Source organism: Nicotiana tabacum, chromosome 14 (genome assembly GCF_000715075.1).
Source record: "Nicotiana tabacum cultivar K326 chromosome 14, ASM71507v2, whole genome shotgun sequence".
In the NCBI taxonomy this organism is placed as follows: Eukaryota; Viridiplantae; Streptophyta; class Magnoliopsida; order Solanales; family Solanaceae; genus Nicotiana; species Nicotiana tabacum.
The window spans coordinates 7822832-7894920 of NC_134093.1; the positions used below are offsets into that span (position 1 = coordinate 7822832).

Genomic DNA, 72089 nt, shown 5'->3' on the forward strand with positions numbered 1-72089 from the left:
GGTGCGAGCTCGCAGAAGCGAGCTTGGCAAGCGCAGATGCGGGCAGGGAGCTGTGAGGCAGTGGTCGCACGTGCGAGGGAATTTTCGCACCTGCGTGGCCGCAGAAGCGGACTAATAGGCGCAGATACGGACTGGAGCGCAAGTGCGATGGGATTTTCCGCACCTGCGATCGCGCAGATACGGTTCAAGCCTCACAGAAGCGGAGGCAGTTGGGTAAGTGGATTCTGCAGAAGCGGAGGTTTAGCCTCAAAAGCGGCCTCGCAGAAGCGAGAAAGGGAGCCGTAGGTGCGAAAGCACTGAGCAGTATACAAAACAGAGGAGTTCCGACATTTTTGTCATTTTTGACATTTCAAGCATGGCTTTTGGGGCGATTTTCAGAGAGAATTCACGGTAAACTTGAGATAAGTCACTTGTGATCATTTCTACTCCATAATATTGAATTATCATGGAATAATCCGACTAGATTACGTGTTTTTGAGGTGTAAATCGGGAATTTGAACCTAGGGATTTGAAAATAAGATTTGAGGATTTGGAGGTCGAATTGATGTCAGAATTGTGTATGGTTGGACATATGGTTGAATGGGCTTTCGGATTTTGTAACCTTTATCGATTTCCGAGACGTGATCCCCACGGGCGATTTTTGAGTTAAATTTCGGATTTTATTGAAAAATTAGTATTTTCTTATGGAATTAATTCCAATAATTTGTATTGACTAAATCGAATTAATTTTGGCTAGATACGAGGATTTCGGAGACTAATTCTCGAGGCAAGGGCATAGCGGAGTAAGAAATTATACAGTTTGGGGTAAATAATATTTCTAAACTTGGTTCTGAGGGTATAAATCCCTGAATTTCGTGTCGTATGAATTGTTTGGAGATGACGCACATGCTAGTGACGAGCGTGTGGGCGTGCATCATGAAAATTATAACTTAAATTTATTCCGTGGAGTTGCATAATTAAATAAATATCATTATCCGCATATCCTCCACGTGTTAGAGAAATTGAGATCAGACTCATAAAGATCATGTTTAGGCTACACGCCGATATATTTTGGGACCACATAGGTCGTATTGTTGTTGAATTTACTGATATAAAGATCATCTTCTCTGGGCATGGATTTTGCCATAGATATATATATTGAGGGATGGATCTTCTCCGGGCATGAATTTTGCCCGAAGCATCTATATTGAGGGATGAATTTTTCCTGGACATGGATCTTGTCCGAATCATTGATATTCGGGGTTGGAACTTCACCTGGGCTGGATTGGCCTTATACAGTATTGAGTGACTGACTGTCAGTTGATGGATATATGTATATATTTGGGATGGATCTTCCCTGGGCTGGATTGGCCATATACATTACTGAGTGATTGAGTATTTTAGATTGTGAGTACACAGAGTTTTCACTAAGGTGCATCACATACAGTATGTTCATTGGCTTGTAGATACAGAGATGTCATATTCCTCACATTATTCAGAATTGATCTATTTTATTTGTACTAAGAGCAACTGTTGAACTTGAAAGCATGCCTACATTTCTGTATTGTTATTTCTATACTGGACTGTACCTACTAAGCTCGTCACTACTTTCATCCCAAAGGTTAGTCTTATTACTTATTGAGTTGGTTGTACTCACACTACACTCTGCACCTTGTGTGCAGATCCAGATGCTCCCGGATATGGCGGCTGCTAGATTTCGGAGTTTATTCTATTGGAGACTATCAAGGTAGCTTCTTGGCGTCCGCAGACTTTGACTCCCTTCCTTTTTAGTTATTATACTGTTCTATATTCTCTGATAGTGATTTTATCAGTCAGACTTTGTATTCATTAGATGCTCATTTACTCAGTGACACCGGGTTTTGAGAGTGTTTATATATGTATTTGTGAGATTTCTTCCGCTGAATTTAAATATTATATTTTTAAATTTAAAAGATATCATGGTTTATTGAGATTGTCGGCTTGCCTAGTATTGAGATAGGCGCCATCACGACAGATGAGACTTTGGGTCGTGACAAATAGTTACTTCGGCGATATTGAGAAAGAAAGGCTTGAGAGCTTCGAATTTGAAAGTATCCTCCGAGAAGACTTGTTAACCTGCAAGAAGATTTAATATTCAAAGTCATCACCTCAAAAGTTTAGATTAATTGAAGATGAGAATGATTTCAGGGAATTACATGATGAAGATAGGTAAGTTGAATCAATTAACATGACCAAGATATGATTTGATAAGCCCTCTAAAATATAGAGAGATTAAAACTCCTAAATTTCATGGAAAAAAAAACTTGTACTCACCACAAATTTTGCCGGTGGAATGACTAATTTTCCAAATTCCATATTGTTTGTTTGACACTTTGGAGCACATCAAACAATCAAGTGCAACAAAATCTAAACCAACAAAAGAAGAATCTCAAGATGTCATTGCAATACTAATAGGAATGAATAGTGATCTCCCACGAACGAAGAATACAAAACCATGAAAATTGATCCAAACAACCTTTGGCTTTTCCTCTTTTTTTCTTCCCAAACGTAACCTCTATCCATTCTATCCCTTTTAGGAGTAATATCTAACATTGAAAAATGAAACTATTAATTGCCACATTAATTACTCATAATCTATAGTCGTGGATTTCAAAATATTGATAGATACATCCTCAAAGAACACCTTCATACATCGTAATTTTCTAGACATTTACTGAAAATTAATTTTACTTGTAGGTTAGAGGGTAATTTGGTCATTCAGTTTTTAAAGGATATTTTAGTAAACTAACTTTACCTAAAAGTGTTCATGCTTATAATATAGTATGATGATTATACATGAACTGTATATATTATATATCTGTGGGTTATTGTTAGCTTAAGATATTAAGTAGACGGCTATTTGAGTTAATTTTACTTTTTCCAAAAGAAAAAAAAAACTAGTCAACAGTAAATATCCAAGTTGGTGTGACTTCTTGGTAAGACCATATGATACACAAAAATCCTATAAATTTGGCCCGCATTAACAAGAAATTAAACCAAACATAGCAAGAAAGAAAAACAAATCACCATGTTTTCCTCATCACATCACTTTGTCCTTTGCCTTTTCCTACTTAGTTTTTTAGCAATTTCATCAGTTAATTCTGAAAACTCCCCTATTAATTTTGTTGTTATTATTAAAAATGAAACTCCAAATACAGTGGAAGCAAGATGTTATATATATGGAAATGATAGTGGTGATTACTCAATGAAACCAGGTTGGACTGATCAATTCTATGTACCAATTATTCCAAGAGGAAATAACACTCTTTCGTGTGACATGAAATTACATAAATTACGTGCTAACACATTGAAAGAACTTAATAACTCAAGTAAATTTTTTAAAATACTAAGAATACTAAAAATAATTGTGCGGGTCAAAAAATATGTGCTTACACATTGAAAGAACTTAATAACTCAAGTAAACATTTTAAAATACTAAGAATACTAAAAATAATTGTACGGGTCAAAAATTATGTGCTTACACATTGAAAGAACTTTTCTTTCTTCTCCTTATATAATACTTTCTCCGTCCTAGAAAATAATCCAGAATTTAAATCTAATGGATTAAATTTTTAAAATTTTCAGCATTGAATTCAATATACTATTAAGATTATACGTTCGTATTTAATATTTGTTGAGATTTAGCAGATTTTTATATATAAATTTATACTATGTATCGAAAGTTATGAGTTTAGTTAAACTCGTAGCCTAAAGGCTACATCTACTCATGTTTCATACCAATTTATGTGACACTTACTTTTTTAGTCGGTCCTAAAAAAGTGCCATATTTTCTTATTTAGAAATAATTTATCTTTTAAATTTCTATTTTACCCTTAAGGAAATGATTTACAGCTACACAAATATCTATGTCCGTGACATCCAAGTTTTCTTTTCGAAATGAAAGATTGAGCAGCTGCTGAAGATGGAGCTGTAGAGGGTAGTTGCGGTAAGAGAGAGAAAGTTTGATTGATAAGGGACACAAATATCTATGGTTTATATTTACCCGAAAAACGGATAGAGTTGAATTTATACGTAGTTCTAAGGATATGTGGTGCAGCTTAATACAAATTATAGAGATAAATAAAAATACCCAATATGGGTCGAAAAGAATGCTAAATAGATAAGGTTGTAAGGAAGATGAAATTTAGGACTAGACAAGTGGAATCAATTTAAGAAGCTTGAAAGAAAAACTCTTCACTGCCGAGAATATGGTATTTGGATTACAATGTAAGCATAAAAACTTGCCCCTTACAGAAATGATAACCATCCCTTTTATAGTAGAGGGATCTTACTTTAGATATAATAAAAAATACATAGTGGGAGGCCCATGATAAATCAGCCTTTTCACAATTCCTGTCGAGATTCTCTCCTCTAGTGGGATTGCAACGACTCTTGTCTATGAGCTCAATATTGACTTGAATTTTCGAGCTCTCGATCTTGGCTCGAGCTCGATTCCGACTCGGACCCTTGAAATGATCCGGGGTCAATGTTGGTCGGTCTCTGGATCATAAGCTTGATAACTTCGCTTTGCATCATAGTTCGATTTGGATACGGGCTCGATAATATACCATCTTCGGAACCCATCTCGAAGTCTCGCTTCGATTGATTATGTTTCGAACTCGATCGATCGTACGAACGCCGAAATTTATTTCGACCGTATACAGATAGTCCCCTCATTTTTGAGGAAGAATGTGGTGAGAAACGATATGACCTTTTAACGGCTCGATCGGATTACAAGCTGACGTTTATATTAGGCTCGACCATGACGCATGTGATAGTTATCCCGTCGATTTAGTTTTTCAAGGTATTTAATGCATGTCAGACGGTGGTCGGCCACCGCTGATACTGAACTGTCATTTGCTTGAATCTATAAATAACCCTTCCTTTTATCATTTATCACTTTTGCAACTTCAATCTTCTAAATTTCTCAATTTCTTTTTCGTATTCTTTGAGTTTATTCGCAAATCAATGACTCCTTTTTGAAAATTTCTTCTTCCAAATTACCAAATCTTCGTCACTTTCTTTAAATCCAAGATGGTGAAGACGTCCAAAACCGTCCCCCAAAAGGAAAAAGCTTCTTCTTTCCAATCCGCCGCCGATAAAACACCGGTGGATCCTCATCCAGAGGAGTGCGTTCCGGAGGTGTGTGTTCTTACCTCCGATTTCAAACTCGATAAAGGTTCACCGGTTCCTGGCCGATGTGAGCCCGTATCGAGATATATTTGTTCGATAACCAGGGAGCACATCGAGCGGATAAAAAAGGATTGTAACTGGGAGAACAAAGAGGTGGTAGTACCATCTCCTAAAGAGGATATTACTACTCATGTGAGAGGGTTTTTAAGCGTGTATACTTACCCTTTCACGTTAGGTCCCCTTGACCCTATTATCGTAGATTTTTGTCGTAAATACCTAATAACCCTAGGCCAGATACATCCTTCCTTTTGGCAGATCGTTATTTTGATCCGATATTTTGTAAGTAAAATCGAGGGGATGCCTTTCACCCTCGATCATCTTGTCCGATTATACCGTCCTCGTTTTTTCAAGGAGGGTTAATAAAACTCCAACGCCGAGCTACCAAGGCTCTATTTTCGAGTATAGACGAGGATAGGGATCGAGGCTGGATGGGCCGGTTCGTTCGAGTGAGGACTTCGGACCTGATCCAAATCGAAAAGATGTCTTTCCCCGAAGAGTAGAACATGAAGTGTAAGTGTAATTCTGCTGTTACCTTCTATTATGTTATTCTTTCATTTCTTTTCTCACCAATATCCCTTTTTGTGACGCAGCGGTTCCCTGGATGCCCGGCGCAGTGCCCGATCTCAAGAATTGGGTACGTGATCTGGTTTCGACCTCCTCATATGCCGAGTGCTCATGGCGCGACTTGTCAAAGGGCCGATAGGAGACCAAAAATCACGGTGAGCATTTCTCTCGTATCCCTTGATAATTCGAATAATATGCCTTTCACATACTTCAGTAAAAAAATTTGTATGCAGGTGTGAGCAAGGATGCGGTTTTGAGGCCCTCGTCTACCGAGGAAGAGGCTTCGGCCTCTGTCCTGAAGCCGGTAAAAGATAATAAGAGGAAAAGAGCCCCCGCCCTCGAAGATCAAAAATCGAAGAAGAGGACGGCTCGTAAGCCGAACAAGAATGCCATTCTTTTGATCGTAGAATCAGTCCTGCATCTAAGGGATGAAGAAGGGGAAGAAGAAGAGAACGATGGGTCTGCTCTGGCGGCCCGAACAAAGAAGACCACTAACGTTCCACAGGCAGCTGGATCGATGGTGGTTCATAAAGCTCCGCCTCGAATTGAGGATATATCGGAGAGAGATTCGGGTAGGGTCCCCGAGTTGCTAGAAATCAAAGATGTTTCCCATACGAGCCGACGGATGGGGGATATGTCTGAAGGGGCTCTTCCCGAATCTTTTCGAACTGAAGAGAATTCCCCAGATGACTCATTTGGGGCAGTAGTAATCGAAGGCTCGCCCACCTTCCCTGCTTTTTCTGCATGGGCGATTCGGGAAGCTCAAGCTTTGGGGGCCCTCGAATTAGATAGGCCTCATGATGGAGAGGATCCTTTTCGTGACCTGTTCATCGGCGTCGAAGATACTACCGGTACAAGTTACGCATCGGATCTTTTCCACGGAGTGCAGCAGGCTTTGAATCAGGTAGGCCTTAAATCATATGGTGTTACCTTTAAGTTTGCTTTTCTGTTGTGACTTCGTTTCTTCTTTCTTTGCAGGACGCGGTAGTTCATCGAGAATCATACTCTCGGTCCCGAACCGAGCTGCATCGATATGAGGTCGAGTTTCAACGAGTTACGGAGGAGAGGAACTCCTTAAAGCTCCTTTTGGGCAAAAGGGGAGAGGAAATAAAAGACCTCCGAGCTGAGTTGGTCAGGGCTCACCAAGATCATATCGATTTCTCTGAGCAGGTAATAATGCTTTTAAAAGCCTATAGGCTTGATACCAGAATGATGGCTAATCTTTCGGTCTCACAGCTGCAGTAGAAAATGGAGATGATCAGAAAACTCCGTGAAGAAGTCGATGTGATAAGAGCGGAGTCTTTGAAGTGGAAAGAAGGAATGGACCGCTTTGCTGTAGAGAAAGAAACTGCTCGAGCCTAATTATCATCGGCCGAAACCCAGCTTCAAAAAATGAAGGAGAAAAGCTCGGCCCAAGCAAGAAGGATAGAGGAGCTCGAGGCTCGGTTGGCCTCTGTACTTGCCAAGGCCGAATCTGACGCTGACAAGGCAAAGGCCGATGCGGATGCACTTGTGGCCGTCTATCGGGCCGATGCTGAAGCTGTCCAGGTCCAAGCAAGAGAGGCAGCCGAGACCGCCGATACTCGAGCACATTGGATTGCTGAACTTGCTAAGTGTCGGTCTCGGAGGGAGACCCTCGAGAAGATCCATGCTCGAGGTTTTGACCTCGCTGAAGAGATAAAAAGGGCCAAAGAACTCGAAGCCAATGCTGAAGCCTTGGTTTCCGATGATGATGATGATGACATTGATGATGACGACGGGAGTAAGACCGGTTCCGAGAATGGGGGGAGCCCGATAGAGAAGAGACTGCTCCTGGGGATGACCAGGAAGTTTAGTCCTTAATTTTTGCATTGTAATCAATCATGTAAACAATTTTTTACATAAAAATATCCCTTTTTTTGCCAACTTGCTCCTGTTTTGTTTCCTGTCTTGTGAATACTTTATCCACGCCTTATGAATATTCTCTCAAGGATTTAAGCAACTTGAAACTTGAAATAAGGTAGCCCTTATGCTTAGTGGTCGAGCTGAGTGATTTTCTGAACATAGGCTTACTCAAACTTGGAGTGATGTAGCCCTTAGGCTTATTAGTTGAGTCAGTGATTCGAGCTCGAAGAAATATAGCCCTTGGGCATAGTGTTTGTGTGCGTGCTTACTCGAACTCGAAATAAAAGTAGCCCGTAGGCTTAGTAGTCGAGTGAATGATTCGAACTCGAAATAATGTAGCCCCTAGGTATAATGGTCGAGTGAGTGCTCACTAGAACTCAAAATAAAAGTAGCACGTAGGCTTAGTAGCCGAGTGAATAATTCGAACTCGAAAGTAATGTATCCCATAGGCATAATGGTCGAGTGAGTGCTTGCTCGAACTCGAAATAAAAGTAGCATGTAGGCTTAGTAGTTGAGTGAATGATTCGAACTCGAAATAATGTATCTCGTAGGCATAATGATCGAGTGAGTGCTTGCTCGAACTCGAAATAAAAGTAGCCTGTAGGCTTAGTAGTCAAGTGAATGATTCGAACTCAAAATAATGCAGCCCGTAGGCGTAATGGTCGAGTGAGTGCTTGCTCGAACTCGAAATAAAAGTAGCCCATAGTCTTAGTAGTCGAGTGAATGATTCGAATTCGAAGTAATGTAGCCCGTATGCATAATGGTCGAGTGAGTCTTTGCTCGAACTCGAAATAAAAGTAGCTTGTAGGCTTAGTAGTCGAGTGAATGATTCGAACTCGAAATATTGTATCCCGTAGGCGTAATGGTCGAGTGAGTGCTTGCTCGAACTCAAAATAAAAGTAGCCTGTAGGCTTAGTAGTCGAGTGAATGATTCGAACTCGAAATAATGTAGTTCGTAGGCGTAATGGTCGAGTGAGTGCTTGCTCGAACTCGAAATAAAAGTAGCCCGTAGGCTTAGTAGTCGAGTGAATGATTTGAACTCGAAATAATGTATCCCGTAGGCATAATGGTCGAGTGAGTGCTTGCTCGAACTCGAAATAAAAGTAGCTCGTAGGCTTAGTAGTCGAGTGAATGATTCGAACTCGAAATAATGTAGCTCGTAGGCGTAATGGTCGAGTGAGTGCTTGCTCGAACTCGAAATAAAAGTAGCCCGTAGGCTTAGTAGTATAGTGAATGATTCGAACTAGAAATAATGTAGCCCGTAGGCGCAATGGTCGATTGAGTGCTTACTCGGACTCGGAGATTTATCTTAATTCGTTTTGCGTAATAAATCTCAAAATAGAGGAATGGTTCTTGGATATAAGACATTAGTAAAGAGGAGAACTTTCTTTGTAAGTCATTTTACATGCGTTCATGTTTTGCATCAGGGCTCGGGCCAACTACATGAGCATGGTTCATTTTGACCATTTGGATCTTACAACTTTTCGTATTGGAACCTAGTTGTTGCGAAATAACTTTCTTGCATCAGAACTCGATATATTTGAGGGCCTAATGCCCCCCAGTATTCGAGGTTGATTGTAAAGAGGCCTCAGATACTGTCGTATTATTTCCAAGTACAACACGATCATTGGTTGCCTCATTAAAAACCTTGCCGAAAAATTCATTTGGGATAAAACCGGTCTAAGAGAAAAAGAGTGCAACGCGTGCTTTCGGACCTAGGGCTTTGTATTGAAGGATCCATCTTAGCTCCTGATCGGACTTCTGCAGGGGTTAGTTTTGAAATATAAATGAATATGGGAGGGTCGTACCTTAACAGTAGTATCGTTTTAGATGCGACACATTCCAATTGCTTGATAGTTGTTTGCCATTTATAATGTCGAGCTTGTATGACCCCTTTCCGATGTTTTCGAGAACCTGATATGGTCCTTCCTAGTTCGGTCCTAGTTTTCCTTCGTTTGAATTTCGGGTATTGAGGGTGACTTTCCTTAACACTAAGTCCCCGGGCTTAAAATGGCGGAGCTTGGTTCTTCGATTATATTATCTTTCGATTTGTTGCTTTTGGGCGGCTAATTGGACGAGAGCAGTTTCTCATTTTTTATCCGATAATTCGAGGCTAGTGTTCATAGCCTTGTTATTTGATTCTTCTGTTGTATATCGAAATCTGGCACTGGGTTCGCCGATTTCGACTGGTATCAAGGCTTCGAAGCCATATACTAAGGAGAACGGGGTTGATCCCGTACTAGATTTTGATGTTGTTCGATATGCCCAAAGAACTTCGGGTAGGACTTCTCTCCATTTTCCTTTAGTGTCGTTCAGCCTCTTCTTTAGGTTTTGAATGATAGTTTTGTTTATTGATTCAGCCTATTCGTTCCCACTGGGGTGATATGGTGTTGATAATATCCTTCTTATTTTGTGAGCTTCGAAGAATTTCATCACTTTGCTACCGACAAACTGTTTCCCATTGTCACACACTATTTCGGCGGGTATCCCGAATCGACACACGATATGATCCCAGATAAAGTCTATAACCTCTTTCTCTCTTACTTTCTCGAACGCTTATGCTTCAACCCATTTAGAAAAATAGTCAATCATAAATAAAATGAATTTAGCTTTACCTGGGGTCGATGGCAGAGGGCCGACGATATCCATCCCCCATTTCATGAATGGCCATGGGGATAGGACTGAGTGAAGTTTCTCTCCGGGTTGATGGATCATTGGTGCAAACCTTTGACATTTGTCACATTTTCGAACGAATTCCTTTGCATCTTTGCCCATATCGACCCAATAATACCCTGCCCTGATTATTTTTCGAACTAATGAATCGCCACTGGAGTGGTTCCCACAAGTGCCCTCGTGCACCTCACGTAGGATGTAATCGGTATCTCCTAGGCCTAAGCATATGATGTTTGGCATATTTCGATATGTGTTGATGTTACTTTGCCCATGCTTTAACCACTTTTTGATGTTATTTAATCTTTAAAACACCCAACATGGTGTAATTATTGGTTTGATGACTAATTAAGTTATGTGTGACGATTTAAGGTGTTCGGAGTGCAAAATATGAAGAAAAGGTGGTTTAGCTAGAGGAAGAAGGGTTGGATGCGTCGCATCCAACCTAGGAAAACATCATCCTGCATGCAACCTTAGCAGTGAAGTTGGGCCATCGCGTCCGCCATCGCGTGCGAAACTGGGAAGTAGAAGTGAAGCTGGATGCGTCGCGTCCACCATCGCATGCAAGCTGAGAAATAGAGGACAAGGTGGATGCATCGCATCCACCTTCGCAGGCAAAAATTGAAATAGAGGACAAGCTGGATGCGTCGCATCCACCTTAGCATCAATCCCTGAAGCCGATTTGGACTAGGAATAGGAGAGCTTTGGCCCACGACTTTTGTACGCAATATATAAGCCAAAAACGCCTCCTTTAGGTTATCTAACATACTGGGAAGAGGGAAAAAGCCAGGAAAAAGCTGTGAAGGCCGGAATTCATCAAGTTTCATCTTTCTCCCTCCAAACTTAGTAATTTTTATGTTTCTTTATATGATTTGTTGTTTGGCTACCATGTCTATGTGGAGCTAAACTTCACGTTCTAGGGTTGTGGTTCTTTCATGACTATTGTTATTCGGATATTGATTTTGACTTCTTGATTTATCATATTAGTTTATTTATTCAATCTTGTACTTAATTATTTAATTGCTTGATCACCAATTGAATATTATCTACGAATCTAGAATTGAACTCGAAAGTGGGAATTCTATATTGCATATAGGATTGAGTAGGGCAAGTTCTTGAACTCGGGCATCGGGGAACGGATTCGTGGTTAGGATAGACATATACCTAATTGCCTTGCTTGGTTGATTTACAGGAATTATAAATGCGTTCTTGTTGATTCTAACTCCATAGACATATAGGCGTTAGGTTAGCTTGAATAGGCGAGTAAGAACTCGACAGATTCTTATGAGCAATATTAACCCTGTCAACCAATAAGCTAGATAAATTAGTCGGTCAATTCAATTGAAGAATACAATAGGATTGTTAGATAGCCCATAACCCTAGATCGTTTTCATTACATTGATATCATTAAAATCTGCTCTTTCTCTGTTCAAAGTTTATTATTTATATTTTTTTATTTAATTAGTTTAGAATAAAATATTTTTAGATTTAATTCTTGTTTAGATAATTGGGATAGTCTAATTTAGTTAATAGTTAATCATAAGTCCTCGTGGGTTCGACATCCGACTTTTAGTCACTTTATTACTTGACGACCGCGTATACTTGCGTGAGTGTGTTTGGTCGCAACAAGTTTTTGGCGCCGTTGCCGGGGACTTAGAAATTAGCTACGTGACTAAGTTAAGCTTTTATTAGATATTTGTTTTCAAGTTTTAATTTTCAGTTTGCCTGGTTTGTGTCAACGCAGGGTTTACTCTCGAATGCAGAGGAGTAGAAGTGCAAACAACCTCATTCCTCTTGATCCAGAAATCGAACGAACATTACATAGAGTGAGAAGGGAACACGAAGCTAGAACGAGAATAGAAAGAGATTTGGACATCGCAATCCAACCACAGCCAATAGATATGGCAGGCAATGAAGAGCGTCCGGTAATCGAAGCCGCAAGGCCCAATCTTGCGAATATGACTCAGGCTATTGTGAAGCCTGATATCACTGGGCATTTTGAACTCAAACAGTACATGGTACAGCTGATTCAGTCCATAGGACAATATGTGGGTCTATCTCATGAGGACCCGCAGAGGCATATTCAGAACTTCTTGGAAATCACGGACACTTACAATTATCCGAACGTCTCCAAGGACTATGTCAGGCTGACACTATTCCCTTTTTCACTGTTGGGGGAAGCTAAAGAATGGTTGCAAAAGGAGCCCGCGAACTCTATCCACACTTGGGATGATCTAGCAAGGAAATTCCTGATCAAGTTTTTCCCAACTAAGAAGACAAAGTCGTTGAGGAGCCAAATTCTTGGGTTCCAACAACGGGATGGCGAGACACTTCGTCAAGCTTGGGAAAGATACAAGAAACTACTCAGAGACTGCCCGCATCATTGTCAAACTGATGAGGTATTGGGTCACACTTTTGTTGATGGGTTAGATGAAGCATCAAAGATGAATCTTGACTCAGCTTGTGGGGGTAGTTGCATGGCAAGACCGTATAGTGAAATACAACTCCTGCTAAATAATTTCACTGCTAATGACCATAATTGGCAAGGAGAGGGGGATTCACGAAGGGTAATTAAACAGAAGGCCGCCAGTTTGATTGAGCTTGATGACTTTTCCGCCATGAGAGCCGATATAGCAAAATTGGCAAATCAGATGAATAGAATGACAACACAACAAATGCAACATGTACAGCAGATGTCTATTTGTTGCGAACTATGCGGAGACAGTCATATGATTGACATGTGCCCCACGAATCCTGAATCTATATACTATGTGGGACAACAAAACAGAGGTCCTATGAATCAACATGCGCAATATGGGAACACTTACAACCCAAACTGGAGGAATCATCCTTACTTCTCATGGGGCGGAAGTCAACAGAATCAGTATAGGCCTCAAGGGAATTTTACTCAACCTCAGAAGCCACCCCAACAAATGGAAGAAAGTACGAATGACTTGCTGAAAAAGTTGTTACTAGACAATCAACAGCTCAGGACCGATTTCAGAAATCTTGAGAGGCAAATGGGGCAGTTAGCAGCAAACCAAAATACTAGACCTACAGGCTCACTTCCTAGTGATACAGAGAAGAACCCTCAAATTAATGCAGTTACACTTAGAAACGGGAGGGAACTAGAGGAAGCGCCAAGGAAGATAAAAGAAAAACCTATACCTGGGGGGAGTTGACACCTAAGGCAACACAAGAGTCAAAGGAAGATGATGCAAGTTCAGAGCGAATGGAGGTTACAAGGCCACCACCACCTTTCCCCCAAAGATTGCAGAAAAGGAATGACGATCGCATGTTCAACAAATTTCTCTCCATGTTGAGTCAGGTTCAATTAAATATTCCATTAGTGGATGTACTTCGTGAAATTCCAAAGTACGCTAAGTACATAAAAGACATAGTGGCTCATAAGAGGAAATTGACTGAGTTCGAGACGGTTGCACTTACTGAGGAGTGCACATCAAGGGTCCAAAACAAGCTTCCCCAAAAGCTTAAGGACCCTGGCAGCTTCACTATTCCAGTACAAATCGGTAGTATTAACGTGGGACGTGCTCTGTGTGATTTGGGTGCAAGCATAAATCTGATGCCGTTATCCTTGTTTAAGCAATTAGGTCTGGGAGCTCCGAGACCAACCACCGTGATGTTGCAATTAGCTGATAGGTCCATAGCCTACCCCGAAGGAGTGATTGAAGATGTGCTGCTGCAAATTGGAAAATTCATCTTCCCAGCTGACTTCATTATTCTAGACTTCGAGGCTGATGAACAAGTTCCAATCATATTGGGACGACCTCTCTTGGCTACTGGCGATGCAATAATTAAAGTGAGAGAAGGGAAAATGATTATGAGAGTGGACAACGAGAAGGCAGTCTTCAATGTCTACAAAGCAATCCAACTCCCCCGCCACTATGAGGAGCTCTCTATGATATCTGTGGTGGAGGTGGATGAGAAACTTCTTAACACGAGTGTATATCTAGGCGACTGTTTAGAAAAAGCAATCATGCTGTTTGATAGCTTGGAGATGGATGATGAGGTTGAGGAGATGAAGGGAATCCTAGATACATCATGTGGTTACATGCAAGGAATAATCCCGTTTGAGCCCCTGAATAGGCCAAGTGGCCCCCCACCAAAGCCGTCAATTGAAAAAGCTCCAAATTTGGAACTTAAACCCCTACCCCCTCACCTTCAATATGCTTATTTGGGAAGTTCTGACACTTTACCTGTTATTATTTCTGCTCACTTGTCTAAATTATAGGAAGAAAAGCTATTAAGGGTGCTACGTGAGCACAAGCGAGCAATTGGGTGGACAATGTCTGACATTAAAGGCATTAGTCCAGCTTTCTGCATGCACAAAATCCTCATGGAGGACGGACACAAGCCGAGTGTAGAACACCAACGCCGACTAAATCCAATCATGAAAGAAGTGGTAAGGAAAGAAGTGATTAAGTGGCTTGATGCAGGTATTGTATTTCCAATCTCTGATAGTAAATGGGTAAGCCACGTTCAATGTGTGCCGAAGAAAGGGGGGATAACCGTAGTAGTTAATGAAAATAATGACTTAATTCCTACAAGAACTGTAACTGGATGGAGAATTTGCATAGATTACAGAAAACTAAACAATGCCACCCGGAAAGACCACTTTCCCCTGCCTTTTATTGACCAAATGCTTGATAGATTAGCTGGCCAGGAATACTACTGTTTCCTGGACGGTTATTCGGGGTATAATCAGATTGCTATAGCCCTAGAAGACCAAGAGAAAACTACATTTACATGTCCTTATGGCACGTATGCGTTCAAGAGAATGCCCTTCGGTCTTTGTAATGCACCTGCGACTTTTCAAAGGTGTATGATGGCTATTTTCACTGACATGGTTGAAAGATATGTAGAAGTATTCATGGACGATTTTTCTGTGTTTGGATGTTCTTTTGATAGTTGTTTGATGAACCTTGATAAAGTGCTAGCTAGGTGTGAAGAGACGAACTTGGTGCTAAACTGGGAAAAGTGTCATTTCATGGTACGTGAAGGTATAGTTTTGGGGCACAAGGTTTCAAAAGATGGTCTAAAGGTGGATAAAGCAAAGGTGGAGACGATCGAAAAATTGCCCCCGCCGACATCCATCAAAGGCATTCGCAGTTTCTTGGGTCATGCAGGTTTTTATCGTCGTTTCATTAAAGATTTTTCGAAAATTTCTTCCCCTTTGTGCAGGCTTCTAGAGAAAGACGTTACCTTCAAGTTTGATAATGCATGTCTGAAAGCATTTGAGGAGCTGAAGGGAAGATTGGTGACTGCACCAATTATCATTGGCCCCGATTGGGCACAACCATTTGAGTTGATGTGCGATGCAAGTGACATAGCAATTGGAGCGGTGTTGGGGCAAAGGAGGGATAAAATCTTTCACTCCATTTATTATGCAAGCAAAACTATGAATCCAGCTCAGATGAATTATACAGTGACTGAAAAGGAGTTGCTTGCAGTGGTGTGGGCGTTTGACAAGTTCAGATCCTATCTAGTGGGAACCAAAGTCATCGTCTACACAGATCATTCAGCTATCAGATACCTATTTGAAAAGAAAGACGCCAAGCCGAGGCTGATTCGTTGGGTCCTCCTCTTGCAAGAATTTGACTTAGAGATCCGAGATCGAAAAGGGACAGAAAATCAAGTGGCCGATCATTTGTCCAGATTAGAGAGCCGGAACCATGTAGCTGAAGGAGGGTCAATTAAAGAAACATTTCCGGATGAGCAAATATTGGCAATCACCTCAGGTGAAGCCCCATGGTATGCAGATTATGTGAATTTTATCGCAAGTGGGGTAACGCCACTAGAATGGACAGCTGACAATAGAAGAAGATTCCTACATGATGTAAGGTTCTACGTGTGGGATGAGCCATTCCTATATAGGCAGTGTGCAGATCAGTTGGTGAGAAGGTGTGTTCCTGAGGAAGAGATGAAGGCTATACTACATGACTGCCATGCGTCACCATATGGAGGTCATCACGGCGGGGATAGAACCGCCCAAAAAGTGCTACAATCAGGCTTTTATTGGCCAAAATTGTTTAAGGATGCACATGCCTTCGTTAAAAATTGTGATAGATGCCAAAGAACTGGAACTATCATGAGGAAGCACGAGATGCCCTTGCAAAATATACTGGCGGTAGAACTTTTTGATGTTTGGGGGATTGATTTTATGGGACCATTCCCATATTCTAACGGACACAGATACATCTTGGTGGCGGTCGACTATGTTTCTAAGTGGGTAGAGGCCATAGCTCTTCCTACTAACGACGCAAAAGTTGTGGTAGGCTTTGTAAAGAAGCACATCTTCACACGTTTTGGGACCCCAAGAGTGTTGATAAGCGACGGGGGAACTCACTTTTGTAACAAACTGCTGAATAATATTCTTGCAAAATACGGAGTCAAGCACAAAGTTTCCACTGCCTATCATCCCCAAACGAGTGGTCAAGTAGAAGTTTCCAATAGAGAGGTCAAGCAGATTTTGGAAAAGACAGTAAGTATGAATAGAAAGGACTGGGCCGGGAAGCTGGATGACGCATTATGGGCATATCGCACTGCGTACAAGACCCCAATAGGCACTTCTCCGTACAGGTTGGTTTATGGGAAGGCCTGCCATCTGCCCGTCGAGCTTGAACACAAAGCATATTGGGCGATTAAAAAGCTAAATATGGAGATGGACTTGGCCGGTGAAAAGAGATTGCTACAACTCAACGAGCTTGATGAGTTTCGATTGCATGCGTATGAAAATGCCAAATTGTATAAAGAGAAGACCAAAAGATGGCATGATAAGCATATCCAACATCGTGAGTTTGAACCAGGTCAACAAATTCTACTGTTTAATTCAAGGCTAAAGCTTTTTCCAGGAAAGCTTAAATCTCGATGGTCGGGTCCGTTTGAAGTGGTTAGTGTGAAACCTCATGGTGCGATAGAATTGTGTGATAAGGGGTCCAATACGACATTCTTGGTAAATGGCCAAAGAGTAAAACACTATTGGGGTGGTGACATTGCACGTCACAAGACCACAATGGATTTAGTGGAGGCATGAAGAACATGTTGCGTCGTGCCGCGACGTTAAATCAGGCGCTTCTTGGGAGGCCACCCAAGTTAGTTAGTTTTTTTTATTTTTATTTTAATTTTTTTTTTCTTTTTTTCTTTTTTTTTTTCCTTTCTTTTCGTAGGACATAGATTTTATTCAAGAAAACGAGGCGGATGCGTCGCGTCCCCCTCAGCAAAAAATTTTATTTTTTATTTTTTTTTGACGGGCCAATTGCTCAAGGCAGTGAAGTCTGCCTATCGCGCCCGTATCGCGTCCGAAAATTTTTGAAGGAAGACAAGGGGATGCGTCACGTCAAAGCTCGCACGCACAGGTAAGTAATATATATTTTAACACATCTTAAGATAACCTATTCGAACAAAAACATTTCTTGCGACGCATCCACTCGTCTCGTTTTGGCGACGCCTACGAATGCAGAACAGAATTCTCTCATCGAAATTGTAACGCAATAAGCTCAAACGCGACAGGTACGCATCACCCTCTTCGTTCTTCCGTTGGCTTCTCTCCTAATTTGTCTCTCCTCCCTCCTTCAATGGTAGCAACAAGTAGGTTTTGCAATTTCAAGATTTTTAGGGCTGTCGTTCTTGGTAGTTGTAATGGTTGAGAGATGATAAACTATAATTCCCTTCATCTCGTCCAACTTTGGGGAGGGTAGTTGCATTGCTCAACTGATAGAATGAACTAGGCACACTTGTTGCATACCACATGTTCGACGAATTGTCCCTGAGAAAAATTTAGGCGTCGGTGAAGTCTGAGTAACCGAGCAACATTGGTGTATGCTTGAGAATAAGTGTGGGGTCGAGTGAGGGGCTATGTGAAATTGAATTTTTGAAGAGAGTTATCACATACTTGCTGAAAGTCATGAGCTACAATTCCATGAAGAGTGAATGGCATGACTTTACGAATAAATTGAAGTCTGCAAGCTGTTGCAATTGCTTTCAAGCTGAACTTCGCTGTTTCATCTGCTAATTGTTGAATTCTTTGCATTGCAGGTACTTAGATTCGTAAAATGACAGCAGCGAGTAAACCATCCAAGCAACAAGACAAAGATGGTAACAAGCAACCGCCCAAAAAGCCTACCGGAAGGGCAGCGGGCGGTCCAAATCCACAGAAAAAGAGGAAGCGGACGGAGAAGGAAATGGAACTGCTGCCTAGGCAGTTAAGTGATGATTCAGAGCAAGAGGAGGAGGAAACATTGGTCCGGAGGACAGTGAAGAAGGGTATTACACCAAGCAAAGGAATAGAGATACGAGAGCCTGTGACATACCAAAGAAAAGCTTCGAGAATGAGTGCTCCAACTGATAAAGGGAAGGAGAAGATTACTACAGAATCTGAATCCGATTCCGATTCGGACAATGACCACCTACAGATCAACATGAGTGATGAAGACGAAGGTGAACCCATAGACCGAGTTGATTGGGAGAAATACTTTGTTAATGAGAAGGCATTCCGAGCCTATAAGAAGATATTGGTTTCAAAGAAGTACATTCCGGAAAAGCCGATAAACATCGGACCACTTAAGACAAAGTACTCAGAGTTTCTCAAGTCAATTCGAGAGGTGCAAAAATGGGGACCCATTCTGAAAGGTCATGGCAAAGCCAACCTCACCATTGTTAGAGAGCTCTACGCCAATTGGCGTCACGCACGGGGAAACATTGTGCGAGTAAGAGGGGTAGATATTAATGTGTCAGCTGAAGCTCTGAATAACTTCTTAAGGGTGCCACACACACTCACTGACAGGTTTGACGCCATATGCAAAACACCAGATTATGCACACATTAAGTCTGTCCTATGCCCTACCAGGAAGGATGCAGAATGGAAGCATGGGAGTATGGAGTACCACTCTATAGCAAAGGAATTCATGAGTGCGTTAGCACGTGTGGCTCTAAATTTCATTTGTAACCGACTGCTGCCATGCCAACATAAAACTAATGTCCCTCGTTACCGCGCACTCGTATTATATGCTTTATTAGAGGGGATACCACTCAACTTCGGAGCCATCATGCATGATCAAATGCAGCGAACCAGGATGAATTACAAGTGGAGGCTGTTCTTTGCTAATACCCTAACGGCTTTTTTAACAGAGAGGGGAGTACTATGGGACAAGGAGAATGACGACATTGAGGCTAAAGCTCCAGGACCATATGATGTCACTCATGTTCTAGAGCCGAACAAGGGAAGGTCTTCTAAGCTCACCATCCAACAATTATTTGAGCATATGCAAGCAGATATGCAAGAGAACAGGGCTGAGCTGATAGCGACTCGTGTCGAGTTGAGTGCCACCAGGGATGAGTTGAGACAGACTCGTGCGGATCTAAGCCGAGTTCAGACCGAGCAGGCCACGATGATGAAGGAGATATCATTACTCCTCAGAGCTCTGGTTCAATGTGCAGGTACAGACATCTCCCAGCTGATTGCATCATCCACTGCCGGACCATCCACTCCTGTTCCTCCCATAGTCACCGAGGCTCCACTCAACAGGCCTATTGAGGTCGCTGTAACACCTGATACAGAATCAGCACCAGTTGTTGATGATAGGAATGCTATGGATGCAGATGCTCCTCCACAGACTGCGGATGAGCCCTCCACCTTGACTTAAGGGAGTCCTTCTCACCCTACTTTACCTTGTTTGTGTGCGTTGGGGACAACGCACAGTCCTAAGTGTGGGGTGGGGGTGATTTATGTTTGATGTATGGATGAATGTACTAATATATTCACTGGATTAATGGCATAAAATAGCAGTAAATTCATCTATATGGAGTAACTATCAGTTTATCTATCAGTTTATCATTATGAAAAAAAAAAAATCTTAGAAAGAAAAATGTAGAGGAATAAATTGTTGTCTTGTTCTTGCTAGTGGGTATGAATTAAAGTAGTGCTTAAAGAAAGAGGAAATATTGTTGGGGTGATATTATTTGTGAAATTGAAGTGGTGTTGAAGAATTTGCGCTTAAAGTAATTTTGTGATGTATTAAAGTGCTTAGGAGGGTGAGTCACTATTCCTAAAATATATCCTACCTTTCCCTTAGCCCACATTACAACCATGAAAAAGTCCTAATTGATTTTAGATCGAGCGAGCTTACATTAGTAGAGATTTACATTAAGGGCAAGCCTATGGTACCAATTACATGCATGTGACTTCTTTTGTGAGAGTGAGCGATTTTCTTTGTGAGCATGAGATTCGAATGTGTGGATTGATTTTACTCTCTCTGCTTTTGTTGTGAGGGCACATGGTTTCACGAGGGATAGGTAACGTTATTAGACTTCTCTATGATGTTGGTTGTTCAAGCCATGAGTGCATTGTGACATTGAGTCGGTTTTTGAGGTTAGGATTGTTGTGAGCATGTTGTCTTTGTTCGAATATGTTTAAAGAAGGGCATAAGAAAAGGGAAGTGTGTTGATGCATAGTCTAGAGCCTAATTGTAGCAAATAACCACGGTCATAGGTGCAGTGTGCTTTGAATGATAAGAGTTTAATTTTGTTTCGTCTACTATAGGATGGTTTGTTCGAGGACGAACAAAGGTTTAAGTGTGGGGTAGTGATGTTTGGCATATTTCGATATGTGTTGATGTTACTTTGCCCATGCTTTAACCACTTTTTGATGTTATTTAATCTTTAAAACACCCAACATGGTGTAATTATTGGTTTGATGACTAATTAAGTTATGTGTGACGATTTAAGGTGTTCGGAGTGCAAAATATGAAGAAAAGGTGGTTTAGCTAGAGGAAGAAGGGTTGGATGCGTCGCATCCAACCTAGGAAAACATCATCCTGCATGCAACCTTAGCAGTGAAGTTGGGCCATCGCGTCCGCCATCGCGTGCGAAACTGGGAAGTAGAAGTGAAGCTGGATGCGTCGCGTCCACCATCGCATGCAAGCTGAGAAATAGAGGACAAGGTGGATGCGTCGCATCCACCTTCGCAGGCAAAAATTGAAATAGAGGACAAGCTGGATGCGTCGCATCCACCTTAGCATCAATCCCTGAAGCCGATTTGGACTAGGAATAGGAGAGCTTTGGCCCACGACTTTTGTACGCAATATATAAGCCAAAAACGCCTCCTTTAGGTTATCTAACATACTGGGAAGAGGGAAAAAGCCAGGAAAAAGCTGTGAAAGCCGGAATTCATCAAGTTTCATCTTTCTCCCACCAAACTTAGTAATTTTTATGTTTCTTTATATGATTTGTTGTTTGGCTACCATGTCTATGTGGAGCTAAACTTCACGTTCTAGGGTTGTGGTTCTTTCATGACTATTGTTATTCGGATATTGATTTTGACTTCTTGATTTATCATATTAGTTTATTTATTCAATCTTGCACTTAATTATTTAATTGCTTGATCACCAATTGAATATTATCTACGAATCTAGAATTGAACTCGAAAGTGGGAATTCTATATTGCATATAGGATTGAGCAGGGCAAGTTCTTGAACTCGGGCATCGGGGAACGGATTCGTGGTTAGGATAGACATATACCTAATTGCCTTGCTTGGTTGATTTACAGGAATTATAAATGCGTTCTTGTTGATTCTAACTCCATAGACATATAGGCGTTAGGTTAGCTTGAATAGGCGAGTAAGAACTCGACAGATTCTTATGAGCAATATTAACCCTGTCAACCAATAAGCTAGATAAATTAGTCGGTCAATTCAATTGAAGAATACAATAGGATTGTTAGATAGCCCATAACCCTAGATCGTTTTCATTACATTGATATCATTAAAATCTGCTCTTTCTCTGTTCAAAGTTTATTATTTATATTTTTTTATTTAATTAGTTTAGAATAAAATATTTTTAGATTTAATTCTTGTTTAGATAATTGGGATAGTCTAATTTAGTTAATAGTTAATCATAAGTCCTCGTGGGTTCGACATCCGACTTTTAGTCACTTTATTACTTGACGACCGCGTATACTTGCGTGAGTGTGTTTGGTCGCAACAGCATACTGCCAATAGTCCATCGAATGTCCTTCGGCATAGTGTTCCATCTGAAGCTAACGTGAATCGAGCAGCTTTGGTTCGTAGGGCCCTTGAATCTTTAGGGTCCGATGGGAGATTTTCGTTCTTTAAGTATTCAATATACTTATTTCTCCAATCCCAGGTTAAGCTCGTAGAATTTATCTCTGCATGACCTTCTTCGATCACGGATCTCGAGAGTTGAACGACAGTCCCCGAGATCAAGTCACCTTCCTCGACCGATGATCTCAAATTCGCAAGTGCATCAGCCTCACTGTTTTGCTCTCGTGGAATATGCTGTAAAGTCCATTGTTTGAAATGGTGCAAAGTGAAATGTAGCTTATCCAAATACCTTTGCATTCTATCTTCTCGAACGTCGAAGGTTTTGTTTACTTGACTTACCACCAGCAAAGAGTCACATTTGGCTTCAATAATTTCTGCTCCCAAGTTTTAGCTAGCTCGAGACCTGCAATTATGGCCTCATACTCGGCCTCGTTGTTAGTCAACCTGGTAGTTTTAATAGATTGCCTAATAGTGTTACCCGTGGGCGGCTTTAAAACTATGCCTAGCCCAGACCCCTTCACGTTCAAATCCCCGTCCGTAAAAAGGGTCCATACCCCCGATGACGTACCCGATTTCAACAGGAGTTCTTTTTTGACTTCGGGTACGAGGGTTGGCATGAAATCGACCACGAAGTCTGCTAAAATTTGAGACTTGATGGCCGTACGGGGTTGATATTCGATATCATACCCACTGAGTTCGACGACCCATTTGGCCAATCGGCCTGATAGTTCGAGCTTGTGCAAAAATATTATGAAGCGGGTAAGTGGTTAATACACATATGGGGTGACATTGAAAGTACGGTCTTAACTTTCTAAAGGCGTTTATCAGTGCAAGTGCCAATTTTTCTAGGTGCGGATATCTAGTTTCTACTTCTCCTAAGGTCCGACTTATATAATAAATAGAAAATTGCGTACCTTGCTCTTCCCGAACTAGGACACCGCTTACTGCGATTTCTGATACTTCCAAGTATAAGCAAAGTTTTTCATCTATTTTCGGAGTGTGAAGTAGTGGTGGGCTCGATAGATATCGTTTTAATTCCTCTAATGCATGTTGGCATTCCGGGGTCCAAGCGAAATCATTCTTCTTTTTGAGTAGAGAGAATAATTTGTGACTTCGATCTGATGATCTCGAAATGAATCGGCCTAAGGCTGCAATCCGTCCTGTTAACCTTTGTACAGCTTTCACGTCGTCCACGATGGTGATGTTTTCGATGGCCTTGATTTTATCGGGGTTAATCTCGATTCCCCGATTTGACACCATGAAGCCGAGGAACTTGCCCGAACCGACCCCGAAAGCATATTTTTCGGGATTAAGCTTTATGTTGTATTTCCTCAAAATCTCGAATGTTTCCTGCAAATGGGTCAAATGGTCCTCTGCGCGCAGGGACTTAACGAGCATGTCATCAATATAAACTTCTATTGATTTACCTATTTGTTCTTCGAACATTTTATTTACTAGGCATTGGTAAGTAGCCCCTGCATTTTTTAGCCCGAATGGCATCCCATTATAACAATATGCTCCATATTTGATGACAAATGAAGTCTTTTCCTGGTCCTTCGGGTTCATCTGGATTTGATTATACCCGGAATAGGCATTGAGAAAAGTGAGGATCTCATGGCCGGCCGTGGCATCGATCATACGATCGATGTTGGGCAGTGGAAAAGAATCTTTGGGACATGCTTTGTTCAAATCCTTATAATCCACATACATTCTGAGTTTGTTCCCTTTTTTAGGCACTACAACTACATTGGCTAACCATTCGGGATATTTCACCTCCCGAATGGACCCTATCTCTAGAAGTTTGGTTACCTCGTCCTTTATGAATGCATGCTTTACCTCGGACTGGGGTCTTCTCTTTTGCTTCACCGGTCTGAACCTAGGGTCCAAGCTTAGCCGATGCGTCATTATGTCTGGTGGGATACCTGTTATATCTAGATGGGACCAGGCAAAGCAATAAATATTATCGATAAGAAATTGAATAAGTTTCTTCCTGAGTTCGGGGCTCAACCCCATTCCCAAGTATACCTTCCGTTCGGGCCAGTGCTCGATTAGTGTGACTTTCTCCAGTTCCTCAATCGTTGATTTGGTGGCGTCGGAGTCATCGGGAATCATGAAGGATCGAGAGATCCTCTGATCATCATCTTCTTCAATCTTCTGGTTATCTTGTTGGGTCAAAGCCGATGTCCGTGATTGCTATTTGGTATCTCGTTCCCCTTCGGAGCCCGATCCCTTTATTGGCTAAGGCGGGGATATTGGTTTCGCTTCCTCGACGGCGAACATTTCTCTTGCAACTGGTTGTTCTCCGTACACTGTTTTGACTCCTCTCAGTGTTGGGAATTTGAGGACCTGGTGTAGGGTCGAAGGTACAGCTCTCATGTTGTGGATCCATGGCCTTCTGAAAAGGGTGTTGTATCTCATGTCGCCTTCGATCACGTGGAACTTCGTTTCCTGGATGGTTTCGGCCACGTTTATTGGTAGAATTATCTCGCCTTTGGTGGTTTCACATGCCATATTGAATTCGTTTAGAACCAGGGTTGCAGGTACGATCTGGTCCTGCAGGCCGAGCTATTCTACGACCTTCAATCTGATGATGTTGGCCGAGCTACCTGGATCAATCAACACACGCTTAACTTTAGTCTTATTCATGAGTACGGATATTACCAGTGCATCGTTATGAGGTTGTATGACTCCTTCTGCATCTTCATTATTGAAGAGAGTTCCTATGGGTGTGTAATCTTGAGTTCGAGATCGCTTTTCTCTCACAATCGATGTCTTAGTGCGTTTAAGCACTGGTCCCTGAGGGGTATTGGTGTCGCCGATGATCATGTGAATGACGTGCTGTGGTTCTTCTTGATCGTTTTGCTTATCGAAATCCCTGTTTTTAAAATGGTTTTTCGCCCTATCGCTCAAAAAATCTCGAAGGTGCCCTTTGTTGAATAACCGGGCTACTTCCTCTCTTAGTTTCCTGCAATCTTCCGTTCTATGGCCATGGGTGCCATGATATTCGCACATTTGATTGGGATTCCTCTGGGCAGGATCGGTCTGCATGGGTCTAGGCCATTTAGTGTCTTTGATGCGTCTGATAGCCGAAATAATGGCGAATGCATCAATGCTGAAGTTATATTCTGATAACCGATGTGCTTCTTTAGATCCGGCAGGCCTATCGAACCTACTTCTGTTCATCAACCCCCGGGACCCTTGACCTCGATCACTTCTTTTGTTATTTTGACCGCGGTTATGTCTCGATTCACTGACTCTGTGGCTTCCGTTGTACGGTTGGTATCGATCCCCGATCGGACCTCATTCTCAATTAGTATCCCTTCGAATAGCGGGTTCAGACCCCAATTGATCATCTTTGACCCTAATTTTTGATTGGTACCGATTGTGCACGTCGGCCCACGTGATGACTGGGTATTCGATCAGGTTATGCTTTAATCGTCGTGAAGCCGTCGAACTTCGTTCGTTCAAACCTTGAGTGAAAGTCTGAACAGCCCAATCGTCTGTGACTGGTGGCAAGTCCATTCGTTCCGTTTGAAAACGAGATACGAACTCCCTCAGCATCTCGTTATCTTTTTTACTTACCTTGAAGAGGTCCAATTTCCTTGTTGCAACTTTTATGGCACCGGCATGTACTTTCACAAAAGAATCTGCTAACATGGCGAACGAGTCGATGGAATTTGGTAGTAGGTTGTGATACCAAATTATTGCCCCTTCGAGAGGGTTTCTCCGAATTTTTTTAACAATACAGATTCGATTTCATCGTCTTCTAAATCATTGCCCTTGATGGAACATGTGTAAGAAGTGACGTGCTCGTTAGGATTGGTTGTTCTGTTATATTTGGGAATTTCGGGCATACGGAATTTTTTGGGCATTGGTTTCGGGGCTGCGCTCGAGGGAAAAGATTTTTGCACGAATATTTTCGAATCCATCCCTTTTATCATTGGTGGAGCTCCCGGGATCTTATCGACCCTAGAGTTATAAGTTTCTACTTTTTTATCACTAGCTTCGACTCGCTTTGTGAGTTCCTCGAGCAATTTAGCAATTTCGGGAGTAGTCCCTGTTTCTTGCTCATTTGACTTCACTATGGCTGGCTCTGTTCTGTGGGTGATTTCTCGAGGTGGATTGGGCTCCGGCCTGCTTTGTACCTGGGTTTGGCTCTGCAACTGAGCTATTGCTGCCTGTTGGGCTTGCAACATTTCGAAAATCATACGCAAGCTAACGCCGTTTTTCTCGACGTTATGGGTATCTCGAGCTGTAGATTGAGTGACACCATGGATGTTATTCTCGGGTTCAGCATGTAGGTTCGCCTCAATGGCTGCGAATTGATATCTATTAGCGCTCTGATTCGAGCTCCAACGCCGTTTACAAGTGGTCTTTCAGTACTGGGTATCAAATTGTTGTTTTCGTCTTGAAGACCAGCCCCGTTATCGATTGGTGAAGCCATTTGATTGGTGGTTAGTCGTAGCTAATCCAAAATTCAAGATATTTTCGGAAACAAGCGCAAAACACAATGGCGTATTTTTTTATATTCGTATCAAATAACCATTGTTATCCTTAGCCCCACGGTGGGCGCCAAACTGTTTACTCGAAAAAGGGATAGAGTTGAATTTATACGTAGTTCTAAGGATATGTGGTGCAACTTAATACAAATTATAGAGATAAATAAAAATACCCAATATGGGTCGAAAAGAATGCTAAATAGATAAGGTTGCAAGGAAGATGAAATTTAGGACTAGACAAGTGGAATCAATTTAAGAACAATCATCGATCCCCCCCCGAATGAAACCTTACATGGCGTGAATTCGTATATAGTCGGGCTCCAATATGGGTACCGGACACCGGCGTGAAACCAAAAAAACAATCATCCATTCATGTAAAAATGGCATGTCATATCACTTATTTGTGGGTCCACTTTCACAAGGGTAATTCCGTGTGGGACCCACCTGTGAAGTGATGGCACGTGCTTGGTGCGTGGAAATGGGTTTGTTATAAAGTTATGGTTTACAGTATTGTAAGCATGCATTCTAGAGTCTGTCTTCATTCTTATTTTCTCAGCTTAATATATCCACATACCCCTTCTCTCTATCAATATTTCCTGTATTTACAATTCTACTACGTATTTTCATTCGACTTTCATTTGAGTTAAGTTGTAATCGTATTCGTTCGGTTCTTGATCAGGAAAAAAAAAAATAAGAATTCATCTTGTCTTTACTTTTTTATATTATGGTTATTATGGTTGCAGAAGGTCGCGCTAAAATAATATCAATAATATCGACTTTGCGTAACTGTACTCGATTTACGATTGGAGCAAGGTTGATAGATAATTTCATAGAATAACCTGCAGCTGCAATGATATTATTTCCAAAATATAATTTGACAAATTTGCCCTTTTTAATGTTAATTTCTTTCGATTAATTTCCTTAAAAATAAAAACGCATTTCTTTGAGTGGGAAGTCTGCAGACTTCCACGTTCTATTCTTGTTCCTCTCCATTCATAAATGCAAATTCATCAGCCATCTCCCCTGCTAGTTGTTTGAGTATACTAGTTGCAACATCTTTCACAACAAGAAAAGATCTGAACTCCATTATTATACTGGAACTCCAGTATATTATGCTTGAAGTTCACATGTAAAGAATTCGAACTCTAGTGTATTATGCTGGAATATTTTTCGGATTTTGAACAGTGTTCTCGTTCAAATTTATCTTTACATGAAAAGTGACTAAATTTCGATTACTTTTGAAACTGTGGTTATTTTTCAATTAACACTTGTAAATCTAACTATTTTTGAATTTTACCCCGTTTTATTATATCTTTACCTTATGATCTTGTTTTCTTTAAACCCAAGAAGAGTAAAGCGAAAGAATAGAAAAACACGAAATTTCTATATGGCCCATTGCCCGTATAACCCCAATTAATAAAAATAGTCATTATCATTTCGTAGTTGAGGCATGTAGGTATTTTGAATAAGGTCAAGGATATATTATTAAGGTCCCATATGCAGTTATTGTTCTTAAATCATTTGTGCTACTTTGGAATTGTTTCCTTCTTTGGTGAGTGGTCCAATTATCATAGACAATACCAAATCTTTTTTTTCCAAATATACGATGTGATTGTTATATGCATGCTTTGGTTGATGTGTATATGATCCCTATTTTCTTCGCACCTTACTTTGGTCGCTAGCTTAGTTTTTTGCATCATTTTGGTTTTGTAGTCTTGAAGAATGTTTTAAAAGGCGTGGGCGTAAGGCGAAGCATTTTACATATGCTTCAAGCCCCGAGGCACGAGACGTAAGCCCCATAGATATTTAATTTTTAATATTTTATAAAATAATATAATGACAATAAATATTTATAAACAAGTAAAATTGCATAAAAATTGAAGAAAACTATATATATGTGTGCTCCATCCCTATAAAAAACTAATCAAAACAATCTATTATACGTTACTTACAAGCACAAGTAATTTGAGTCTAAAAGAATAAAGTTTTCTATATGGATGAACAAAAAGGATGATCACAAAAAATTAGTCAAAACAATCTATATTATACGCTAGTTACAAACACAAGTAACTTGAGTCTAAAAGAATAAAGTTTTCTACATGGAAGAACAAAAAGGAAGACTAACATGCAATTTGAACTTTGAATTTGCTGCTATGAAGGAGAATGGAGTTCTCTTTGTATTTGTAAAAAAAAAATTATTGTTTTTGGGAGATATTACCAAACTAGCGGATAAGATAAAGAATTGGGAAAGACCATGAATTAGGGCTTCAATCAATAAAAAAAGGTCTTGACTTTTAAATTTAATACATTTGAGTTCATTTTTAAACCTTTTGAGTAATTACCAAGCTGACTTTTGAGAATTTGGGTATTATATGAAGGACTTATTCAACAAATTTTGTTTTAATTTATAAAAGTCTCTGGGGCTTATTTCTCACTAAAAAAACGCGCCTCAAATGCCCGGGCGTACGCCCCGAATGCCCGGGCTTACGCCCCGAATTGCTTGATGTACGCCTCTTGAGATTTTCGCCCCACACCATCTCTTAGGGCGTTTTTGGTGCGTCTCACCCCAGGGCTCGCCCCGAAAATGCCTTTTAAAACACTGGTCTTGAAAGGGAATATTAAATCTCGCACCCATTAGATAAAAGCTAACATCTTTACCCGCGGTGGAAAACGGACGGGTCGGGTTGGATATGGCGGGTCGAAAATAGGTAATATAAAAAAATAGATAAATTATTTGACCGGACTCATATTTAATACGGATAGAAATGGATTAACCGGCGGATAATACGGATATCCATATTAGCTGTAGCTTCTTGAATATGATCGCTTTAACGATAATTCTGTAGTCTCCCAAACTTGAAGAACCCACAATTTGAATCTTTGCAAATGTAAAAGTTAAACTCATTGATTATCCATTGGTTATCTATTTTTCAAATTACGTGAATAATATGGATCTTATCCGTATTTGAACCATAAGTAAAAAGTTTATTATCCAACCTATTTTCTAGTGAATAATTATTATTATTATTTTATCTATTTTGCCACCACTCATCCCTACCCACGGGTGCACGTTGTGTAGAAGTTATGCGTTCATCTGATCCGATAGTTTTAGCACAGGCATGTATATGTATTTAAAAATCAACAAATTAAGTACAGATAATAAATTTCAGACCCAATAACTCAAATGGATTGTGATAGAATTTTGAACTCGAGCAGATAATTTCTTTCAACGACAATGAATAGTTAAACTTCATCTTCTTTGTACAATAAAATGCTTCTTTGTGCATTTGTTGTAAGTATTCCTGAGACGCTGCGTGTCGAAGTAACCTAGTTATCAGCAAAGGCCGTGGTCGAGGAGTCAACAAGGACCAGGGCCGAGGTCGAGGACTCTTGACAGAATTATAGCGGCTAGTTTTCGAGATAAGACTTTAGAGAGAATATTCTAGTGAATATTCTTTGCACTTGTACTATTAGGGTTTTCTTTTTAGGAACATGTTCCCTATAAATAGAAAACGACATAATGATTGAGAACATATGATATTTTTTTGTAAAAGTATACTTTGACTTGAGAAAGAGAATCGGATCTCATTGCTAATATACAAACATCACCTTTTCACTGAGATTCTTTGTCAGAAAGAATATTCACTCATTACCTTCTTTCTTGGGTGACTCATTCATTTTGCTTACTTAAATGTCATTTATTGTTATTCATTGATATTGAATGATGTATTATTGCCTTTGATCTCTGGAATAATTATTGCATACTGCCGCCGCCATTCGAATATATCTGCATAATATCTGTTGTTTTATTGTAGAATTCCATCTTAGCGATAGTATTGTTAGCGATATTATTTTCTAAGCTTATAAGTAATATTTTATGGATAACAGATTATTAACTATTGTCTGCTATTTTCTGCTGCTAGTAAGTAGTGCATTTAATTGGGATGCATTGATAGCAGAATTTTGTTGACTGGATTATTATAATTGATTATACATCATTCATTATGCAGTTGATGATTATTCAATTTGGCTGATGAGATCAAATATTGTTAACTGAAGTTTGTATACAACAGCCCTAGCCAATGTGCTATATATAGTTTTACTTACTTTTAGATGATTTTATATCTCAAACATGTTACATGTCAAACATATATTTGTATATCTCGGAAATTTCAATAAACTGAGTGTGAATACTGGAGTTTTTCCTTCATATCATGTAAATTAATTACTAATATTGTTAGTATTTATAAATTTTTTGTAACGTTAAAATGAGTGCAATTCGTGGAATTTTCTTGAAAGACTATAGCTAAGAAAAAAGTGTCGAGTAAAATTAATTATTGTGCATGCACGCTCATTCTCCCTTAAAATGATGAAGTTTTAACGATTAAATGGGTTTCCCTAATATATTATTCATTTGCAGTAGATAAATATTTATAGCCTAAAATAGTTTAGTGGGCTATGGACATAACAATTATAAAATTTCGGAAGAAAGTGAATTTGTTTTTTAAGTAAAAATAGTATTTAAAAATTAGAGTTAGTGTTTGGACATGAATACAATTTTGGGTTGTTTTTGAATTTTTATGAGTGATCTGAAGTGAAAATTTTGAAGAACAGCTTTTTGAAGTTTTTCACTTTTTTGAAAAAATCCTAAATCATTCTCAAGTGAAAATTAAAAATTTCATAGACAAACATTGATTTAGAAAAAAAGTAAAAAAATTTCGAGATTTTTTCTCGAAATTTTTTTTATGGCCAAACGGACCCTTAATACATGAAAAGCTCAACTACCACGTTGTGAGTACAATAAATTGCATTTTTGTTTGACGGTTAGTTGTGTTTACTTTATATTCAAACAAGATGCATTTCTTTTTTCTAAGATGTGAAAACTCAGTCAATTAAGAAATTTAATTTCTTTCTTTTAGCACAATTTTCCTAGTTTCCAACAAGGGACAAAAGTTCATAAGGAATAAGCCCACACCAAAAATTAGTTGAATTTTTCCTTTTATTTCAAAAAAAAAAATAGTCAACAGAAAATACCCAAGTTGGTATGACTTCTTGGTAAGACCATATGATACACAAAAATCCTATAAATTTGGCCTGCATTAACAAAAAATTAAACCAAACATAACAAGAAAGAAAAAAATCACCATGTTTTCCTCATCACATCACTTTGTCCTTTGCCTTTTCCTACTTAGTTTTTTAGCAATTTCATCAGTTAATTCTGAAAACTCCCCTATTAATTTTGTTGTTATTATTAAAAATGAAACTCCAAATACAGTGGAAGCAAGATGTTATATATATGGAAATGATAGTGGTGATTACTCAATGAAACCAGGTTGGACTGATCAATTCTATGTACCAATTATTCCAGGAGGAAATAACACTCTTTCTTGTGACATGAAATTAGGGAAGAAACATGGGTTTTTTGAGTTGTTTAACTTGAATGATACTCATATTTGTCATACTACTGAGGTTTGTTTTTGGAAAATACATGAAGATGGACCATGCATGTTGTTTGCAGGCAAATGTGTGCTCTTCAAATGGAGTGCTAACTCAACTAGGGATATAGCAAGTGAACGAACTAGATATGTTGCAAGTGAACCAGTAAGATATGTTGCAAGAGAACCGGTGACACGCGTTGCAAGTGAATCAGCTAGACATGTTGCAAGTGAACCAGTGACACATGTTGCAAGTGAACGAATAAGATATGTTGCAAGTGAACCGGTGATACACGTTGCAAGTGAATCGGCGAGATATGTTGCAAGTAAACCAATAACATACGTTGCAAGTGAACCAGTAATATATATTGCAAGTGAACCAGTGAAATATATTGCAAATCCTTAGTAAATCCATGAAAATGTTGGATTTTCATGATATGAAGTTTTATGAAATTAATGAGAAAATTGATAGATTGAGTATAAAGATCTGATACTTGTTATATTGCTTATTCGTCCCAAACTTCAAATCTCATTGGGGTTTATCTGAAAATGATTACATTCACATTAAATCTTCAGAACCTTGTATATCCTGATCATACAATAATTTCAGAAGAAGGCAAGGCTTAGGATTGTGGGATTAGAGGGCTAATTTGGTTTACTGTCTTATATTAAGCAAATTACATTGACAAGAATAAAGTTACAAGGAGAACAATTTTAAAGGAAATCTTTCTTGTAGAACTTGCACACATTCTCCTTGCATGGTAAGCTAGTTTCCTCTGGATACAAAGCAAACTTAGATACAATGTGACCAGCGGCGAAATCAGGATTTCAAGCTTATGGGTTCGAAATTTTAATCGTTTTAAGTTACTAGGTATTAAATTAATAATTTATATATATTCATATAAATTTTTAAAGACAAATACAAGATTCAACTAAAGCTATTGGGTTCGGCAGAACTCGCTTCCGACATTCTAGGTCCGCCTCTAAATGTGACTAGTTGCTACAAAGAGAAAAATTACAATGACAAAACTGCATCCACCCAAAATCCTCCCTATTTTCTATTCTCTCCAATTTTTTCCAAATTCTTATTTGGATATGTAACACATGTCCCTTCTTTAATATCAATGAACTGGATTTGATTTACTAAAACAAACTCCTAATTAGTGAGAGGTATTTTGTGACAGATCTGCAGCTAACTCTTGGCTTCTTCTTTTTTTCTACCAATAATTCTTGCCACTCCCTTCAAATGACTCTCTAAAACTAGCAAACCACCACCAGAAAAAACTCCAAAATGATGAGAAATTAATTCTTTTTAGTACTTGTACATATTTTTTTTATCCTAGGTATCAGAAGCTGAAGCTAACAAGCATTCACAGCAGGCCAAAATAGTTGGGATTAGTGCCAAAGTTGCAGGAACCATGATCAATGACACTGGTATGAGGCCTGTTGTTGAATTATCTCGGCGAATGACTATGCATAGCCGCTCTCAAATAATCGCAGAAAAAAATATAGTATATTCTTAGAATATTTTTTTTATATATGTATATATATACTTTTTTGTATGTTATATACGAAAAATATATTTTTATACACTTTTGTGTCTATCGAATATAAATATTTTTGGCTGCAGGCTAAAAGTGATCTTTGCCCGATTATCTTGGCCGTACTAGAGTCATGATCATGGCTCCAGCAATTGTGGCAATAGTCCCAATTATTTTGGCTGGCTGCGAGGGCTTGTTAGCTTCACGTTTTAATCAAGCTTAGGATAAACAAAAAAATATACAAATTAAAAAAATATTAGTATCTCATTATTTGGGAATTCTTAATGATATGGGAATATTTAGGCTTGAATATTGGTCTAGCAGTAAAGGATATGAAGCTAATTAAGAAGGGTTCAACGTATAATTTCCACACGTATTTGGGAATTTCTTCTACTAGCATTGATCTACGAGATCAATTTTTGTCAATATAATCGAATGATTCTATCCGAGGAATCCCAAAATATAAAGATATGGTGCTTGTAATTTTGTTTTTTTCTTCCTTGTTGAATATGCCTTGAGCTTTATGCTCAATGAGTAATGATCAGTTTCAAATACCATTCTTTTTTGTGTGAAAAATATTCAAGATCGATGTCTCGATTTAAATAAAAAAATTATGCATAATTTGTCTCTACCTCAATTGTAATGAGTAAATAAATGTCGAGAGAAAGTCTTAGCCTTTAAGATGCATCGCGAAGAGAGATACTTCCTATAGACGTGAGTAATATTTTATATTACAGTCAAAACCTCTCTATAACAGCCTCGTTTATTTCGAATATTTTTGGATGTTATAGCGAAATGTTGTTATAGAGAACATATATTATAACATAGCATGAAAATTAGTTCCGGAAAAGCTTGGCTTTTATAGTGAAGTGTTATATAAGGATGTTGTTATAGAGATGTCTGACTGTATATGGAGATAAACGAGCATACGATTTTGTGAGATGAGATTGGAAGCTCATTACACATTGAACATACAGCTTGGCATATCAATTCACATAATACCTGAATTTTCTTAATCAATTTCATAGAACATAGGTACAAATTTCATGGATTTACTAAGGACTTCTCTTCAAAATGAAGGGTCCAGTTGCAGCATATCTCAGTTTTTCACTTGCAAAATGTCTAGTTGAAAGAACTGTTGAGTTAGCATCCCATTTGAAGAGCACACATTTACCTGCAACAAACATGCATAATCCATCTTCATGTACATTCCAATAACAAAATACATCAGGAGTGTGACAAATGTTAGTATTATTCAAGTTAAACAACTCGAAAAACCCATGTTTCTCCCCTCCTCTCCAGGAATAATGCTCAAAATGAATTCAGCTTCATGATCTGGTGTCATTATGATTTCGCCGCGAGTCTCAATTCCATGTATATAACATCTTGCCGATGCTGTACTTGGAGTTTCATTTTTCACAATAACATCGATCGGGTAATGAACGGGGATCTGTGAATTAACTGATGAAAATGCTAAGAAACTAAGTAAGCAGAAGTAAAGTACTAAGTAGTGTGATGAGGAAGGCATGATGTTTTTGTTTCTTGTTATGCTTGGTTTTCTTGTTATTGTTGGTCCAATTTATAGTGAGTATTGTGTGTTCATATGGTTTTGGATAAACTTCTTCATTAATGATTACAGAGATAACAACTTCTTATTGAAACTGTTTTACCAGTCCTACCAAGAAGTCTTACCAACTTGGAGATTTTCTGTTGACTAGTTTCAATTAAAATTTACTTTTAGCATGAGCTTAGTAACTTTTGCCCCTTGTTGGAAAGTAGGAAAATTATGCTAAAAGAAGGGGAAACTGGTAGAAATTTGCATATCTTGTTCAGTTTAACAAAGCATAAAAGGAAGGTAATTAGTGTTCCTAATTGACAAAATTCCATATTTTAGTGACACAAATGCATATTGTTGGAACACAAAGTAAATACCTGTAAGATTTCAACTAATAGTAAAACAACAAAGCACTACATATGAACACATAAGCCGAAAAGAATGCATATTAATTGTTTGCAAATGAAGTTGCATCATCTTTGTGGAGTTCATTTCTCATTACAGGGTAGTCGAAATTTTCATATATTATACTCTTTTAGGCTTAAAACATTTAATCTACTGTAAATGAGACACAACAATATCAGGCAAGCCCATTTAATCTTGGCATTAGAGCTAAAAATTTACCTCTTCTTAGTTTTCTTGAAGAGGAAAACCAAAATACTTCTTTGAACCTGTTAAAGTACCGATGCACTAACATAATTTTTAAATAAATTAGATTCACTTTTCGTGGAAACAGCCTCTTGCAGAAATGCAGGGTAAGGTTCCGTACAATAGACTCTTGTCCCTGCGCATAGCGGAAGCTTAGTGCACCGGTTTGCCCTTTTTAAATTAGATTCACTTTTCTCTTTTGATAAGGTTAAATTAGATTCCCAGAAATATGTCTGGGAAGAACAGTAGAGGTGGAACTATGACAGAAACGTAGACTCAGCTATATACCTTGATATGATTAAAAATCCTGTTATACATCCATAATGATACTAAGCTCACACAAATAATCATTTGCATTAGAGTTAAGGTTTACATCCAAGTGATACTTTAACACATTTATGAGAAACCTACATCAGCATTATACTAACTCTCCACTTCTGTTCAAATATCTGAAAAATTCAGTGAGATAAATTAGGACATACTAATTCAAATGTTTTTTTATAGAAACCACCTCCATAGCTGGAAAATTTACAGAGTGATTCGGAGAACTTAGCAGCTGGCGTCAGTACTATTGAATGTAAACAGTATTATGACATTGTTAAATCTTACCAAAATGAGTACAGACAGAGCAGGGAAGAAGTCATCTTCTGGAATATTTTCAGTTTGAAGTTACTGCACTCATTTGCTGCATAAGTATCTCTTCAACTCTATCCGCGAAGACTGAGATAGTCTGTCGTGAATTTGTATCAAACGAGTTTGCCACTTCCTAAAGACGTTAAATGAAGCAAAGATCAGAAGGCCAAAAAACTTGAATCGTACCAAATCTGTCAAATAGTTTTCTAACTTTATGGTTGTACTAGACTCATAACATCATAGAGACAATAGGCCAGCCTTCCCTTTCTTTCCACAAGAAAAACAACATTAGCATGAAATTTTGCATTCATATAAACCCATTCTAACCTTTTTCCTATCAATTGGAAAATGCTATGCGGACCATTTGAATACTTTAACCTATTATGCAGGAAATACCTAATATCAGAAAATTTGGAATTTAGTGAGCTAGCTAGGTCCCAACCAGCACTATGTATTATCGGCACTGCACAATTATGTTAACTAAAATGACCTTCCATGTGAACAATCTGAATTAAATTCCCTTTTTTATGGCGTGCTAGGTCCCAATCAGAATTACATAGCATCACTACTGCACAATCATTCAACTGAAATGACCTTTCATGTGAGAACTCAGAAATTAATTTTTTTTTTTGTTTGATTGCATGCTTAACAAGTTTACTGGAAATCAGTGTTGTTAGAGGCACTTGATAAGGAAAGAAAGACTTCTCATTCTTTCAAACTAATAGTTAATAAACTAGCTCAACACAGACGTTGGAGTCAAACATGACAAGAGCTACATGTCCATATACATCAAAGGTCAAGTGTGAAACCGATCTTCCCTTCAAAGCTGTCGCTTCATGGTGCACATTACCTCATTGTTTCCACCTTTTTTAATTCTTAGAGAGCACTGAGAATTTGTAGTCATATTTTTCATTTCCCTTTAACCCTTACAGACCATACAAATTCAGGTTAAATTACCATTCACGATGTAAATGTTACATCTATTTTTGGTTAACAGTCCAAACCCAATAGGACTTTCAATAGTCAACACAAAACTTTCCAGCACTGATTTGAAACAGCTATAGTCTACAACAGCCCTACCAATGAACAACTTACCGCAACCTTGCAAAGGAGGGTCAAAGGTATTTCTTTTGAGGAGTGACTTGAGCTCTTCAGAGATATCAGCGTTAAACCAGAGCTGGTTAGTGGCCAACCTTGAGGTGGCTTTATGAAAGCATCGATTCCACCAACCATATGGGCTACTATCATCTCCTCTCTATCCACGTATTCAAATGAATGCCTGTTTGATTTGAGTAGATATAAGTACATAATCTAAAAGAGATCAAATAAACGTGACATCAGACACCAAGAGAAAAAACACTCAACGCCACTATAAGATATATTTGTGGGGGTTTAATGAACGGCTTTTGTTAACTAGACAATATACGAACATCCAACATTTTAAATCTATTACCGGTGGCGTATCTACACTCCACATAGTGAACCAACTTCTATATAGTAGTATATATAATTTCTGGGAACAAACGCAATTGGGAACCATTGTCAAGAATGTGGTGCAATGGTTATGAATCGGCAACTTCAGTGGAGCACTGGTTATGTTGGCAGTATGTTTAATTTGCTTTCAGGAGTAGGATCGATCTACTATACAGAACTTGTTCATTTTTAGTTTTATTTTCGTTTCTTTCAGTTCTTTCAAGTAATTCTTTTTCTAATCACTAACTATTTCTTCCCGACCCCTGTCCCAGGAACTATATGTTTGGTAGTGGTGCACCGATCGTTTAGAAATCCCAGATCCACCACAGTCTATTACCTGTCAGCAAACACAATCTGTCTTAGAAAGATCTCTAACACATGGGAAAACTACTCAAGATGTCATGTTAAGTGGTATGACCAAGTCTTCTGACCAAATATCTCCGCACAGTGTAAATTCTTCATTTAATAGACCATTTATCAACTGAAATTTTGCTCCCCTTTTCCCCTGTGTTCTGTGATGGTTCTCTGTGGGCCACTTCTTCATGGCAGCAACCCGGGTATAATTCTGCTTCCTTGTTCATTTTGTATTTGATCTGTTCCTTTCCACATGAACTTCGAAATTTATTGGCAATGTTCTACATCCCCCATCTTGAAATATTTCTGAGTAATGATCACCAATCTCCTGCTCTCTTGAGTCGGCTTGACGTGTGCATACCCATTGTATCTGTTAAAGTTATTGAAGTTTCGTATGTATAAATTTTATAGCTTTTCTCCACCTTCTGAAAAAATCTCCGGTCCCTTCTAAAATCAGGACTAGGATTTTACATATTCAGTCCACCCTTATTCAATTTATGAAGCTTCTCTTCCTTTCATCACATTCATACAATTTAGCACATCTTCTTCTACTCCATTAATTTCAAAGCATTCCGCAGCGATAGGAAGAATGACTTCCTTAACATGATATCAATGTAAATATAGACTTTGATCACCTTTCCATAGCAGCAGAGTAGGCTTATGTTACTCATTGATCTAATCTATTACTCACATTAAGATTCTGATCAATGATTTCTCGGAGAATATCGTGTATAAACTGAATCTCTCTCTCTCTCTCTCTCTCTCTCTCTCTCTCTCTCTCTCTCTCTCTCTCTCTCTCTCTCTCTCTCTCTCTCTCACACACACACACACACACAACACGAATAGAGGAAGACAAGAATATTTAACAGCCAAAGATATAAGAAAATAATTAAGAAAAGTTGTACTCCATCTACCACTTCAGATTCCATTACATAGTTAAGTCACAGTTATGAACTCCACTTTGAACTCTTAAACAGGTTTCATATTTATCCCAATAGCTCACTTACTAAACCACCCATTCAACACAATATTTCAGCGCTGCTCCAAAGCCATAAACCCCTCAAAGAGATGCACATGATAAAAATCCATCCCTTGCTTCTTCTCAGATCTCTCACATACCAGCATAACTCACACCTTTTTTAGTAGAGCAGAATTTTCCAACTAGTCTTGAGATTTAATTCTGTGACTTACTTGAATTGAGTTGTTTTAGTGTGTTATTAACAAGTTGCATCTTGTGCTGCTTATCTTAAGACTTGTAATTCCTAAGATAGGCCCCATGCCACACTCCTTAATTTTGTCCTTCGGAAGCAACGAAAACCCGTTTGATATGTAATAAAAGCATGGAAAACGAGACGTAGCTCTCCCTCTGTAGCATACAAGCAGTGCATCCTAAGGTACAAATAAATCATCTGTTGGAGGGCGTTTGAGTGCTAAAATCCTGATTAACACAATTGGGTGGGGGGGAGACGACTCTGCAGAAAGATCTAACTCAAATTGCATGCATAAAGAATAAAATAAGGACTAACCTTGCATTATTTGAGCTCTTCACCAGAAATTGCCTTAATGTGCAAAGAACAATTCGATCTTGCACCCTTCTAACAAACCACTCCAAAAAACATCTATCTTCAAGAACTGCCACAGAATAAGCCTGTCTGGAAGCAGTGGCACTGTGTGAGTTTTCATAGTAGCAAGATTAATATCGAATAAACCACAGATAGATCAGGCGCTAACTTAAAAGAGTTTTTGGTCCATCTACCTTTCAGGAATTGGAACTTCTCATTCAGTCTTTACTTAGGCCAAGATAAAACTCTTCATATCTAGAGAGCTTCGTAACTTATACTTCTAAAATACTTTTTGCAACAGAGGACAAGTAACTTGTTAATTTACAGCATGTATATAGTGTAGTATTGTCCCACATCGGTAGAGGAGTAGTATGTCCTTGTATAGTATAGCTATAAATAAGGACCTCTTGTGTAGTATTATTCATTCATTCAATATATCAATAACATATTTTCTCCCGTGCCTTCTCACATGGTATCAGAGCAATTGTGAGAGACTTATCGCTGTGCATAAATTCCAGCGATTCCGGGAAAGAGAAATCAGTATTTTTTAAGGTTGTTTTCTATCTGCTTCATTTCTGTCAGTGTTGTGCAAAATCCAACACTACCACAAGAGTCGTCACTGTCCGGCGACCAAACCCCAGTGAACAACTCCGGCAGAAGCAGCCTCACGCGCCTCCACGCGCCACCAGAAGCTCACGCGCGTGAGCTCACGCGCCGGCGCGTACGACCACTTCCGGCCATTTTTTGAAAATCTTCCTTCAGAACAGTTGGGTCGCCTGGTAATTCCGATCCTACCCCTACTGTTTTCATTTCATTCCGACAACTTTGAGTTTTTTCCGGTAGCTACAGTACTATTCCGACAGCTACAGTAGATTCCGGCAGCTACAGTTTTCAGTATTCTGTTTCTGTGTTTCCATACACTGTTTCAGTGGATTACAGTTGATTCTTTCTCCTATTTGGTAATAATTTGCAACAATGTCTTTGGGATTTGATGCTTTTGGGTCTAGAAACATGAGTTCTGGAAATTCTAGTGCTATTATTACCTCGGAACCTTTAATGGGAGGTTCAAACTGCTTAGCTTGGGCTTCATCTGTCGAGTTATGGTGTAGAGGTCAAGGTGTTCAAGATCATCTAATCAAACAGTCTAGCGATGGAGATGAAAAGGCAATAGCACTTTGGGCAAAAATCGATGCTCAGCTATGTAGCATCTTGTGGCGATCTATTGATTCCAAGTTGATGCCCTTGTTTCGTCCATTCCAGACATGTTATTTGGTTTGGGCAAAGGCACGCACCTTATACACTAATGACATATCTCGCTTCTATGATGTGATATCACGGATGACAAACTTAAAGAAGCAGGAATTGGATATGTCTACTTACTTGGGTCAAGTACAGGCAGTCATGGAGGAATTTGAGAAGTTGATGCCAGTTTCGGCTAGTGTGGAAAAACAACAAGAGCAGCGACAGAAGATGTTTCTCGTTCTTACCCTCGCTGGACTTCCTAATGATCTTGATTCAGTACGCGACCAGATTTTGGCTAGTCCGTCTGTCCCGACAGTTGATGAATTATTCTCTCGATTACTTCGCCTTGCTGCAGCACCAAGTCCACCAGTGAGCTCATCACAGATACTTGATTCCTCTGTTCTTGCATCCCAGACAATGGATGTTCGGGCATCTCAAACTATGGAGCATAGACGAGGAGGAGGTCGTTTTGGAAGATCTAGACCCAAGTGTTCTTATTGTCACAAACTTGGACACACTCGTGAAATGTGTTATTCCTTACATGGTCGTCCACCCAAAAATGCTTACATTGCTCAGACCGAGACTCCAGGTAACCAAGGATTTTCTTTATCTAAAGAAGAATATAATGAGCTCCTTCAGTATCGAGCAAGTAAGCAGACATCTCCACAAGTAGCCTCAGTTGCTCAGACTGATACTTCTGTTTCTGGTAATTCTTTTGCTTGTGTTTCCCAATCTAGCACTCTTGGCCCATGGGTCATGGACTCCGGCGCTTCTGATCACATCTCTGGTAATATATCACTTTTGTCAAATATTGTATATTCACAGTCTCTTCCCACTGTTACTTTAGCCAATGGATGTCAAACTAAGGCAAAAGGAGTTGGACAAGCTAATCCCTTGTCTTCTATCACCCTAGATTCCGTTCTTTATGTCCCTGGCTGTCCTTTTAGTCTTGCATCTGTTAGTCGTTTGACTCGTGCCCTCCATTGTGGTATATACTTTATTGACGATTCTTTTATTATGCAGGACCGCAGTACGGGACAGACAATTGGTACAGGACGTGAATCAGAAGGCCTTTACTACCTTAACTCACTCAGTCCTTCCACAACATGTCTAGTTACAGATCCTCCAGATCTAATCCACAGACGTTTAGGACATCCGAGTTTATCCAAACTTCAGAAGATGGTGCCTAGTTTATCTAGTTTGTCTACATTAGATTGTGAGTCGTGTCAACTTGGGAAACATACCCGAACCTCCTTTTCGCGTAGTGTTGAGAGTCATGCAGAGTCTGTCTTCTCCTTAGTTCTTTCTGATATATGGGGTCCAAGTAGAGTCAGTTCATCTTTGGGATTTCGTTACTTTGTCAGTTTCATTGATGATTATTCAAGATGTACTTGGCTTTTCTTAATGAAAGATCGTTCTGAGTTATTTTCTATATTCCAGAGTTTCTGTGCTGAAATCAAAAACCAATTTGGTGTTTCTATTCGCATTTTTCGCAGTGATAATGCCTTAGAATATTTATCTTCTCAATTTCAGCAATTTATGACTTCTCAGGGAATTATTCATCAGAAATCTTGTCCTTATACCCCTCAGCAAAATGGGGTTGCTGAGAGAAAGAATAGGCACCTTATTGAGACTGCTCGCACACTTCTAATTGAATCTCGTGTTCCGTTGCGTTTTTGGGGCGATGCAGTTCTCACAGCTTGTTATTTGATTAATCGGATGCCTTCATCTCCCATCAAGAATCAGATTCCGCATTCAGTATTGTTTCCCCAGTCATTCTTATACTCTCTTCCACCTCGTGTTTTTGGGAGCACGTGTTTTGTTCATAATTTAGCCCCTGGGAAAGATAAGTTAGCTCCCCGTGCTCTCAAGTGTGTCTTCCTTGGTTATTCTCGTGTTCAGAAGGGATATCGTTGTTATTCTCCAGATCTTCGTAGGTACCTTATGTCAGCTGACGTCACATTTTTTGAGTCTAAACCTTTCTTTACCTCTGCTGACCACCATGATATATCTGAGGTCTTACCTATACCGACCTTTGAGGAGTTTACTATAGCTCCTCCTCCACTTTCGACCACAGAGTTTTCATCCATACCAACCGTTGAGGAGTCTAGGGTTGTTCCCCCTAGTTCCCCGGCCACAGGAACACCACTCTTGACTCATCATCGTCGTTTGCGTCCTCCATCAGGCCCAACTGGTTCTCGTCCTGCACCTGACCCTGCTCCTGCTGCGGACCCTGCTCCTAGTACATCGATTGCACTTCGGAAAGGTATAAGGACCACACTTAACCCTAATCCTCATTATGTCGGTTTGAGCTATCATCGTCTGTCATCTCCCCATTATGCTTTTATATCTTCTTTGTCCTCAGTTTCCATCCCTAAGTCTACAGGTGAAGCGTTGTCTCATCCAGGATGGCGCCAGGCTATGAATGACGAGATGTCTACTTTACATACAAGTGGTATTTGGGATCTTGTTCCTCTTCCCTCAGGTAAATCTACTGTTGGTTGTCGTTGGGTTTATGCAGTCAAAGTTGGTCCCGATGGACAGATTGATCGACTTAAGGCCCGTCTTGTTGCCAAAGGATATACTCAGATATTTGGGCTCGATTACAGTGATACCTTCTCTCCCGTGGCTAAAGTGGCTTCAGTCCGCCTTTTTCTATCCATGGCTGCGGTTCGTCATTGGCCCCTCTATCAGCTGGACATTAAAAATGCCTTTCTTCACGGTGATCTTGAGGATGAGGTTTATATGGAGCAACCACCTGGTTTTGTTGCTCAGGGGAGTCTCGTGGCCTTGTATGTCGCTTGCGTCGGTCACTTTATGGTCTAAAGCAGTCTCCTCGAGCCTGGTTTGGTAAGTTCAGCACGGTTATCCAGGAGTTTGGCATGATTCGTAGTGAAGCTGATCACTCTGTGTTTTATCGGCACTCTGCTTCAAGTCTCTGTATTTATCTGGTAGTCTATGTTGATGATATTGTTATTACTGGCAATGATCAGGATGGTATTACCAACCTGAAACAGCATCTCTTCCAGCACTTCCAAACTAAGGATCTAGGCAGATTGAAGTACTTTCTGGGTATTGAGGTTGCCCAGTCTAGCTCAGGTATTGTTATTTCTCAAAGAAAATATGCTTTAGACATTCTTGAGGAGACGGGAATGATAGGTTGCAGACCTGTTGACACTCCGATGGATCCAAATTCTAAACTTATGCCAGGACAGGGGGAGCCGCTTAGCGATCCTGCAAGCTATAGGCAGCTGGTTGGAAAATTAAATTATCTCACATTGACTAGACCCGACATTTTCTATCCTGTGAGTGTGGTAAGTCAGTTTATGAATTCTCCCTGTGATAGTCATTGGGATGCAGTTGTCCGCATTATTCGATATATAAAATCGGCTCCAGGCAAAGGGTTACTCTTTGAGGATCAAGGTCATGAGCAGATCATTGGATACTCAGATGCTGATTGGGCAGGATCACCTTCTGATAGACGTTCTACGTCTGGATATTGTGTTTTAGTAGGAGGAAATTTGGTGTCCTGGAAGAGCAAGAAACAGAATGTAGTTGCTCGGTCTAGTGCAGAAGCAGAATATCGAGCAATGGCTATGGCAACATGTGAGCTAGTCTGGACCAAACAATTGCTCAAGGAGTTGAAATTTGGTGAAATCAGTCGGATGGAACTTGTGTGCGATAATCAAGCTGCCCTTCATATTGCATCAAATCGGGTGTTCCATGAGAGAACTAAACACATTGAGATTGATTGTCACTTCGTCAGAGAAAAGATACTTTCAGGAGAGATTGCTACAAAGTTTGTGAGGTCAAATGATCAACTTGCAGATATCTTCACCAAGTCTCTCACTGGTCCTCGTATTAGTTATATATGTAACAAGCTCGGTACATATGATTTGTATGCACTGGCTTGAGGGGGAGTGTTAATTTACAGCATGTATATAGTGTAGTATTGTCCCACATCGGTAGAGGAGTAGTATGTCCTTGTATAGTATAGCTATAAATAAGGACCTCTTGTGTAGTATTATTCATTCATTCAATATATCAATAACATATTTTCTCCCGTGCCTTCTCACATAACTTAAGGATTTGTTGTTAAACATATGAGTGCAAATTAACCAAAACTTGGACAATGATGTCAGACTATTCTAATCCATTGAAAGAAAGAGCTCGCCACTAGCCAAAACAATGTAAATGAGCATCTTGCCCTAAACATTTATCACCTAAAATATCTATTGTATGGAACTCATTGAGCATGCACACTTTAACATAGTGAAACTTGCAAAATCTATCTGTACTCATGCTGAGCTGCTGAGTTCATAGTTGCAGCGAACAGGAAATAACCCTCAAAAGTTACATGGGGCCTCACGTACATATTCCAAGATCATGTTACAAATTACTTCCAAAATAAAAAGAGAATATAAATTACTCTGCAAAAATCAACTAAAACTTCGCATCAAATTTTACTTTAAATACTAAAGGATAAATTTTTATGCTCAGGCATCAAACAAATGAATATTTCAGTGTTTTTATATAAATTTACACATGCCAAAAAAGACCACTAGAGTGTAAGAGAAATATGAAAGGAAACACACCTGAAGGATTTTGCAGCATCAGTTATTTCACTTATATATACATCATTCGGGAAAATCTGAAGAGCATCACCAAAAAGTAGATTAAGGTTACAATAGATCAGAAATGGCAGCTTTATATCTTAATGACCAGTAAAAACTACATAAATGGACAGTTCAACAAAGAGAGAAAATCAAAGCAGCTTGCAGGTAAAGCAATGAGACAGTCAGTTAAGCACTCAAATATACTGGATAACACGAAATGATAGATTTTTCAATTTCTGCATATGGCTTGTTGTATCTCAATTAACATACTCTTCGTAAGCACAAAACCAATTGTCTTAGCCTAATTTGTTTCAATACTTCAACACCAGCCATATTAAACCTTTGACTGTTTGCTACAGAATGTCCGTTGCCAATGTATCAAAAAGCGGCCACATATTTTAATTTGTGGCAGTTATGGAGAAGGTTAATAAATCTACTTTGAGCTAACATCCTGTCATGATAGGTTAAGTGTAGTTTAGATTTTTTTTCTGTGACATGCTAGCATTTCATGCTTATAAAGTTATGCCACTATGTACTCTTTTGAAATATCATCTCGTCAGTAGAAAGAAAATTGAGTTATTCGTAATTTTTATGGCACAAACTGCTGATAAACTATACCTCGGCATGTTTTAGCTCCTTGGTTCCGTCCATCAGTTCAATTAACAACTCATGATTCTTCTCTGGTGTTTCAACAACATCAACTATATTTTGGTTGTGCAACAAGCTTTCTAAGTTTGGGATAGAAGTTATCAAAGATAATCGGATGCAGTTCCCCTCAAATTCAACTATCTTAAGACCAGAACATGCATCTTCAAACTCCTCCATAGCCTCAAACCTGATTATATTGTAAAATTAAATGCACCAAAATTAGATAAGAGAGCACAGAGAACTATGCAAAGTTTATTTTGGAAAATACCTGTTGAACGTACTCTCGAGATCTTGCAATGACTTCAAATTCATTTTGCTCTTCTCAAGCTGATTGCCTAATTCTAAGATCTACATATAGAAGGAGTAAAACGATGAACAAAAGGGGTATCCTTCAGTTTTCTTTTAAAGAAATAATGGAGCAACAGCAAATATGCTTTGGCAGTTCGCCAGTAGAAAGGTTGTTATACAATGTGATAACTGAGACCGCCAATAGATTAAAAAATTATTGATGCATCAGCAACTTCTTTTTTTATACAAGTAATATTAATGTATCAACAACTGACAGCAAGATAACTGTTTTTTCTCAATAAGAACGTGCTCAAATTGTAAGGCCGAAACTGCATTTAGATAATGATATCTAGCTAATCTAAGTTGTCTTGAAATACTGAAAGATGCAAGAACCTTAAAGTTATATTCCGCAGATGTATTTGACAAGTTTCCATTATCTTCTCTAGTTGTCGAACAAGCAAAATTTGCCAGTACTCTTCCTTGTTCAAGTTCCTAATATATAAAACATAGAATACATTAAGTCTAACAATAACGAGCATTTGAGCAAAGTTAGGAGAACTAAGAAACAGAGGAAGCATGATAAAATTGACACATTAGACTTGACAAGTAAAAGAGAAAAAGATAGAAAAAGGGCAAGAAATTGTTCACCAAGCAAGAAAAACTCATATTCTGATAAAACTGAAACTTTCTCTAAGGCAGTTTGATCAAAATTAACTGCTTCAGCAGTATAGCAAAAGTATCCATGCAAATCTTCCACTTAAAAGATTCCACAATTGACAACTTACCATTATTTTTCAAATGGAAAGAGCACACAGTAGAATTATGTAATGATTGCAACTGGAAAGAAGTGAGACACCATAAAGCTAATGAATTATCCCTTCCAGACCCCATAAAGAAGATGCAAGTTCCAATTATGCATCATTAGCTGTTGGTCAAATTTTAAGTCTCTTGCCACAATATTCTTCACATAGAACTTGAAACTGCAGAGTCGACTCACTACCAAACAGAAGGCAAACACAAACTTTCTTTTTCACTCATTTTCTTAAGAACAAACACAACGTTTGAACTTATTTCCAGCTAAAATAAGAGATATTAAACAAAAGTCAATGGGCAGTAAAAACTAAGAATTTAGAAGTCCCTGCTTCTTAACGTTTGTTCCATTTTACACTCATCACTATTAATCATGCCGAGAAAATTGATCCCAAAGCATAAAACAGCCTATCTTCCACAACACCTCCCTGTGTTTTCAGACTTCTCTCATTATTCATAGAATTTACAAGAAGCTAGTGAGGAAAATAATTTATTCATTTCTAAGTATCCCCAAACTCTCGCATTTTGTTGGTATTAGGTTTTTATGACTACATGTCGTTTCTTTCATTTCAGTCATCTTACTATCTTGTTGTTATTTATGCTGCTTTTACATAGCTTTTTGGTGTTGTCCCTTCTTGTTTTTCTTTTCATTAATGCAGTGCTTATACTTTCTTGAGCCGAGGGTCTATTGGAAAGAGTACCTCTATCTCCACAAGGCAGGGGTAAGGTATGCGTATACACTACCTTTCCAAGACCCCACTATGGGATTATACTGGGTATGTTGTTGGTGGTGGTGTAAGTATCACCAAACTTCTACATGTCTTTTCTTATCAATGAAACAACCAAATTTATCCACCATGTCACCAAATAAGAGCATGATGATCCCACTTCGTATCTTCATGGAAGCAGCATCATGAAAACTCTGCGCTTGTGTGCTCCCTATAAATGGAAGATACGGTAAACGTGTAACAGAAATGAAGTCCATTACCGCCAAACAAGCTTGAAAAGTTATCAAAAACTTATGCACTACCATAAATAATTGCAACTTCAATAGAGAATAAGATCACACGGAAGAGTTAGAAATTATTACAGTTTACATTCTTCCACCCACCTGCAGTTTATTTGGTATTTCACCTTTAACACTTTAGTTCAGTAGCTACACGAACAAGACAGACAGATACCATAAAACTATAGCATGTCCAGTTTCCTAAGGAACCAACAAGTAGACGTGTCAACTAAACCTGCAAGCAATCCCACTCAAGCCCTCCCTAATCAACAAATTCAGTTTATATACAAGTAGAATCAGGGGATAATAGTAACAAACCTGTGATTCAATGAGCTCCAAAGAACAACTTAGGCCTTCAATCCCGTTCACCAATTTGCTATAACCTACAGAAAGAGTAAACATATCAAAATCAGAGCTCAAGCAATGTCTTATTAGTCCCACATAAATCTGAATTTTCCAAAACCACCAGGAATTCTCAGCACCTTCAACATATTCCCTTGAAAGCCCCTCAATTTCATCTGCTATTTTTGCATTCTTAGCCTCCTCTGTGCTTAGCTCATTCTTCAAATATTCCCAAAATTCATCTGAAGTTGCACAAACGAGGTTTAAATGGAAGATAAAGCTCCCTCCAAAGATATGTGTGTGTGCGTGTGTGTTATAGTAAGCTCCTTCCAAACATATATGTGTACGTGTGTATGTAAGTGTGTGTAATACATCGATACACACACACACACATGGAGCAAAAAAAAAGATATAAACCTATATCCTGATTAGACGAGAAGCTGATCTCTGAAGCATCATACAATATTTGTTCCACTTTGCTCTGCAAAATCATACACAGTGAACAAACACAACATTGACAGAAAAATATAGCGAACATTTCAAGCCGTAAAAGAAAAAATCAAATTAAAAAAGAAGAACCTCTCTTGGTCCCAATTTATTCATTCATTGTGGCTTATCGAGAGTCAATTTGATCATTTTCAGATCTTCCGTGTTTGGTACGGTTAGAAATGTATCGTTTGATGAGATCATTTTTCATTGTTTGGTTATCTTAAATAGTGAAAAATGCTTTCTCAATGAAAATAATTTCCACGTAAGTGGAAGATGGCTTCTTTAGCTTATGACAAAAGTCATTTTCCTTTCCAAATAACCCAACTCTTCCATGTTACTTGTTTCAATAGCTCTTAGACATTGTTTTCAACCTCTAGTACTAAAAAATATATCCAATAACACTGGAAAATAATCCAGAACATTTTCCTCAACCAAACGCACAACTGAAAACAGTTATTTATTTTCCTTAAGCTATATACACTGACAGTGTAAAGGAATATTTAGACCACCAGTATAGTATAACCTATTGTAAGAGGTTAATTACCTTTTATGCTAGTTTAACAATCAATAATTGTTAACAGAATAACCTGCAATGTCCTTTTAATTGACCTGTATAAATATTTTTTACACTGTCAGTGTAGAGAACTTTAGCTATGTAGGGTGTGCTTGGTATGGAGGAAAATATTTTCCAAAAAATATTTTTAAATTTTCTCATATTTGATTGGTCAAAATATTTTCTCTAGGAAAACAACTTCCTTAAAAGTCAGGAAAATAACTTCCCTAGTGAGAGCAGGTAAAACAAGTTCTATAAGTGGCATTCCATGTTGATTGTCTCCTTCCCCCCCCCCCCCAAAAAAAAAAAACTCCCCCGGCCCACCCCCCAACCCATGACCCCCACACCTGACCACACTCAAGAACCCCAAGTCCCTAGTGTTTACCTAGATTATATAAATGCTCTTGGCATAATATTTTCTTCTCACTTACCAAACACCAGAAAATAAGTAAGAAACCACTTTACACATTTTCTTCATACCAAACACACCCTTAGAAACTACAATAACTGCAAATTCTAATATCAAAATGATAAACGAGTATGCACAAATGTTAATACAATACACTCATTTTTAACTAAAATTTGAATTTCTACAAACTATCCATAAAGCAGTAAGAAATAAAAAGAAAGTGCTACAAAGTTCGAGAATCTTCCAAAATTCTCTTATTTTCTTTTACATTTACCTTAAATTGAAGTGTAGAATCTTCCAGTAATTTCTTCAATTCTAAATCGCATGACTCTGGATCTTCAAAACTTCTTTGAATATCTCTAAGCTCTTGAATATTCCTATTATAACCATAATATTCAAAAAAAAACAGAAATAGGCAAAAATAAGTTACTGTAGCTTGAAATTGAGAAAATAACAAATAATGAACCTGCGAAGAGAATCAACATCATTGTGACTTGTATTTTCCATTTTTTTCGTCTCGAATTTGTAGCTGTCACTGATTCTTTGCTCTCTCTCTTTTTTCTGCTGTAATTCAAACTCCCGCCATTGTTATACGGGTTTTGTGGTTGTGTTGATACGGAGGAAGAAGAAAAACAGAAAATATGGATCAGTAAGTTAGGCCCATTTATAAGCCCACGATATTTGGGCCCAACATGCACTCCATACAAAGAAGAAGAAAAGACAAGTTACACGTTTGGTTGGTCGGTCAAAATTAATTACATTCGCTAGCCAAATATTTAAAAAAAATATGTATAAGATATGTATATTATACGTTAATATACAAAAAATATATATTTCGTCGGCTAATTTTTTTGGAGCAGTAGTTTTCCCACGAAGAAGTGACATCAAGTAGCTTTGAGCACTCCAATAGTAGCAATGTACTCCCTCCGGTCCACAATTAAAAAAAAATTGATGTTTTCACACAGATTAAGAAATTTACCTTTTAACATTAATTAGCAATAAAATTGACCATATTAACATTTACTATCTCTTCACATAAATACTCATAACACATACTCCAATACTATTTGCTCCAAGGACAATGTAGGAAAAAAATAATTAATTCATTCTTGAAATATGAAAAAATCAGATATTTTAGACCCAAAAAAAAATATCAAACAATCATTTATTATGGACCGAAAGGAATAGTTTTTAAAAATTATTTAAGTTTAGTGCGAAATAAGAGGACATGTGGGACTAATTTCAAGGCACTGTGTCTTTGGCTGAGTAAAAAGTCACTAATAAACTTCTAGTTCAAACCAATAAAACTAATAAAACAAGTATTTATAGCTCTTATTTGCCTTAATTATGTAAGAAATTGAAGTTTTTTTTTTACCTTGTTTTGTTAGTAAAATAATTATATGTTGTATTTTATAGCAGCCATTTTCTTTTAGCTAGCTCTTATTCATTGTTTATTATACAAATGGGTCATATATACATGGAGGTTGACTTTAATACCATTAACAACTTTCCTGTCACGGCCCAAAATCTCACCACAGGCGTCGTGATGGCACCTAATCTCTAAGACTAGGTAAGCCGATTTAGATTACCTTTTTATGCCCTTTTTTTTTTTAAATTAAATAAGTAATTAAAAATAACAGCGGAAACAAGTATGAATACACAACCTCCCGAGACTGGTAGTACTGAGTCATGAACTCTAACTGAATACATGGAATGATCAGGAGGACCGAATATACAATAATGTTTGATTAAAAATTAACAGTACAATGAAATGAAAAGACTCCAAGGGACTGCGACGACCAAGCAGCTCTACCTTGAATCCTTACGGTCCCGCTTTAACTCTACTCAAGTCTGATATCTCCAATACCTAGCTCTGCACAAAAATGTACAGAAGTGTAGTATGAGTACACCACAGTCGGTACCCAGTAAGTATCAAGACTAACCTTAGTGGAGTAGAGACGAGGTACAATCAAGACACTCACTAGTCTAATAACATGTGCAATATAATATACAAAATACTAGAAAACATATAGCAATAAGGGTAGGATAAAACAATCAATGGTATGCGCAGCAAGACAACAAGAATACCATAAATATCACTCAATAATTAATAAATACATGTGCGCCCAAATAATTTCAAGTTTTTCAAATAAATATCCTTCACATATAATTCTTCCAAATAACTCTCTTTCAAATGTAATTTTTCTCAAATAACTATTTTTCAAATATAATTTTTTCAATAAATCTTTTCAAATATAATTTTCTCAAATAAGTATCTTTCATATAATTCTTTTTGAATAAAAATCCTTCCAAATAAATATTTTGAATAAAATTCTTTCGATTAAAAAGTCACCATGTGACACCTCATTTCATAATCATAAAAATACGGGTCTCAACCCATTTTCATATTTTTTGTAAACATGGGTCTCAGCCCATTTTTATATTTCCACGGCACTTCGTGCCCATAATTAAATTATCATATTTTCTCCGGCATCTCGTGCCCTCATTTCATATCACAACTGCACGGACAATTCACGTATCAAATATCCTCATTATTTACTCATGGTACCTCGTGCCCACATTTTATTTTATAATTCGCTTGGCAATAACCACATGCTCTCAATTTCAACATAAATCAGATTGTTATCAATTTACCAACAACAAGACAAATTGCACAAGGTATAAAAATAAACACAAGAAAATCACAACATCACATGAAAATCATCGACGCCACAACCCCACATTATCACATATCACCCCTCACAATAGCCAACTTTATCGCTCCTATTGCCACCATTATCGCTCCTATTGCCACCCTTATAGCTCCTCCCAGACAATATCAATAGCCACCCTTATCGCTCCTATTGCCACCCTTATCGCTCCGCCCAGACAATATTCTAACAAACACAGTGAAATGCCACCCTTATACCCACATAATATCAACAGTGAAATGCCACCCTTATACCCACATAATATCAACATTGAAATGCCACCCTTATATCTTCAAAATAATAATTAACACAACACAACAATTTACACGAAAAATTATCACGGCAATATAACAAAATCAATTCATATTACAATTTGCCCAATGGCTACAATCAAAATTTCAAAGATATAACCAAGTCAATTAATTTCACAACAAATAGCCGAAGGCTCCACACAATGTGTACAACACTCAAAAAATAATCAACAAAGATAGAAATTACTCAACATAAAAGCAAAGTCTTCATTAACTCCAAATTTTCAATAATTATATAAATACCTCTTCTTAAACTCATTTAATTAATTATTTGCAGAGAAAAAATCCATAATGAAATTAAATTTCAATAATTATCAAACCAGCAAATTCACGGAATTATATAAATAATCAAGTAACAATCACATCAAATTGTCATATAAAAACAAATTCAACAATAAGTATTTAGGCATGGCAAACATATGATCTAATAATTTTTCACAATTTTCCAATTTACTACACAATAATGCCTAAGACTTTAATTCATTGAATTTTGCACGTATAAGCCCGAGTACATACTCGTCACCTCGCGTACACAGCTTTTTACATTTTACAAATGGCACATAAGACTCAATGCCTAAGGGGTAATTTTTTCACTCGAGGTTAAGCAAGACACTCACCTTTTTGAAGTCAAGCCGATATTCCAAAATAGCATTCTTGCTTGAATTGGCCTCCGGACAGCTCAAATCGATCCAAATTAATTGTATAACTTCATTAAAATTCATCGGAAATAATTATGGATAATAATACGTCGACTTAAAATTTTATTCTAAAAAGTCAACAAAAGTCAACGTCGGGCCCGTCCCTCGGAACCCGACATAATTTTTATGAAATCCAAACACTCATTCCGATACGAGTTCGACCATACTAATTTTATCGAATTTCAATAACAACTCGACCTCCAAATCTTAAATTTTTATTTTTGAAAGATTTTGTAAAAATCTTGATTTCTTCCATTTAAATCCGAATTAAACGATGAATATAATCGTAGATTCATGAAATATAATCACTTTAGGATATAGAACACTTATCCCAACCAAGCTTGTGAAGAATCCCTACAAAATCGCCCAAATCCGAGCTCCGAAAATTCCAAAACGAAATGCCAAAAAATGACCAAGTTCATTCCCTATGTTTCTGCCCAGTTTCGCATATGCGGACATTTTAGTCGCACTTGCGAGCTCGCTTTTGCGAGAAAATTCTCGCTTTTACGATGCCCAGTGACCACTGCCCTCGCACCTGCGGAAGAGCTTCCGCTTCTGCGCTCACGCAGGTGCGGAAAAATGCTTCGCACCTGCGACCTTTGCCCTTCTCGCTCCAAGCCGCATCTGCGACCATTTTGTCGCTTTGCGGTCGCGCACCTACGACCATTTCCATCGCAGGTGCTATGGTACCAGAACTGAAAAAATTCTAAAATTCTTTCAAGCACAATTTTGGTCCGTTTAACCATCCGAAACTCGCCCGAGACCCCCGGGACCTCAACCAATTATATCAACATGTCCCAAAATACAATACGAACTTAGTCGAGGCTTCAAACAATGCCAAAATTACGAATCGCACATCGAATCGAATTATAAGTTTTTCAATTCTTCCAACTTCTATATTTTGCGCCGAAACGTATCAAATCAATCCGGAGTGACTTCAAATTTCGCACACAAGTCATAATTGATATAAGGGAGCTATTCCCATTTCCGGAATCGAAATCCGACCTTGTTATCAAAAATTCACCTTTCGGTCGAACTTTTTTCCAAAATCTTATATTTTTTAACTTTCACCAAAATATGTCGAATTATCCTACGGACTTCTAAATCCAAATTCGAACATACGCCTAAGTCCGAAATCATCATACAAAGCTATTGCCATCATCGAAATTTCATTTCGGGGTCGTTTGCTCAAAAGTCAACTCTCCGGTCAACTCTTTCCGTTTAAGCTTCAAAATGAGAATTTTTCTTTAAATTAAATTCCAAATCTTCCGAAAACCAAATTCGATCACACACGCGGGTCATAATATATATTGTGAAGCTTCTCGAGATCTTAAATCACTGGACGAGACGTAATTTCTTAAAATAACAAGTCGGATCGTTACATTTCCAAAGTTGAAAAGCAATATGTGTACAACAAATTTATCGTACCTAAGAAAATTAAAATAAGATACAGTGACAAATTGTATTACATAATATAATAGTTGGAAATAGAGATAAGTTAAATTCTAGCTTTGGAAACTCAATATTTTCATGGTCCCCATAAGCATGTTTTGCAGTTGACATTGGGAAATAGAATTGTGGACATGTTTTTGATATTTCAATAATTACGCATCAATTCCAATTTAGATATAATCGACTATTAACAATCCAAGAAAAAAAAAATATTTGGGATCTTTACCAATTACACTAAATTAATCTCATGCCTTTAAATTAATGTCACATGATTGCAAGTTTTTTTATCACTTTGGTAACATATACCTATTTTCTCTATATTTCATAGTTTTTAATAAGTATCTAGGTTTTTCTTATAAATTGTATATTACTCCTTAAAAGGCTCTCACCCTATTATTAATGACTTCAATTAAGGGATTCAATTATATTATTTTCTTTTTTCCCTCTCTTCTTCTCTCTCCTTTTTTTACATCAAACTCTCTTAATCTACGCGTAGAATCTCCATCTTCTCTCTTCCCACCATTGCCGACAACTTTATATTATTAAAAAATTATCAATTGCATCGTTCTTTTGCTGGGAGACTGGACAAAACTGAAAATAAAAAAATATTCATATTGTTACCAGAATTATTCTCAATGTCGTTCCATTAAAATGTTTTGAAGTTTTGAATTCGATAGTCATATTTTCAGATTTTGTCTCAATTTGAAGTGAGATTAATTAAGTATATAGGTCCTTTTAGGTGAAATTTTATATTGAAACTCGAAAAAAAAAGTTGCATGAATTGTATAATAACTACTATATCATAATTATATTTGAATTGTATCAGATACATCAATGCCTAAAATATAATTGTATCATATGTGTATCACAGTTGTATGTAACTTGTATCTGGTACATTAATATCCAAAACAATACCTGATACATTGCTAATAAATTAATATACAAATATCATACATTTGTGATACAAACTACAAAATTGGTCACGAACTCATAACTGCTCGTAACAATATACAGAGAATATACATTATTAACAAACATTTGTAATACAAATCCTACAACAATTGTAATACATATACATTTATGATACGATCGCGATGCATTTATGAAAATTGTGATACAATTATGATCTTTTTCTTCTTCGAGTTTCAATCACAACTCTACACTAAAAATTGAATATAATCGTATTATAATTGTATTAGTAATGTATCAAGTATTGTTTTGGGTATTGTTGTATTATATACAAGTCACATACAATTTGGATATAATTATGATATAATTCTAAAACAAATATGATACAATTATCATACAATTCAGATTTTTTTACCTATCAATGAAGAGAGCAGTTGCAAATCAAAATTCAAACCCGTAAGATTTAAGTGAAGAGATAGAAATTTGGGAAAATTTCAATAGAAAAGTCATATAAATCAAGAATGCAAAGAATGATAGAGCTGAACGAGCTATAAAAGAAGAAAGATCCATCAGACTTTCGTTAATGTATAAAATATAGATCAAGTGGACTACTTTCAACAGAAAATAAATATTATGATAAAAGGAATAATCCATTATTTTACAATTACCTTAGAGGACTCAGACTTTTAGAAAGTTGAAGCAATAAACAAGCTAGGCAATTGTGAGATACTATGATTATTTGGTATAAAGCTATAGACTGCACTTTTGATAGGTAGTACTCGTTTTAAAACCTTTTTAAGGGAAAAATCGTAATTGTAGGGGATAATTAAGCTGATAGATATGAAAAATTTGGGGGTTACGGTTTAATCGCTAAATTTAAGGAATCCTTCTATTATCATGATTTTGTATACAAATAGTAAATATAGATACACAATGTAATTTTGAAGGAACTTAAAGAAAAGTGGTAAATAAGTTTCTAATTGTAACGACTCACCCAGTCGTTTCGAGAGTTGTAGCCTCGTTCTCCCATTTTTCTGCTACTTTTGTAATCTACAGTTGTTATATGACTTACCGGGTTGGTTAGTTCGGGTCCGGAGAGATTTCAGAGTGAATTGAGACACTTAATCTCATAATTGAAAGCTTAAGTTGGAAAAGTTGACCGAATATTGACTTATGTGTAAACGACCTCGGATTTGAATTTTGATGGTTTCGTTAGCTCTGTTAGGTGATTTTGAACTTAGGAGTGTGTCCGGATTATGATTTGGAGGTCCGTAGTAGAATTAGGCTTGAAATGGCAAAAATTAAAATTTTGAAAAGTTTGACCGGAAGTAGATTATTTTATATCGGGGTCGGATTAGATTTCCGAAAATTGGAGTAGGTTCGTGGTGTCATTTATGACTTGTGCGCAAAATTTGAGGTCAATCGGACGTGATTTGATAGGTTCCGACGTCATTTGTAGATTTTAAAATTTTTAAAGTTCATTAGGCATGAATCTGTGTGCAATTCGTGTTTTTGATGTTGTTTGAGGTGATATAAGGATTCGACTAAGTTCGTATGATGTTTTAAGACGTGTTGGTATGTTTGGTTGAGGCCCCGGGGAGGGGGCGCTCGGGTTAATTTCGGGTGGCAAACGGATCAAAGTTGGATGGTGAAGGATTGCTGAAGTTTGGACTCAGCTGGTGTGATCGCACATGCGAGGGTTTTGGCCACACGTGCGGCAGGTGGAGCGCAGGTGCGGAAGTGTAGGGAGTCAGTAGGCTCCGCAGGTGCGATGATTTTCCCGCACCTGCAATTTCGCAGATGTGGACTAGTGGTCGCAGGAGCGGAGGTAATTGGGGTGAGTGGTGTCCGCAGAAGCGGAGTTTCCTCGCAGAAGCGAGCCTGCAGGAGCGGGATTTTTGGCCGCAGGTGCGGAAGGCCTAGGCAGAACATATAAATACGAAGGTTCCGAGATTTTTCACCATTTCTATTATTTTGAGCTCGGATTTTGGAGGTTTTTGAGAGGATTTTCAAGGGGATTCTTGAGGTAAGCTCCTTGTGTTCGTTTTTCTTCAATAATTATATTTCTCCACTGATTTTCCACCTAATTTGGTGTATTTTTTATTTGAAATTTAGGGGTTTGAGGCTAGCGATTTAGAGAGTTAATTGTGGGGATTTGAATGGCCATTTGGTGTCGGATTTTGATAAATTTGGTATGGTTAGACTCGTGAGTAAATGGACTTTTGGATTTTGTTACTTTTGTCGGATTTCGAGACATGGGCCCAGGGGCCGACTCTTGGCCAATTTCGGATTTTGGCTTATAATTTCGTATTTTTCTTATGGAATTGATTCTTTTAACCCGTATTGATTGTATTGTACTGCTTGTGGATAGATTCGGGACATTTGGAGGCCGATTCGCGAGGCAAAGGCATATTGGAGTAGAGTTTTGTTCTGATTGAGGTAAGTAATAGTTCTAAATATAGTTTTGAGGGTATGAAACCCCGGATTTTGTGTTATGTGATTGTTTTAGAGGTGACGCACATGCTAAGTGACGGGCGTGTGGTCGTGCACCGTAAAAATTGTGATTTGGTCCATTCCGTGTAAATGTAAAGTTGAATAAACTTGTTGTTAGCTATATGCTCTCCATATGTTATAAAAATTTGACTGTAAATCATGTTAGAAACCATGTTTAGGCTATGTGTTGTTACTGTTGGGACCCACAGAAAGCATGCTACATGTTTAAAATTTGCCATATATCACTATTTCTGTTTTTTTGAAAATTTCGGAAAGATATTTTTATCCGATTTTGCTTGAACTTGGCATGTATAACATGACTTGACTAAATTTGCCGGATTTAAAAGCATGTCTATTTTACTGTTGAGACTACTAGAAATGAATTATAACTGTGTAGCTTGTCACTATCTTTCAGTTCCTTATTTATTATTGTTACTTATTAAGTTGGTTGTACTCACGCTATACCCTGCACTTTCTGTGCATATTCAGGTATTTTCGGACACAGTGGGCGTTGATATCGTGCACGGTTGATCTGTGGAGATTTACGAGGTAGTTGCCCGGCGTTCGCAGTCCTTGTTTCTCCTTCCTTATCTTTTTCTTTCATTGTATTTAGATCCAGACTTTTATAGACATTTTATTTCTAGACTGGTGATGTATAAATGCTCACGGACTCATTGACACCCTCATATTGGGGGCTATTTTCCGCACTCGTGTTTTGGGGTTTACCCTTGTTTATGAAAAATTTGCTTATTTAAAATTTCTTGATTCGTTTTTTGTTAATTATTGGAAGTATTTTGGAAATGTCGACTTGCCTAGTACCATCGATAGGCGCTATCACGACAGGTTAAGATTTGGGTCGTGACAAATTGGTATCAGAGCCTAGGTTACATAGGTCTCACGAGCCATGACACATGTTTAGTAGAGTCTTGCGGATCGGTACGAAGATATCTGTACTTATCTTCGAGAGGCTACCGAACCCTTAGGAAACTTCACATTCTTGAATTCTTGTATTGCGAATTTGTTGCTTCTGGTAACTAAACGTATGTTATTCTATTCTCTCACAAATGGTGAGGATACGTACTACTGGGCAGGATGGACATCCACCAGTACTACCAGTCAGGGCCGCGGTAGGTCGAGGTCGCGGTAGGGGCATAGTTGCAGCTCGTACAACGGCTAGGGAAGCACCTATAGACTCACCAGTTGCCCCAGTTCAGGAACAGGTTCCAGGTGTGAATGAGCAAGTGGGGCCAGTTCAGGCACCGGTTGTGCCTATTATGATTCTAGGCCTTCAGGAGGCCTTAGCTTAGATTCTGACCATGTGCACCAGTCTTGCTCAGTCGGTCTCTATTCCGGCCGCATCAGCCACTTCTCAGGTCGGGGGATGTACTAAGATACTCGCCGCTCGCACACCAGAGCAGGTGATGTAGGGACTCCAGACATTGGGACATTACCAGCCCAGCCGATTGCAGCTGCTCAGATCCATGTGGTTCATGTTATGTCTGATGATGAGCATCGGAGATTGGAGAGGTTTGGGAGACTCCAGCCTCCATCTTTCAGTGATACAGAGGCGGAGGATGCCCAACAAGTATTTTGGAGACTAGTGGGGTCTCGTTCACTACTTTTTAGTTCTCTGGGCCTGCCTTCAATTGGTGAGAGGCTTATGAGAGGCGTAGGCCGGTCGGTGCAACATCACTTACTCAACAGGAGTTCCCCGTTCTCTTCCTAGAGAAGTTCATACCGCAGTCTCGTAGAGAGGAGCTGCGCAGACAGTTTGAACAGTTACGTCAGGAAGATATGTCTATGATGCAGTACGAGATGAGGTTTTCTGAGTTGTCCCATCATGCAGTTTGGTTGGTCCCCACTAATAGGGAGAGGATCATGAGGTTCATTAATGGCCTCACGTTTCAACTGTGGTTTCTTATGACTAGATAGAGGGTATCTGATGCTACTTTTGATGAGGTTATTTGCTCGACAGATATAGATAATTCGCAACCAGGATCGGGTTGAGAGGGAGGCCAAGCGGTCTCGTGAATCAGGTGGTTTTAGTGGTGTTCCTTCTAGAGGTCAGTTCTAGACTGGTGATGTATAAATGCTCAAGGACTCAGTGACACCCTCATATTGGGGGCTATTTTCTGCACTCGTGTTTTGGGGTTTACCCTTGTTTATGAAAACTTTGCTTATTTAAAATTTCTTGATTCATTTTTTGTTAATTATTGGAGGTATTTTGGAAATGTCGACTTGCCTAGTACCATCGATAGGCGCCATCACGACAAGTTAGGATTTGGGTCGTGACAAATTGGTATCAGAGCCTAGGTTACATAGGTCTCACGAGCCATGAGCATGTTTAGTGGAGTCTTGCGGATCGGTACGAAGACGTCTGTACTTATCTTCGAGAGGTTGCCGAACCCTTATGAAACTTCACATTCTTGAATTCTTGTATTGCGAATTTGTTGCTTCTGGTAACTAAACATCTGTTATTCTATTCTCTTACAAATGGTGAAGACACGTACTACTGGGCAGGATAGACATCTACCAGTACTACCAGTCAGGGCCGCGGTAGGTCGAGGTCGCGGTAGGGGCATAGTTGCAGCTCGTAAAACGGCTAGGGAAGCACCTACAGACTCACCAGTTGCCCCAGTTCAGGAACAAGTTCCAGGTGTGAATGAGCAAGTGGGTCCAGCTCAGGCACCAGATGTGCCTATTGTGATTCTAGGCCTTCAGGAGGCCTTAGCTCAGATTCTGACCATGTGCACCGAGGCCTTAGCTCAGATTCTGACCATGTGCACCAGTCTTACTCAGTCGGTCTCTATTCCGGCCGCATCAGCCACTTCTCAATTCGGGGGATGTACTGAGATACTCGCCGCCCGCACACCAGAGCAGGTGATGTAGGGACTCCAAACACCGGGACATTACCAGCCCAGCCGGTTGCAGCTACTCAGATCTATGTGGTTCATGGTATGTCTAATGATGAGCATCGGAGATTGGAGAGGTTTGGGAGACTCCAGCCTCCATCTTTCAGTGGTACAGAGACGGAGGATGCCCAGGGCTTCTTGGACAAGTGTCAGAGGATTCTCTATACAACAAGTATTCTGGAGACTAGTGGGGTCTCGTTCACTACTTTTTAGTTCTCTGGGGATGCCTTCAGTTGGTGGGAGGCTTATGAGAGGCGTAGGCCGGTCGGTGCAACATTACTTACTCGGCAGGAATTCTCGGTTCTCTTCCTGGAGAAGTTCATGCCACAGTCTCGTAGAGAGGAGCTGCGCAGATAGTTTGAACAGTTACGTCAGGAAGATATGTCTGTGATGCAGTACGAGATGAGGTTTTCTGAGTTGTCCCGTCATGCAGTTTGGTTGGTCCCCACTAATAGGTAGAGGATCAAGAGGTTCATTAATGGCCTCACGTTTCAGCTGTGGTTTCTTATGACTAGAGAAAGGGTATCTGGTGCTACTTTCGATGAGGTTATTGACATTGCTTGGCAGATAGAGATGATCCGCAACCAGGATCGGGTTAAGAGGGAGGCCAAGTGATCTCGTGGATCAGGTGGTTTTAGTGGTGTTCCTTCTAGAGGTCAGTTCTACCACGGCAGGGGTCGTCCTTTCAGGTGTGCTCAGACGGCTTGCCCAGTTCACCGTGGTGCATCATCTAGCCATGGTTCACACAGTTCTCATCAGGGTCACTCATCTCTCAGTGCCCTTCCATCTCAGAGTACGTCTCGTGCTCCATCGGTTCAAGGCTCATCTATTCCAGGTCCTTCTACCAGTTATCCTTGTGCTCGGGGCTCCCTTCAGTCCCTATCACCAGCACCAGGGAGTTGTTTTGAGTGCTGGAAGTTTGGGCATGTGTGGAGGCAGTGTCCTTGTCGTCATGGAGGTCCAGCGTAGTAGAGGAGTCAGGTTGCGTCTTTTGCACCAGTTGCTACACCACCCACTCAGCCAACTCGGGGTAGGGCCCAGTCAGTTAGAGGTCACCCTAGAAGGGAAGGCCGATGAGGTGGCGGTCAGGCCTGATTCTATGCTCTTCCCGCCATACTAGATGTCATTGCTTCAGATGCAGTGATCACATGTATTGTCTCAGTTTGTAACAGGGATCTCTCTATATTATTTGACCCTGGTTCCACTTATTCATATGTGACATCGTATTTTGCTCATTATATGAATATGCCCCGTGAGTCTCTAGTTTCATCTGTATATGTATCTATGCCGGTGGGTGATACTATTATTGTGGACCGTGTATATCGGTCGTGTGTAGTGACTACTGGGGGATTGGAGATTAGAGTTGATCTCTTATTTCTTAGTATGGTTGATTTCGATGTGATCTTGGGTATGGATTGGTTGTCTCCATGTCATACTGCTCTAGATTGTCACGCTAAGACCGTGATGTTGGCGATGCTGGGGTTGACACGGATTGGGTGTGTTTTGATGCAGGAGGGTAGAGTGATTGCTCATGCTTCGTGTCAGTTGAAGCCCCATGAGAAGAACTACCATGTTCATGATTTGGTGTTGGCTACCATTGTTCATGCATTGAAGATTTGGAGGCACTATCTCTATGGTGTATCTTGTGAGTTATTTACAGATCATCGGAGCCTCCAGCACTTGTTCAAATAGAAGGATCTCAATTCGAGGCAACGGAGATGGTTGAAGCTTCTAAAGGACTATGATATTACTATTCTGTATCATCCGGGCAAGGCCAATGTGTTGGCCAATACCTTGAGTAGGAAGGTAGTGAGTGTGGGTATCTTGCATTCATTCCCGTTGGTGAGAGACCTCTTGCAGTTGATGTTCTGGACTTGGCCAACTAGTTCGTGAGATTAGATGTATCAGAGCTTACCTGGGTTCTAGCTTGTGTGAATTCTCGGTCTTCCTTATTTGATCGCATCAGAGTGCCAATATGATGATCCTCATTTACTTGTCCTAAAGGACAAGGTTCAGCACGGTCATGCCAAAGATGTGACTATTGGAGATGATGGGGTGTTGAGGATGCAGGGCCGGATATGTGTGCCCAATGTAGATGGGCTACGAGAGTTGATTCTTGAGGAGACCCACAGCTCGCGGTATTCCATCCATCTGGGTACCGTGAAGATGTATCAGGACTTGAGACAGCACTATTGGTGGAGGAGAATTAAGAAGGACATAGTGGGGTTTGTAGCTCGGTGTCTCAAGTGTGAGCAAGTAAAATATGAGCATCAGAGACCGGGTGGATTGCTTCAGAGGATAGAGATTCCAGAGTGGAAGTGGAATCGGATCACCATGGATTTCGTAGTTGGGCTCCCACGGACTTCGAGGAAGTTCGATGCTATTTTGGGTGGATGTGGATCGGCCGACCAAGTTTGCACACTTCATTCCAGTGGGTACTACTTATTCTTTAGAGCGGTTGGCTGAGATTTACATCAGAGAGATTGTTCGCATTCACGGTGTGCTAGTTTCCATCATTTCAGATAGAGGCACGCAGTTTACATCGCAGTTTTGGAGAGCCGTGCAGCGAGAGTTGGGTACTCAGGTTGAGTTGAGCAGAGCATTTCACCCTCAGACGGACGGATAGTCCGAGCGCACTATTCAGATTTTGGAGGACATGCTAAGCGTTTGTGTCATTGATTTTGGGGGTTCATGGGAGCAGTTTCTGTCACTCGTGGAGTTTGCTTACAACAACAGCTATCAGTCAAGCATTTAGATGGCTCTGTATGAGGCTTTATATAGGAAGCGGTGTAGATCTCCGGTAGGTTGATTTGAGCCGGTTGAGGCTAAGCTATTGAGTGCTAACTTAGTTCATGATGCTTTGGACAAGGTTAAATTGATTCAGGAGCGGCTTCGCACGACGCAATATAAACAGAAGAGTTATACCGACAAGAAGGTCTGTGATGTGTCTTACATGGTTGGAGAGAAGGTTCTGCTGAAGCTCTCACCCATGAAGGGTGTTATGAGGTTCGGGAAGAAGAGCAAGTTGAACCCTCGGTTTATTAGGCCTTTTGAGGTATTTCAGAGGATTGGGGAGGTGGCTTACAAGCTTGCCTTGCCATCTAGTTTGTCGAGTGTGCATCCAGTATTTCATCTTTCTATGCTCCGGAAGTATATCGGCAATCCGTCCCATGTTTTTGATTTCAGCACGGTTCAGTTGGATGGTGATTTGACTTATGATGTGGAGCCAGTGGACATTTTGGATCGGCAGGTTCGAAAGTTGAGGTCAAAGGATATATCTTAAGTGAAGGTGCAATGGAGGGGTTAGCCCGCTGAGGAGGCTACTTGGGAGACCGAGCGGGAGATGCGGAGCAGATATCCACACCTATTTATGGCTTCATGTATGTTTCTAGACTCGTTCGAGGACGAACGTTTGTTTAAGAGGGGGAGGATGTAACTATCCGGCCGGTCGTTTCGAGAGTCGCATCCCCGTTCCCCCCATTTTCTGCTTCTTTTGTACTTTACAGTTGTTATATGACTTACTGGGTTGGTTGGTTCGGGTCTAGAGAGATTTCAGAATGAATTGAGACACTTAATCTCATAATTAAAAGCTTAAGTTGGAAAAGTTGACTGCATAGTGACTTGTGTAAACGACCTCGGATTTGAATTTTGATAATTTCGTTAGCTCGGTTAGTGATTTTAGACTTAGGAGCGTGTCCGGATTGTGATTTGGATGTCCGTAGTAGAATTAAGCTTGAAATGGCGAAAGTTGGAATTTTGGAAAGTTTGACCGGAAGTGGACTTTTTGATATCGGGGTCGGATTAGATTTTCGAAAGTTGGAGTAGGTTATTTGTGTCATTTTATGACTTATGTGCAAAATTTGAGGTCAATCGGACATGATTTGATAGGTTTCGGCGTCGTTTGTAGAATTTGAAAATTTTAAAGTTCATTAGGCTTGAATCCGTGTACAATTAATATTTTTGATGTTGTTTGAGGTGATTTGAGGATTCGACTAAGTTCGTATAATATTTTAAGACATTTTGGTATGTTTGGTTGAGGTCCCGGGAGGGGGGCTCGAGTTGATTTCGGGTGGCAAACGGATCAAAGTCGGATGGTGAAGTATTGCTAAAATTTGGACTCAGATGGTGTGATCGCACCTGCGAGAGTGTAGGTGGAGCGCAAGTGCTATGATTTTCCCTCACATGCGATTCCACAGATGTAGAATAGTGGTCACAGGAGCGGGGGCAACTGGGGTGAATGGTTTTCGCAGAAGCGGAGTTTCTCGCATGAGTGGGGTTTTTGACCGCAGGTGCGGAAGGCCAAGACAGAACATATAAATACGAGGGTTCCGAGATTTTTCACCATTTCTATTATTTTGAGCTCGGATTTTGGAGGGTTTTGAGAGGATTTTCTAGGGGGTTCTTGAGGTAAGCTATCACGACCCAAAATCCCACCGCAGGCGTCGTGATGGCACCTAGTCTCTAAGACTAGATAAGCCAATTTCTATTATATTTTGAAGCCATTTTTTTGAATTAAAATCTAACAGCGGAAATAATTACAATACACAACCTCCCAAGACTGGTAGTACTGAGTCACGAATTCTAACTGAATACATGTAATGATCACGAGGATCGAATATACAATAATGTTTGATTACAAATTAATAGTACAATAAAATGAAAAGACTCCAAGGGACTGCGACGTCCAAGCAGCTCTACCTTGAATCCTTATGATCACGCTTTAACTCTGCTCAAGTCCGATATTTTAAATACATGGCTCTGCACAAAAATATGCAGAAGTGTAGTATGAGTACCGGTATGACCTCAGGTCGAACCGGAATAACAGGTTGTACCGGTACTACACCCGGAACCTGACCAACGGGAACCTCTTGGTCTGGAGATGTGTTAGGAGTCTGAGCTACTCCCCCAATCTGCGGAATGTTTGGTGCAACAGAGATCAATCCTGCCTGAGTTAATGTACCAAACATACTCAGGAACTGTGCTAAAGTCTCCTGAAGTTCAAGGTTAACAACATGTGCTTCTGGTACCTGTCCCCCAGCTGGAGCTACTAGTGGTTCCTCAACTGTTGTTCTGACAGGTGCTCTAGTCGCAGCACGTGCCCTTCCTCGACCTCTACCTCGGCCCCGGCCTCTTGCAGCCCTAGCAGTATGAGCGAATGCCTGCTTAGCTAACCTGGTAGCATGTGTCCTCACCATCTGTGAGATAATAGAGATACAAAGGCTCAAATTCCAAATTCAATAAATTCTGCACGACAAGAATGAAAGAAATGGAAATTTCCTAGCAGTTCTGTTGCCTCTCGAAGATAAGTACAGACGTCTCTGTACCGATCCGCAAGAGTCTACTAGACTCGTTCGTGACTCGTAGAACCTATGAACCTAGAGCTCTGATACCAACTTGTCATGACCCAAAATCCCACCACAGGCGTCGTGATGGCACCTAGTCTCTAAGACTAGGTAAGCCGATTTCTATTACATTTTGAAGCCATTTTTTTGAATTAAAATCTAACAACAGAAATAATTACAATACACAACCTCCCAAGACTGGTAGTACTGAATCACGAACTTTAACTGAATACATGAAATGATCACGAGGACCGAATATACAATACTGTATGATTACAAATTAACAGTACAATGAAATGAAGAGACTCCAAGGGACTACGACGACCAAGCAACTCTACCTTGAATCCTTATGGTCGCGCTTTAACTCTGCTCAAGCTCGAAATCTTCAATACCTAGCTCTGCACAAAAATGTGCAGAAGTATAGTATGAGTACGCTACGGTCGGTACCCAGTAAGTATCAAGACTAACCTTAATGGGGTAGAGACGAGGTACAGTCAAGATACTCACTAGTCTAATAATATGTGCAATACAATATACAAAATAATAAGAAACAAATAACAATAGGGCAACATGGAACAACCAGTGATATGCACAACAGACAACAAGAATACCATTAATATCATTCAATAATTAATAAACACTAGTATACCCAATTAAATCAAGTCCTCCAAATAAATGTCTTTCACATATAATTCTTCCAGATAACTCTCTTTCAAATATAATTTTCTCAAATAATTATTTTTCAAATATAATTCTTTCAATAAATCTTTTCAAATATAATTTTCTCAAATAAATATCTTTCAAATAAAATTCTTTTATATAATACTTTCTAAGTAAAAATCCTTCCAAATAAATATTTTGAATATAATTCTTCTTTTTAAAAAGTCACTATGTGACACCTCATTTCATAATCATAAAAATACGGGTTTCAGCCCATTTTCATATTTTTCGTAAACACGGGTCTCAACCCATTTTTATATTTTCACGGCACCTCGTGCCCATAATTAAATCATCATATTTTTCAGGCACCTCGTGCCCTCATTTCATATCACAACTGCACGGACAATTCACGTGCCAATTATCATTATCATTTCATCACAACACCCCGTGCCCACATTTCATATCAGAACTGCACAGACAATTCACGTGCCAAATATTCTCATTATTTACTCACGGCACCTCGTGTCCACATTTTATTTTATAATTCGCCTGGCAATAGCCACAAGCTCTCAATTTCAACATAAATCAGATTGTTATCAATTTACCACAACAAGACAAGTTGCACAAGGTATAGAAATAAACACAAGAAAATCACAACATCACATGAAAATTATCAACACCACAACCCCACATCATCGCATATCGTCCCTGACAATAGCCACCCTTATAGCTCTTATTGCCACCCTTATCACTGTTATAGCCACCCTTATCGCTTCGCCCAGATAATATCAATAGCCACTCTTATTGCTCATATTGCCACCCTTATCGCTACTATAGCCACCCTTATCGCTCCGCCCAGACAATATTCCAACAAACACAACAATAGTGAAATGCCACCCTTATACCCACATAATATCAACGGTGAAATGTCGCTTTTATCTCCCCAAAATAATAAATCACACAACACAATAATTTACACGGAAAATTAACATGAAAATATAATAAAATCAATTCATATCACAATTTGCCCGATGGCCACAACCAAATTCCAAAGATATAACAAAATCAATTAATTTCACAACAAATAGTCCAAGGCTCCACACAATGTATATAACACCCAAAAATAATCAATTGAGATAGAAATTACTCAACATAAACCAAAACCTTCATTAATGCAAATTTAGATAATTATATTAACACTTATTCTTAAGCTCGCTTAAATTAATTATTTGCATAAGAAGATTCATATTGGAATTAATTTCCAAGAAATATTAAACCAACGATACTCACGAAATTTCATAAATATTTCAAGTAACAATCACATCAAATTATTATATAAAAACAAATTCAACAATAAGGATTTAGGCATGGCAAAAAAATGATTTCATAATTTTCCACAATTTCCCAATTTACTACGCAATAATACCTAAGACTTTATTTTAATGAATTTTGCACGTATAAGCCCGAGTACGTACTCGTCACCTCGCGTACACGGCTTTTTACATTTCACAAATGGCACATAAGTGATAAGACTCAATGCCAAGGGGGTAATTCTCCCACTCGAGGTTAAGCAAGACACTTACCTTTTTGAAGTTAGGCCAATATTCTAAAATAGTCTTCTTGCTTGAATTGGCCTGCGGACAGCTCATATCTATCCAAATTAACTGTATAACTTCATTAAAATTCATCGAAAATAATTCTGGATAATAATACGTCGACTTAAAATTTTATTCCAAAAAGTCAACAAAAGTCAATGCGGGGCCCGCCCCTCGGAACCCGACATAATTTTCATGAAATCCGAACACCCATTCCGATACAAGTTCAACCATACCAATTTATCGAATTTTAATAACAACTCGACCTCCAAATCTTAAATTTTCATTTTTGGAAGATTTTGTAAAAATCTTGATTTCTTCCATTTAAATCTGAATTAAACGATGAATATAATCATAGATTCATGAAATATAATCACTTTAGGATATAGAACACTTACCCCAATCGAAGTCGTGAAGAAATCCTCAAAATCGCCCGAAAATCGAGCTCCAAAAATCCCAATCGAAAATGAAGAAATGATAGATTTTCAATCCTTAAGTTTCTGCCCAGGTTCGCAGTTGCGGACAAAAACTTTGTATATTGCGAATGAACAGTACCTCACATGAACAACGTTTTCGCAATTGCCATAAATGGTTCGCAATTGCGAATGAGCAGTGTTTCACCAGAAACCAGCAAACTCAAACTTCTCCCAAATGATCTGAAACTACCCTGAAACTCATCCGGAACCTCTCGGACACAAACCATATATGAATTTCAATCATAAAACATGCTACGGACCTGCTCGCGTACTCAAAACACTGAAAGGAGGTTGTCTTGACCGAATATTGACCATGGTCAAACTTTCAAATTTCTTAACTTTACTAGTCTTTCAAACAACGATCCAAAAATACACCTAAGCCCCTCGGGACCCGTCAAATCATACCAACACGTCCTAAAATATCATACGAACTTAGTCGAAACTTCAAATTACATCGAACAATGCTAGAACCACGAATCATACTCCAATTCAAGCTTAATAAAACTAAGAAATTCCAACTTCTACATTTAATGCCGAAACCTATCAAATCACGTCTGATTGACCTTAAATTTTGCAGACAAGTCATAAATGACATAACGAACCTATACAAATTTTCAGAACTGAATTCCGACCCCGATATTAAAAAGTAAACTCCCTCGTCAAACTTTCCAAAAAAATTCTATTTTCGCCATTTCAAGCCAAATTTCACTACGGACTTCCAAATAATTTTTCGGACACGCTCCTACGTCTAAAATCACCATACAGAGCTATTGGAACCATGAGAATTTGAATCCGAGATCCTTTACTCAAAAGTCAACTCTCCGGTCAACTCTTTCTATTTATGCTTCTAAATAAGGATTGTTCTTTTAATTTAATTCCGAATCTTCGGTAAATCAAACTCGACCATACCCATGGTTTATAATACATATTGCAAAGCTGCTCGAGACCTTAAATCACTGAACGGGGCGCTAATTTTTAAAATGACAAGCCGGGTCGTTACATAAGCTCCTTGTGTTTGTTTTTCTTCAATAATTATGTTTTCCCACTAATTTTCCACATAGTTTGGTGTGTTTTTAGGTGAAATTTGGGGGTTTGAGGCTAGAAATTTGGAGAGTTAATTTTGGGGATTTGAATGGCTATTTGGTGTCGTATTTTGATAAATTTGGTATGGTTACTGTTGTCGATTTCGAGACGTGGGTCCGGGGGCCGGCTTTTGGCTAATTTCGAATTTTGGCCATAATTTCGGATTTTTCTTGTGAAATTAATTTCTTTAGCCCGTATTGATTATATTGTACTGCTTATGGATAGATTCGGGACATTTGGAGACTGATTCATGAGGCAAAGGCATATTGGAGAAGAGTTTTGCTCGTATTGAGGTAAGTAACTGTCACGACCCGAAATTCCCACCTTCAAGACCATGATGGAGCCTAACATTTCACTTGCTAGGTAAGCCAACGTTAGAATATAATTAGTCATTTTAACAAAATTCTAAAATTAATTAATAACAAAGAAACAAACGCGGAAATAAAGTCTGAAATAAGGTAAATAATCCATAATAATCGCGATGTCTAAATACCATCCCATAACTGGAGTCACAAATGTACGAGCTTTTAGAATAATACAAACAAGGGTCTGAATAAAAATAAAATTGTCTGAAAGAAAGCACACAACTAAAAATAAAGTAGAAGGGGACTTTAGAACTGCGAATGCCATGCAGTTATATCTCAAGTCTCCGCTAGTAGTTGAATCCGAGCAAATCTACAGTATGCCACTGGGACCAACTCTGGAATCTGCACAGGAAGTGCAGAGTATAGTATGAGTACAGTCGATCCCATGTACTCTGTAAGTGCCGAGTCTAACCTCGATGAAGTAGTGACGGGGCTAAGGCAGGTCGCTTACATTAACATGTACGCAATCATAGTAATAACAACAATAATAGAAATAAAACAAGTATCTCATTTCAACAGTTGAAACCAACTCAGTAGTCATAACCAATTATTATATCAATCAATTTTTGTTGT

General features: G+C 38.9%; 1 protein-coding gene and 1 long non-coding RNA gene across 9 annotated transcripts; one reads left to right on the forward strand and one right to left on the reverse strand.

Annotated features, from left to right (window-relative positions):
* Window positions 1-32033: 32033 nt before the first annotated feature.
* LOC107826289 (uncharacterized) lies at window positions 32034-32840 on the forward strand. The gene is made up of 2 exons (XR_012698867.1): window positions 32034-32237; window positions 32424-32840. It is a non-coding gene; the product is annotated as an uncharacterized LOC107826289 (long non-coding RNA).
* Window positions 32841-34869: 2029 nt separating this feature from the next.
* Window positions 34870-51134, reverse strand: LOC107784044 (uncharacterized). 8 transcript variants are annotated; one of them, XR_012698514.1, is made up of 13 exons: window positions 50976-51132; window positions 50784-50886; window positions 49476-49539; window positions 49199-49300; window positions 49035-49099; window positions 47294-47392; window positions 46881-46960; window positions 46583-46799; window positions 45944-45999; window positions 40071-40192; window positions 37813-37996; window positions 36694-36850; window positions 34870-35055 (listed from the first exon to the last, which is right to left on the reverse strand). XR_012698514.1 is itself a non-coding variant. In XM_075229271.1 (13 exons), the coding sequence occupies exons 1-12, from the start codon at window positions 50995-50997 to the stop codon at window positions 36743-36745; spliced, it is 1209 nt and encodes a 402-aa protein (XP_075085372.1). In that variant the 5' UTR covers window positions 50998-51134; the 3' UTR covers window positions 34870-35055; window positions 36694-36742. The 8 variants fall into 8 exon arrangements, 6 of the variants coding, with proteins under 6 accessions (XP_075085372.1, XP_075085368.1, XP_075085373.1 ...); XM_075229271.1 differs by having other exon boundaries at window positions 40071-40196; window positions 50993-51134; XM_075229267.1 differs by having other exon boundaries at window positions 40071-40196.
* Between the last annotated feature and the right edge of the window lie 20955 nt (window positions 51135-72089).

Coding starts and splice junctions, on each gene's coding strand:
- LOC107784044 (XM_075229267.1), bottom strand. CDS start 51,016: ATGGAAAATACAAGTCACAATGATGTTGATTCTCTTCGCAG. Junction 49,100..49,198: donor TTCAAGGGAATATGTTGAAG/GTGCTGAGAATT, acceptor CTCTTTCTGTAG/GTTATAGCAAATTGGTGAAC. Junction 46,800..46,880: donor CTCGAGAGTACGTTCAACAG/GTATTTTCCAAA, acceptor CAATATAATCAG/GTTTGAGGCTATGGAGGAGT.